Source organism: Heterocephalus glaber, unplaced genomic scaffold (genome assembly GCF_053883595.1).
Source record: "Heterocephalus glaber isolate CG9 unplaced genomic scaffold, H.glaber_assembly_v1.0 deba00001745, whole genome shotgun sequence".
In the NCBI taxonomy this organism is placed as follows: Eukaryota; Metazoa; Chordata; class Mammalia; order Rodentia; family Bathyergidae; genus Heterocephalus; species Heterocephalus glaber.
The window spans coordinates 2152923-2222843 of record NW_028258451.1 but is presented as its reverse complement, the minus strand read 5'-3'; the positions used below and the strand labels follow the sequence as shown (position 1 = coordinate 2222843).

Below are 69921 nucleotides of genomic sequence, written 5' to 3'. Positions count from 1 at the left end.
AAGTTGGTATAGATTTGACTAAATGACTTAGGTGTGGAAAAAGCAAATTTTGCAGAATTTATGTGGTGTGATCAAAGTACATGGTGAATGCTTACTTTTTAAAAAAGTATTACAGTAAGAAACATTACCATTAGTCTCCCTCAGTATCTTCCCCCTTCAAACACTTATCCCAGAGCCAGGGATTTAGCTTAGTGATTCTGCCGCCTGCCTTGCAAACACAAGGACCCGAGTTCGATCCCTGGTAACAAAACAAAACAAAAAACCCCCACTTATCCCATCATTCTTGCCACTTTCTAAAGCAGTTCTGAAAGTCCTCTTTCATGATTACCTTTAGTTAACATTGTCGTGGCTCCTCAATGTCTTGAATCAATTAAAAATATTTACCTTTCATGGTCATTTTGACTTTGGGGAAGAGCTAGAAGTTACACAGTACCAGATCCAGTAAGTTGGATGAGGGCACACTGTCATGCTTTTGACAGAAATTGCCATAAATATTGATCAGTGAGGGATGATTAGAAAAAAACAGTAGTAAATGTTTAAATTTGAAAATTTTATTATAGTAAAAGACATTACCGTTGATCCCACTTAAAGATACTCCCCCTCAATTCGAGCACATTTATCTCATCAGTTTTGACAATGAGTCTTACTATAACAACTTAAACATTCACTGTATTTTTTTCACCCCTCTATATTTCAAAATACATTTCTAATATATTTGTATTAGTATAAAATGCTTAGGAAAAGTTTTGGACATCCAACTAATGAGTGTTCCTTTTGAGGACTAGATTGGAAGTGGGAAATTTAGTGTTATCTGTAATGTTGGAAGTTTTAAACAAGAATATGACAATTTCATATGAAAACATTGAACTTATGAATACTCCAGCAGCTAGAGAGTGAAGAGTTAGTAGTTTAGTTATAACCTTCATTTTGGAATTTGGGAAATCTCATATTGACATGCACCCCTTCCCATGCATAGAGAGATCCTGGTTAACCTTCACTTTCAGCAAACGACCTACAGTGAGATTATCCAAAGAATTCCCTGCCGTTTACATAGGGTAACCAAACAGTATTCTTAAACATGAGCAGGTATTTAAAGACCACTCATGATGAAAACTATCAGCATAATAAAGACCAAGAGACAGAATTCAATCCAGAGTACAGAAAGTTGTGTAATAGCAGAGGAAACTGAAGAGTTTATTCATGTCTAAGACTTGAACAAATGCTGTGTTGTTAAAATAATTGAAGCTATTTTTAAAAGAGATAATTAGATAAGTGACGTTCTAAAACTTAAAATTATTGCTGTAGTAATAAAGGTCTAAAAGAAAATTCAGGAAACTTTCTAAGCATGTTAAATTCAGTTTCTCTCTCTTTTTTTTTTTGGTACTGGGAATTGAGGCAGGCAGTGGCACCACTGAGCTAAATCCCCGGCCCAGCATGTAAGTTTAAAAGACATTTAAAATAGACATGGAAATTTAGAAGGTCCAACATCTATGTTCCAGAAAAAATTAACAAAATATAAGAATGTATCAAGTAAATAATTGAGAATCTTTGTAGATTGAAGGAAAACATGAATGTTAGCTTGGAATAGCTTACTGAATGTTGGACGAGATGAATTGGGAAAACCACAACAGGAGAAAAATCCAGAAACATACTTGTGAAACCTCGTAGTACTAAGGAGGAGAACATTCTAATAGCCTCCCAGTAATGTCTAGGTTACCTAAAAGACAACAAGAATTAAACTAGCTTCAGTTCTCCCTTTCAAGAGTTATATTGGATGATATAGAATAACAATTTCTAAGTTACCAGGTAAAATTACTTTGCTGTAGAAATCTATACCCAGTCAATAATGATTAAAGCATGAAATTGGGAATTGATGTTTTCAGACATGCAGTCTACTTTACTCCAAATGTCCCTTATTAGCATGATAAAGGATTGACTCTAGCAAAATGTGGATGAGAAAGGAAAGAAACAGCCTGGTGGGCTTCAATAAACAGTGGATATAACCCAGGAATGTGCTGTTGGGGGAGACCAGGAAGACCACTCTGCAACAAGTATAAAGAAATCAGACCAAATTACTGGTAGACTAAGAATTCAAAGGGCCCAAAGTTGATGAAATAGGGAATATGAGCTACCTATATTTCAGGGTAAAATATAACTCTTGGTGGAATAAGTTAAATTCTTATTTGTCATAAGACTCATAAGGGTTGATAAACCCAGAAACTGGAACTATAATCAAGATGGCAGAAATCAGACTAATATCAGTTTAAGAAAAAGGTATTTATTGGATTATGTAGAAAGTATACAGTACACTCTCATGCTGGATTGAAATGCTCAGACTGAGATTTGTAACTCAGCTATTTTCTGTTGTTTAATTTTCTCCAGATTTTGTCTCTTGGAGGGAAAGAACTGACATCTGATATTAGACTTAAAAGATCCTTAAAGCTTTCAATCTGAAAAGCAACATGATCTCTCAGTCTCTCTGCCTGCATGTCAATCTTGGGGGTGGCAGTGATAGGATTTGTTCCAACATAGGTTGTGTGCCCGCTAAAGATCAACAACTGGATAATATGGGGCACTTCTGGGTCAAATGCACACACCTCTGCCAGGGAGATTGTAGCCCTGGATTGACTGGTTCCAAAAATAGCTCATGAAATGGTGTCCAGGTGAAGGAAGGCTAGGATTAATTCTCCTATGTGCACTACACATCCTGAACTCACATCAGTGTATCTACTGATATTCATTTCATCCAAGGAGAATATTCATATCCTTTGCTGCAGAAGTACTAGTATACTTGATTAGGTGTGCTGCCTTAGACCCTTTAGCAAGGGTAAGTCAAATTTTCATGAGTAAGATGGACATAGTACAAAATTGTGTGCAATGAAGCCGTCTTGCCAGTAGTTGTGACATGGCACCATACTAGATGAAGTGACTCTAAGAGTAAGAAGCTGGGTTTGGGTGACATCAAGTGGTTTAGCCTTCCTGGACCAGGACTGGCAGGAGAATTCATTCTAAGCCCTCACTCATAGAAGGCTCAGGTAGAGTTACAACCTGCAGAGCATGGGGCTGTTTACATATACGAAGGACAGTGTCTGATCTACAAATAATGTGGCCTTCAAGAAGGAAACTTCATTTTCTGACTTCCTTCTCTTTGTCTCTATAGATAAGTAGTAGATTGATGTATCCCTCTAAGGAGGAAAACGTGGATTCAAGAGGCATCTTTTAAAAGTATTTATACTTTTAGAATCTGGGCTTAGTAGCATATGCCTGTAATCCCAGCATTTGGAAGGCTGAGACAAGAGGATGGCCACAAGTTCCAGGCCAGCCTGGGCTACATAGTGAGTTCAAGGCCAGCCTGAACTACATAGCAAGATCCTGTCTCATAAAACAAAAAAAAATTATTTTCAGGTAGGCTTGGTGGCACACACCTCTAATCCCAGCATTTAGGAGGCTGAGGGAGGACGGCTGCAAGCTTGGGGCCAGCCTGAGCTATACAGTGAAGCCCCATCTCAGGAAATAGACTCACAGACACACACATGCACATGTACTGTTAATTTGGCATGGGAAAACCAAGATGACTCTCCATTTCTCCTTTGGGAAACCAAGGAAAAGGAATAAGAAACAGACATTGGATACTCCATCTTTGAGGAAAAAAACAGCTATAATTCTGAACCTCATGATCCACAAAAAATGCTGCCAAATGTGACAATTCTGGGAAAGGAAAGAGTTGCTGCATTGCAGATCACAAAATTCCCCCAAAGCAGTGGAACATCTGGAAGAACAAAAGAAAGGGCACCTTGGCTGGAGCCACCATATCTCCTTGAACAGTCTGTCTTTAGAAGCATCGATAAATACTATTTACAACTGCAGAGTAGCAGGGTGATTGGAGAGCTCAAGGATGAAACACAGCCAACGTGTGGGACATGGACTAACAGCAGTGTCCCCGGAAGGCTTATGAGAATTCCAGAATTTTGGAACTCAACCCAACCCTAATAATTCAGAATCTGCATTTTTATAAGATCCCCACCTGATTTGAGTACATGTTAAGAGATGATATGTGTTGGAGAATCACTAGGCAAAAACAAATTTCCTGCTACCCTGAAGCTCTGCCCTTTGATAAACAACTAGTCAGAAAAAGCACCCTTCCTTCAAAAATATAAACACCCAACTCTCCACAGATTCTACTAAATAATGGTAGATTTGGACTTACAGAACTCTCCTTCACCCAAACTGAACACTGAAAAGCAGATTGGCACCACCTCACATCACACACTTGATGGCATGCAGGGATGGCATGGATTTCAACACTGGAGCACATGCTTTACACTAGGCTCAATCCCCAGCACCAAAAGAAGAAAGGAAAAGAAAAAGCAAGAAAAAATAATTCAGAAACAACAATTTGGGCCATACTAAAAGAATACAGTATCTTTGGCACTCTACTATCAGGTAAAACACTATGACTAGAGAAAAACTAGATGGAAGAAAGTGCAAACCTTCAATGATGTATCCCAGTCTGAGTGGCAGTATGAGGGCAGCTCTGAACAAAGTTTCATAATACTACTCTAAGAACCCTTCTACTTCACTGTAGATAGATACTACTTTGGTTAGGATAGACAAGCTGCCAGGGTCTATTAAAATATGTCTATCTTTGATCCATTTATTCTCCAAAAATGTTTGGTAAAATTTTTCAAAAGCACATGTGTGAGAATGTTAACTCAATATTGTTTAAAATTTTTAAAGTAAATTCTAGATTCATAGTGATTTAAATGTTCATCTGAGACCTATACTTCTGGCAAAGATGGAGTTAGAATGGTTTAGTCTATCCAAAACATTAAAAAAATTCAACAAAATGTATGAAACCTTGGTCTTCAAGATATTCGACATCAGACAATGAGTGTTCCCCAAGAGACAGTAAACAAATGAGGCACATCTTATGGTTTCCCCCAGATAACCCTGTGGTACAGGTCTTCCTGCACTGCAGTGATGGAGCTAGAAGTCAGAAGATCACAGTGGCCGGAGTTCACAGGACATGGTGCTTGAGAGAAAAGAGCTCTCAGGAAAAACAAAACAAAACAAAAAACTAGAAATCTGCAGTCTCTAGTTTTCCTCTGAGTACAGATCAGAATATGGATGTGGGGGCCGGGATTTAGCTTAGTGGTTTCACCGCCTGCTGTGTAACCTCAAGGACCCGAGTTCGATCCCCGGTACCAAATAAAAAGAATATGGATGTGAGGAAAACCCAAAACTGGGGAAAGAATTGAAGGTGCTGCAAGGAGAAAAGGACAAATCCAGTTATAATTTGAGATTTCAATGAACATGAATAATAGAATATGTAGACAGAAAATCAGTGATGATACTGAAAGCTTGAACAGTACTGTCAGCCTACTGAATCTATTTGATATTTATAAAATGAGCCAACCAAAACAGAATACACACTCTTTCCAAATGCTCCCAGAACATTCACCATGGTCCTGACAGCCAGAGACCACCATGGGGGCACAGGAAACCTCCTTGGCCTTTCTGTTACTCATTAAAAGCATGACTTAAAAACTAAATAAATAAATAAAAGCATGACTTGTGTTTTCTTCTGAGGTAGCCAAAGACTTAAAAGTGTTTTTTGTTGTTTTTGTTTCTGTTTTGTTTTTTTGCTAAAAATAAAAGGCTCTTAACTTGGGCCTATAGATGCCCAATCAACAATTAAAAGAGATGAAAGGCCGGGGATTTAGCTCAATGGTGCCATGCCTCGCAAGCACAAGGTCCTGAGCTTGATACCCAGTACCGCAGAAAGAGAGAGAGGGAGAGAGAGAGAGAGAGAGAGAGAGAGAGAGAGAGAGAGAGAGAGAGAATATGTTCAACATCGTTGGTCTTCAAGAAATGCAAATTAAAACAAAATTGAGATTCTATCTCACTCAGAAAGAATGGCTATCACCAAGAAATGAACCAATAACAAACACTGGCAGGGCTATGGGGAAAAAGGAACCCTTCTCCACTGTTGGTGGTAGTGTAAATTGGTACAATCAATATGGAAATCAGTCTGGAGATTCCTCAAAAAATTCAAAGTAGAGGTTCCATTTGCCCCAGCTGTTCCCCTTTTTGGTATCTTCCTGGAAGTGTTAAATGCATCATACCACAGCGACATATGCATACTAGTGTTTATAGCAGCACAATTTGTAATGGCTAAATCTTGGCAACAGCCCAGATGCCCGTCAATGGATGAACTGATAAAGAAAATGTGGGTTTTATATACAGTGGAGTACTACTCTACCACAAAGGATAAATGAGAGAATTTTCAGTAAATGGATGCACCTTGAGACCATACATTTAAGTGAAATAAATCAGCACATGTGTGAATATATTCTTCTGTTAATGGGCCAGTCTGATCATCTTCATCAGAACTGTGTCCTCTTTAGCTTAGTTGAAATCCCAACCCTATTTTCTCTAATAAATCTGTCAGTGCCTCTCACTGACACATCCTGAAATTCCTTCTCTGCAAAGACAAGAACCTTCTCCAGAGAGGAAGAAAATGGTGGAGCAGTGAATACTAGCAACTCAGCTTCTCCAAGACAGTGTCTAGAATCTGGCAAACAATAGCTTGGAAAGGAACCAAAGCTAGTGGAGGGTACACAGGAACCGTGGGTAAACTGACAGAGGAGAAGAAAATAGGATTAAGCGATACAGAGGAAATAGACCACCACCTCAGAGGGAGCCCACGCAGGGCTTTGGAGAGCAGCGAGGTAGCTGGCAGCCGGGGGACAAGGTGAAAATAACATGTCTGCTCACGTGGAAATGGAGATCTGCACTGGGACCAGGAAAGTCTTACGCAGCTGGAGACCGCAGGAAAAACGTGGGGCACTGCCTCCTGAGCGGCCTCCAGAGTGAACAGATGGTGAGTGACCGTGGCACAAACACCCCAGGACACAGCTGTGCTGAACAGGAGCTGGGGACGCCACTGTAGGAAGGCGCTGGCTGTTGGAACCTGGGTCTCAGAACAGTCCTGTGGCGGCTGCACGCTCCCAAGTTCCTGGCGTGGGTGCGGGACCGACAGTCTCGCGAGACCGCGGCGGTTGGAGAGTGGGGTGGGGCCTGCTGAGAGCCAGGGGCCTGGGTGAGCACAGGCGCGGCCCCTGCGGTCAGAAGGCCGTTCCAGCCGGACCCACACGGCCCTGGGCGCTCCCATTGGCGGGGCCGTGTCCTCGCTGTGAGCAGATCTCTACGCCCAGCGCCGTCCTGGGCGCAGACTGCCGCCTTAGACTTCGGTGTCAAGAGAGACCTGCCCTGCGCTGAGCTCTGCTTCTTAACATGAGCCTGAGGAAAGGAGCCACGTGTCCACAGCCATAGAAAACGCTGGACGTGAGGGCGACCTGGCTGCACCACGTCGCCCCGCTGACCGTCAGGGCTGGTCTGGCTGGTCTGCCTGGCCAGGCGGTGTCCCCTGCACGCTCCATGGAGGACCACGACCACCTCGGACGGAGGAGAACCGCTTCCTCGGTCAAGGGTATGCGAGTAGCTGCGCTCCCTGCTAGAACCTCCGGAGAAGCTCTCAAAACAATAGAAATTTTTCATTTACTAGTCTTTATTTGACTGTATTGTGTTTTCATATTTTATTTTACTTGTTAGTAAAATAATTTTTTATAATTTTTACTCTTTGCTGTTTTCCTCACTCTGTACATTTCCCTCCAAACTTTTAACCCATTATTTTATAATTGCTGTCTTTTATGAGCATGGCCCTGTATGCGCCCTTTGATGAATCTTGCCTTTTTTCTCCCAAAGAGTTCATTGAGGGTAAGAGGGTTCTCCGGCTCATTTATACCTACTTTACCCATACCTCGTCACCTGGCCTCTTTCTCCTGTGTTTTATTCATTCTCAATTTTACTTTTCGGTCCTCCATGCCTTTTCAATAGTCCCCCTTAAACTTTTTCTCAAATATTCCAATCCCCATTTCCCACTATCAATTTTGTACGATTTTCCCTGTTACCCCTTCCTAAATATATAACAACATATCCTTAACGTCGATAGAACCCTTTGCCCCTCTCCTATTTCCTCCTTCCCATACCACAGAGCAGAAGACTTTACATTTTCTTTCTTTTTCTCTTCTCTTACCCACTCTGGCATTACCCAGTCCCCAACCCCCTGGGCTTTAGATAACTGATTCTATAAAATTACTGTTGAAATCTCTTTATCACCAGTAGAAGAGACACAGACATCTCACTTAGTGCACAGTAACTGTGGGTCAAGACTTGGGTTGCCACCTGCTGCACAAGTGCAAGGACCAGAGTTCAATCCCCGGTACCAAAAAACACCAGATTTGGGTTGCTGTAATGCTCACAAGATAGCTGTAGATTTCTTCTCTAGGCTAAAAGGGTCTCATGGTATGTTATTCCTCAAGTGGCCCTGATAGATTCCACTGCAATGGATTAGCCTGTTACTGCTATGGTTGAATTGATTCTATAGGAACAATCCTGACTCAGTAGACAACTGAATGCCAGTGAACCTGTCTGCCAAATCCACCATCACACCACAGAGAGAGACGCAAGAGTTCCTAAGCCAAGAACTCACTTGATCAGATTCTACAAGAATGGCTGCAGCCTGGCAGAAAGCAGTCCTGAGTCTGGGTTAACTTCAGTACTGCGGTGCAGGGGTCAGAGGAGTTCCTGGGTGTGAGCACTCAGACTCTCTGGCAAAGAAGCTATTTGGGAATCTCATATGCAGTGTCTCATTGGAATATTTAATCTGTGTTCCCATTGGACACCATATTGGTTTAAGTTTTTGTATGTTTCTTGATTTAGTTAGTAACCTGGGGTTATGTTATGTTCTTTTATAGTTTCATATGTTTATCAGGTTATTACTCATGTATTTGTCCACTGCCTCTGACTTAATAGGTGACTAGATTCTCCCCCTTGTCTCAGCTCTTTATCTAGTTCCCTCACCTCAAATCCCTGAGACAATATTATTAACATAATTCTTTGTTCTTTTTCCAAACACATAAACTTCTCCTTACAAGTTCTTAAAGTCACCATACTTAGCTCCCTCATAGTCAGTCTTATCTTTAGTGTTTTTCCTCGGTCCTTCCCATCCTAAGCCTTTGGCCCTTCCATATCTTACCCAGGTTATTTATTGTCCTCTCTATAAGCAAGTTTTGATAAGCACATAGCTTTCCTTAACCACAAAGTGAACCCCCCTCCTCCCATATCTGACCCTTACCTTCACAAAATATTCTCTAAAAACCCTCACTACTAAACCTTCAGCTCAACTAAAAGCACTCCAATAAAATCAGACCCCACATCAATCTTTTTTTCTCATCCACCTCTAGCCTCCCCTTCAAACCTCCCCACAATGTGTAACACGACTCATCCAACCGCTCCCATTCCCCCATCTCACCTACCTCACTGCAGAGCAACCACGAGTAATAAACTGGTATAGTGTGCAAAGAGAATAGGCAAAGTGAGGAGGAGTAACTGCAAGGGCAATCATACAGAAGTGCTGTAAGATGGAATCTGTGGATGCTGTTATAAATAGAAGCAATTCTTTCCGCAAAACATGGGGACAGAGTTGAAATAACTTAAAGTAAATAACAGAAGGAGTAAATACAAGCACTGGAGATACGAAGCTGAAAATTATTCACAGGGAGGAAGCATCCTAGTAAAAATCTCCATATAAGCCACAAATTCTCCTCACTTCTCTAGTCCCCAACCTACAGTAACTCCCCACAAGAAAAATGGAAGAGGAAAAAAAAAAGAGGGATGAATACAAAAACAAGGAAATAGAAGCTCTATGAACTACACACACACACACACACACACACACACACACACACAACTCTCCCAAGACAGAGCAAGGGTTCACAAAAGGAGAAGAAAACAAATACCAGGTAACAAAACTATGAAAAGTTCTTAGGGGGGATGAAGAAAATAGATAGGTTCAAAGAGGAAATGAACTAAAAGTTCATAGCAATTACACTCAATATCCCCACGGTAAATTTTAGGAAAATAGGTAAAAAACTGGATAAGCTAATCAAAACAGTTCCAAATTTGAATGGCAGAATCAACAAGGATATGAAATCTTCAAAAAGATGCCAGATAGAAATGCCTGAAATAAAAAACAGTACAGAATCCATACATTGCAGAAATGACCAATGTGAAGACAGAATGTCTGATATTGAGGACAAAATAGTGAATTACAATAAAGAGCTCCAAGAAGCCAAAATGAAAATAAGAGAAGACTATCCAGCAGGTACTAGATGACATCAAGAAGACCAATCTAAGGTTAGAGTCAGAGAAAAACTAGAAGGTAACACAGATCAATTTACTTACATGCTTAGAGAATTATGTAAGAAAATTTCCCAAATATAAGAAAAAGAATTTAAGGGCCGGGGATTTAGCTCAGTGGCACTGCGCCTCCCTTGCAAGCGCAAAGTCCTGAGTTCAATCTCTGGTACCACAAAAAACAACAACAAAAAAAGAAAAGAGTTTAAAATACAAGTAACTGATGATTATAGAACACCAAGCAATTGTGATGAAAGGAGAAGTTTACAGAAGACTATAATATTGATTATGCCCAAAGCAGGCTGTAAAAAGTTAACCCCACGTTTGGCTTGTTTTGAGAAGTGAGTCCAGCCAAAGCCTACGTGCTGAGGTCAGGGTAACTCGCACCCAAATTCTGTTCCCACAACTAAAACCTTCTTTCTAGAAGGACAATGTTCTAATTACAACCATACATTTTGATTTTTCTTTTTTTTCTGGTACTGGGATCAAAGTCAGGACCTTGCACTTGCAAGGCAGGCATGGCGCCACTGAGCTAAGTGCCAAGCCATACAACCACGTATTTTGTCTTTTTTGTTCCTAATTTGAGAATGCTTTGTCTTGTCCTTTATGAACCTTGTTTACATTAATTTCCATAGAAACTGCATGTAGCTCACCTTTACCCCAGTTGATTTTTTACCCCAAAAAAGTCAGTGCCTGGGACTGTCCAGGGCCTTTGTCGGTTGCACTGGCATTGGTAGTCCTGGCGCTCGGCTTTCTCTCCTAGTTCTGTCTTTTAGGGTTTTTTCTCAGGCATGTGTTGTATACTGGGCAGGAGACTGGAACCTAACTGCAGAGGTCTCCAATAGAAGTTCCCCAAGGCATACCATTATTAAGTTCACAGATATCCAGAAAAAACAAAACAAAAAACAGAAAAGGGCAAAGGGAGCAATCTCTTTCAATAGAGGAGGGGAAGGACATGAGAAGAATAAAGACATGCCATGTACAGGAACCTAATAACTCCAACTAATGTAAATAGTATATGCCATAACATGAGCTAAGACAAATAATATTAACAAGTATGACAAGGGGGATAAAGGAAACAGAGGAGGGAGGAGGGGAAGGGAAAAGGAAAAAAATAAACAAGCTGTAATATGTACATGTAACCACTCCCCAAGATAATTTAAATTTTAATTTAAATTCATTTGCATGAATTGCAAATATGAACTAATAAAATTTTAAATTTATTTTAAAAATAAAAAGTCCAATGTATTAAAAAAAAAACCTACTCCATGGGCCAAGTTGTGGAACTCATTTTCTCTTGGGGAGGAACTCCTAAAACCATGTCTGGTAATTGTTCCCCCAATGGACCATATGGCCTTTACATATATCTCAATTAATTTGAAAGAATTCAAGTCATACAAAATGTTTTCTGACCAGAATGGATTTAACTAAGAAACCACTAATGGAAAAATAACCAGAAAACACCCAAATTTTAGAGCAAAGTTGCACTTCTCATTAACCCATGGGTCAAACAAGAAATAAAAAGGGAAAATAGTATTTTAAATAGAATGACACTAAAAACAGGGTATATCAAAATGTGCGTGATGCACAATAGTACCAATTATTCTATATAATTATAGACGTACTTAGAAATATAATTGCACTTCATGCCTCTTGTAAAAGAAAAAGTCTCTAGTCAAGGACTTCAATTTGCTCCTGAACAAATCAGAAAAAGAATTTGAGCAGTGAAGCCCAAAGTTAGCATAATAAAAACAATAAAATAAGAATGGAGAGGCTGAGGGTACAGCCCAGCGGCAGAGAGTGTGCTTAGCAGTTGTGAGGCCCTGGGTTCATTCTCCGCTGGGTACACACACACACCCAGAGAGAGAATGGAAATCTTTAGGAAATAACTAAAATCCCAGTAGATGGGAGCACAAATGGGCCTGCAGTTGTTTTGCCAAGGTGATGCTGAAACTAGGAGGAAAGACCTGCAGATGCCCAATGGGCAGCTAAAAGCAGAACAAAGACCAGAACCTCTGCCTTTGTTTTACACGTCTCCTTTATTGTTATGTGAAAATGGGGATCTGGTCCCTGTTCAGCGCAGGTTAATCACATAAGGACAAGACATATTAGCCTTTATTTACCTAACCTATCTCATCCTCCTGCAAGACTGAAGATAAAAGTAGCCAATATTCAGGATTTGCAGGGACATCTGTTATGGCTTGTGTCTAGATATCCCCCAAAGCCTCATGTGGTCATAGGTGGGGCTTTTCAGAGACTGGATCTAGAGTGTGTGATGCCGGGATCAAGGGTGTGTGATTACTAAATTATTCCACTGATTGGTTTGGCATATGTGTTAGTTACTTTTCTCTCATTGCTGAGACAAAATAGCAGACATCCAAAGTTAAAGGGGAGGGGAGTTATTTGGTTCATAAGAGTTCATAGAGGTTTCAGTCCATAATCGGCCAACTCCAAGGCAGGAATAACAGGCATGACAAAGCAGAAACAATATGGCACACACAAGGCAGCAAAGGTAACAAGAGAGTTAGCAGCATCTCCCTGCCCCTTTTATCTTATTCAGACTACATAGGGCAGGTAGGGTGTGGACATGTGAGTAGAAGGGGAAGGAAAAAGGCATGCCTCTCCACGATCCTTCTCTGTGCTGTCTGCCCTCCCATTTGCTCCACATGATTTTTTAAAAATGCTTCCTTTACATATTTAGAAGGGCAGTTAAAATGGAAATTAGGTGTTGTATTATACTGTTCACCCCTCACAGTTTGGTTTTCTCACTTAGACTGACCTAACCCATGTGGTCATATGTTCCATAGTTATCTTAACAAGATACAGGTATTTTCAAAAGTAGCTTTTACAGAAAGCTTACACAGAAGAGTCTGATTGTACATAATTATAAACACACCTCTGATTTTATTTGCAACATATTTCACACAAGCTGGAAACAGGATGGCAACTATTACATATAGTGAACAAGAGAAAGGAGAAGGGTCCAGTATGGAAACCTACGGGTTGCCCACACGTGAGTCTGCTCAGGGTCCTATAACCAGATACCATAAACTGAGTGACTTAAAACAACAGAAATTCCCCCAGTTCTGAGCACTGGAAGTCAGGCCAGGGTGTCAGCCTGGTCAGGTTCTTTCTCTCCAGGGATCCTCTTCATTTGCAGGTGACTGTCTTTTTGAGTTGTCACGTGAGGCAGGAAGAGAGCAAGCTCTCTGGTGTCTCTTCTTGTAAGAGCAATATATCCACATGAGGGCCCCAACCTCATGAACTCATTTAGCTTTGCTGCCTCATTTCCAAACGCCATCACACTGGGGAGGGGTTTCCAAATACCATTACATGGGAGAGGATTCCAAATACTATCACACAGGGGGGGCACATACCATCACACGGAAGGGGTTCAAATATCACACAGCGGGTGTTTTCACACTGTGGGGGTCCAAACGCCATCACACTTCAACATACGAATTTTAAGTTGATACATTCAGTTTGTAACAACATGTATTCCAAAGCTTATTACACATATTACACAAAAATGAATGTTTATTCATATAAATATAGACAATTTATTTTCAAATACAAAATTTCTCCCTGCTCTGAAGTTTCTCATTCTTCAGTACCTCCAGGCTCTTTCTTCTTCAGCCTGATTTAGATCTTCATGCCATATTAGAACTTCACATCATTATCTTCATATCCAAGAAGACAATATGGAAATAACAGCTGCTCCATGCCATTATGAATGTTATCTTCAGCCATCTAAGGCTCTTTCTTCATTTTCACCCACAGGCTGCTGCTAGGTGAAAGTGGCACCATCTTCCACCAGGAAAACCCTTATGATGGTTCCAGTTCTGAGGAACAGACTCAAACCCTTCCTTCATGTGACTTCATATCAAGTGCAAAATCCCATCCACAAAAATGGACTTCATAAATCTAGTTTATCACATGTGGCTAGTGATGTATTTTCAAAACTACACTAGAAGTAAAATATCAAATGAAAAATAGCTTTCATTCACAAAGACTAATCCAATCTTCCTGAGCTTGTCTTAGGAAATTTCAAATCCTCACATCAAAAGTCACCAAGGACTTTTGCTCTTTGGCTTTCAAACTGGGACACATCACCTAGTGGTTTCACTTACACAAAAGTTGAGGACAAATGCAGACTGTTCCCAACTTACAATGATCTGACAGGATTTTTTGGCTTTACAATGATGTAAAAGCAATATGCAATCAGTACAAGTTGTACTTCAACTTGTCTTTTCCTAGGCTAGCAATAAGCAGCATGATAATCTCTCACAATGCTGGGCAGTAGCAATGGGTTGAAACTCCCAGTCAGCCACACAATGCGAAGGTGAACAACTAATGCTCTACACTGCACTGTGCTGATGTTTGGTAGGTTAGGTGTATCAGACACCTTTTTTTTTTTTTGGTATTTTGAGACAGGGTCTCACTATATAGTTCAGGCTGAACTTGAACTTACTGTGTAGCCAAGGCTGACCTCAAACTCAAGGGACTCTTCCTCCCTCAGCTTCCAGAATGCTGGGATTACAGGTGTGCACTACCACACCCAGCTCATATTTCTGATTTACGATATTTTCAATTTATGAAGAGCTTACAGGAAGTAATCCCATCATAAATCAAAGACGTCTATAATTTCCCAGGCTTCTCACTGCTTCTTTGATAGCCTCATTCTTATAGCTTTTATAGCCCTAAAGAAAAGCCACATGGGAGGCTGAAGCTGAAAAAATGTTTAAGCCCAGGAATCAAGGCTAACCTGGGAAATATACTGAGAACTTCTTTCAAAATACACATGGCGCGCACACACACACACACACACACACACACACACAAATCACCTTAGGCTTTTTCTTCAGGATGTGTGCTCTGATGTCGAATCAGGGATGAGCTCCTGCTATACGCCTTCCCACATTTACTACATTCATAGGGTTTCTCTGAAGAATGACTTCTCTGGTGTCGAATAAGGTCTGAGCCACTGCTAAATGCTTTCCTGCACTCATTACACTCATAAGGCTTCTCTCCAGTGTGACTTCTTTCATGCAGAATAAGGGATGTGCGCTGACTGAAGGCCTTCTTACAGATCTTGCATATGTATGGCTTCTCTCCAGTGTGGATTCGCTCATGCTGGGCAAGATGGGCACTCTGGCTGAAGGCTTTCCCACACTGATCACATTCATAGGGTCTGTCTTCGGTGTGTATTCTCTTGTGTCGAGTAAGCGATATCCGGTGACTGAAGGCTTTCCCACATTCCTCACACTGATAGGGTTTTTCTCCAGTATGAATTCGCTGATGTTCAATAAGAAATGACTGGCGGCCAAACACCTTACTACACTTACTGCATTTGAAAGGCTTCTCTTCAGAATGTATGTTCTGGTGTATTTTAAGGTTTGCAGTTCCAGAGAACATCTTTCCACACTCTTTACACTCGAAGAGTTTCTTCTTCCTTTTGTGAAGTTTCAGGTGTTGAATAAGGGTTGAATTCCGCTTGAAGACTTTCGGACATTTATTACATCGATAAAGTATCTCTCTCTTATGAATTTTCTCATGGAGAATAAGGGTTGAAAGCCGCTGAAAATCCTTATTGCAATTATCACATTTGTAGGGTTTCCTTGAAGTGTGGACTTTCTGATGAAGCAGAAGGGGTGAAATCCTATGAAAGGACTTACCACACTTTCTGCATTTAAAAGGATTTTCTAAAAATCGATTTCTTCGCTGTATACTCTGACCTAAGGCCTTCTCCTTTTTGTGGGCTTTCTCTCTGGTATGAATTCTTTTGTGTGTAATAAGGACTGATTTCTTTTTGAAGCCCTTCCCACAAGTATTGCACTTATGTATTTTCCTTCTACTGTGAATTCTCCTATGAAGTAAAAGGGCTGCCACACGACTAAAGGCTCTCCCACATTTTCTGCACTGGAGGGCCTTCTTGACAACATGACTGCTGGGGTGGGCACTGAGAGAAGTATTGGGACTGGAGGCCATCCCATTGTCAGAAGTTTCCTTTCTACTATGAATTCTCCTGTGTAGAATAAGGGTTATGCTTTTACTGAAGCCTTTCCCACACTGATCACATCCATAGCTTTTCTTTTCATTGTGAATTCTCTGGTGAAGGATGAGGGATGTGATCTGTCTGAAAACTTTTCTACAACGACTGCATTCATAAGGCCTCTCTCCAGTGTGAGCATTCTGATGAAGTTTGAGGGATGATCTCTGACTGAAGATTTTCCCACAGTCCTTGCATTTCAAAGATTTCTTCGCTGAAAGCCCTTTCTTGGCCCTTCTTCGGAGTAACTCTATCCTCTTGCCTGTGGGAATCTTTATTTGTATAGAAACTGGTCTTTGATAGAAGCTTTGCTTAGATTTGCTGCACTGATTTGGTGGTAATTTCTCGATCTCACACTTAGATGCTAAGTCTGAAAGACAAGAAGAAATTAAATATTTGTTTTCCTGTGTGGGAAGGTTGAAGCTTGTATAATATAAATGCAGTCATTATTACTGATTATAATAATGATAGCCATATCAATAACTTTCATTGTCTTATTATAGCCTTAGTTACCATACTAAGGGCTTTACATAAGTGTTTCATAACTGCAATTCAGGAGAATTTGCAATCTGAAAGTGAGCAACTCCAAGTGTTATTTATATGATAAATTTTATATAACATTCACCTCTTCAGGCAGTTCATTAGATAAATGTATTTTTGCGGGGATTTAGCTCAGTGGTTCCAGCACCTGCCTCGCAAGCACAAGGTCCCAAGTTCAATCCTGGGTACCAAAAAGATAGATAGATAGATAGATAGATAGATAGAAAAATGGGTTTTTGTGGGGTTTTTTGGTACTGGGGATCAAACTCAGGTCCTTGTGCTTGCAGGGCAGGTGGCGGAACCACTGAGCTAAATCCCCAGCCCAGATAAATGTATTTTTATTATATGAAATGAAGATTTGTGATTGCCTGGGTCAGGGGGTAGGAATGGGGTTTTGCTGTAAATGGGCACAGGAATCTTACTGGCACGATGAAAATGTTCAGAAACTAGATTATGGTGATAGCTATACAACTTGTTAAATGTAAAAAAAAAAACTGAACTAGACTCTTGAAAAGGGGTGAATTTAATGATATAAATTATATTTCTATGAAGTTATAAGTCCAAAAAAAGTATTCTTAAAATTAAATCTTTAAAAATGCACAAACCAACCTAGTCACAATCGGAATTGGGTAGCTATTTAGAAGGGTGAAAATAGGGGCAGGAGATTTAGCTCAGTGGTTCTGCCACCTGCCTTGCAAGTGCAAGCAATGTTCTAAGTTTGATCCCTCGTACCAAAAAAAAAAAGAAGGGTGAAAATATTAAACTTAGAGAAGCAGGAAAAATTCTAACAAAAAAGGTAACTGATTAGGCTTAAAACAACAAATCTCTTAGTAAAATAAACAAACTGGGTAGGCCACAAGGTCCACTCTGACTAACAGTAACTATCTGCATGGCAGGCTGATTAGAAACCACAAATGGAATGCAGGCTTCAGAATGTGCTTTCCAATACAGGAGCCATGGGTCCCGGGCAGCTACTGAGCACTGCAGTGTGGCTCATCTCATGGCGGGTGTGCTGCAAGCACAAAACATGCGCTAGATTTTGACGACTGAGCACCAGTAAAAGCTATGTAAAGTATCTCACTGTGAAAATACTAAGTACACGTTGCAGGATTTTTTTTTTTTTGGTACTGGGGATCGAGCTCGGGTCCCTGCACTTGAGCAGCAGGCAGCGAAATCACTGAGCTAAATCCCCACCCCCACGTTGCAGTATTTTTGAAACACTGGGTTAAAAAAATGTTATTAAAATTAATCATACCTGTTTCTAAAAAGTTATTACAAGAAAAAAAGAGAAAATAGAAGGAAAAAATGCAAACAAAGCTTTTGTATATAAAGAGGGGAAGGGGGTGGGAAAAAAAGAACCAAGATATATTTTTTTAAAATGCACAGGTACAAATTCCATGTGATTGAGTGATCATTATGTATATCTAAAATGTATCAATAAATGTTTTGCTGAAAAAAATTCAAAAAAGTTATTTTAATACAGCTACTAGAAAAACTTCGATTAAATATGTGGCTTGCATTACATTTCTATTGGACAGCTCTCCTTTAAGTGGACTTGGGATCTACTGAAGTATCTGTCATTTAATCACATCATGAGAAATTCTCTTTACCTCCATAGCCATCATTATGCTCTTTAAAATGGACATATTTACCTACCTCGCAGGGTTTTTGTGAGAACTGGAAATAACACATACAAAATTGCTGGCACGTACTATACTCCTCCATCTGCTGGTCCAATGCTACAATATCCAGGAACCAAAGCTTTATTTCTTTATTTTTAACATCTAGATATTCAGAACAAAAAGCCCCAAAGTACAGTGAGTCTTCTTCTAGCCTCCAGATACCATGCTCAGGAAGACTGGGCACCCAGGTTTGTAGAGATGTCGGTGAGTCTGACTGGGGACTTGGGACTCAGCAGAGCAGCCTCTGCTGAGTGTGGGATGCAGCACCCTGCTTACCCTTCTGAAATCCAAACAATCCAAAATTGCAAAGCATGGCTGCTCAAAGCCTTCTGGAGAGAAGCTCTGTGAAGCAGCAGTTGTTCCACATACAGCAGAATAACTATTATAATTATTACTGATGACCCACAAACCACTGTGGGCAAATGGAGGCTTAAAGAAAGGAGATGATGAAGTTTGCACAGTGAAGCAGGCAGCATTAGCCAGACAAGAAACCCAGGATTTAGGGGATGGAGCTCAGTGCTAGAGCTCCTACCTAGTGCATGCCTGCACCACAAGATGACAACAAAGAAACCCAGGATTTCTCCAGGACTCTTCCCACCCACATTTCTGTGTCTTCCTTCCCTTTTCCTTTGTTCTTTCCTTTGCTCAGTGCCTCAGTCCTCTCCTGTACCGAACACTAACACAACCCCTCAGCTCATTTCCCTGTCTTCAATCTCAAAGTCCCTTGAGCCACAGCATGCACCAAGATTAACCCCAGGAGAATTAGCTCAGTGTTAAAATGCAAAACCATTAATCCTCCAAAATAACATGCAATATATTCAAAATGCTAGAAGACAGGTGAATTTCTAATGTAAATAACAGGAGAAATTAGAAGGTGAATGCCAATCCTTTTAACCACATGAAAATTTAGAAACAAATTTCCACATAACCAAGTAGAAAAATGAGAGGTACACAAAATGAGCCATAGGACAGAACAGGGACATACTTGCAGTAAATGTGGTATCGATGTCTATTCTATATTTAAACTCCCTATATAAACTGAACATTTCAAAAACATAAACTCACTATTAGAAAGGTAGGAAAACACAATTTACGAGAGTAAGTACAAACAGAAAAAAACAAATCCCAGCAAACACTGGGGAAAGACGGCATGGTCTATCTCATGTAGGGCAGTGTGGACACCCAGGGTCTGTGTGGGGTCCTGGCCCTGTGGCTCCTGGACTAGAGAGCCGGAGGGTTATTTAAGCTGGGATTCAAGTTCTCACCTGTCAGCTGGGAATGACAGGGGCCCCAGGAGGGCTGTGGGGATCAAATGAGGTAATGAATTACAGGCCTTAGCACAAAGCGTGCAAATCAGTAAGTTCCCAGTCAGTGCCGACTGCTATTAGTTTGCTGTAGTGAGAGTTTTAATGCCCATACCCAGTACCCGTAAGTGTGAAGTGGAACCAACACTGGGCCCCACGTGGCGGCTGGTACCGATGTGTCAACTCTCCTTCTACGGTCACTCAAGGATGACCTACTACGGGAAAGGACACAGAGAAAAATCAGCAAAGGGAGAGGCAAACAGGGCCAGTCCAGGGACGACAGCAAGCAGTTTTCAGGTGCCGTCTGCACGGAGCCCCCGGGGCTGCGCCTCACTCCTCCAGCCGCAAAGTGTGATGATCTGTGTGAAAGGCTGTGTGCTAGCGAAGCTCATTAGAGTCCGTGCCCAGGGTCCTTACTGGAACCAGCCATGTGACAACTCTGCAAGTCAACTCAAAAGTACCTGCAGTCCAAAAAGTGGTCCTGCCCTTACTTCTGCAGCTCAATACTGCAGAAAACAGGCAACAGCACTCACTGTGTTGCCATTAATAGTAAATGAGAATCTAAACAGAAGATTCAACACACAGACTACTCATAGAACATTACCACTAAAACCAAATGTGGGAAAAACACAGATGCGTGAATTTTAGGATAACAATGACATTCTCATGAAATAAGTGTAGTTATTTATGACCATGTTTAACTGCTTTTGCCTTTTCCTAATTTTTATGTCATATGACATTTTATTGTAACCCTAAAAGCAGTATTTTGCTAATGAGGATAGGCCCCTCCATTCTCACTGTTGCCATCGGCTGCTTCCTGCCCTGCCCTCCGAAGCCGGAAGTCACCACAGTCGGGCCCCTGGGGGCCTTTCTTCTGGCTCACATCATCACACTGCTGATCCCCAGGTCCTCTCGCGGCATGAGCCATGACCAGACAGTCAGTGAAGAAGGACCAGGCCAAGCAAAGAGAGCTCTACCCGGCCAGGAAACGAGTCCTTGACAAGCGGCCAAAAAGAAGAGTTGAGGGGAAATTTGTGACATTTTTTAAAAGAAGGACAAAAGCAAAGCAAACTGGAACACTACCACGCCTCGTGCTGCTTAACATGAGAAGGGAAACACGGAAGCAGAGATGCAAGGGGTGCTGGGAGGACAAGGGACACAGCGGGGCTGGGCTCCCACCCAGCTCTGTGTCACTCCCCGGCTGCCTGGCCTTAGAGAAGTCACTGAACCTCTCTGGGCCGTTTGCTCTGTGACGCAGAATCAACAGCTCCTGTAGCACTGCAGGGAGTGACTCACACTGAGTACGCAGGCCCAAGAAGGGACTCCCCGATATTGGGCATTCTCCATCTGAGGACTCACCCTGAGACCTGGCCCCTCTGTGCAGGCCTCAGGACTCTGAGGGGTGGAGCGGGGAGCACTCAAATGGCGAGGAGCCCCTTGAGCTCACACAGCTCTTGCACAAAATGTCCCTTCCAGACTGCAACAGCACAAACACTGTGTCACGCTGCGCCTGGCCCAACGTACCAGGCTGGATACTTAGGTGGCAATGGGAGGTGATCAGGTCCTCAGGGTGGAGCCCTGTGATGGGACCAGGGCCCCCTAGAAGAGGCCCAGACGGCTCTCTCAACCCCATGTGAGCACACAGCAAGAAGGCACCACCTACGAACCAGACCCTGTCTGACAGCGCCTTGACCTTGGACTCCCAGCTTTCGGGACCGTGAGAAATAAATCCCCGCTGCTTATAAGCCATGCACTGTATGGTGCTGTTAGAGCAGACTGAACAGACACGACATACATGTGCCTTGGTTCTCAGTCACTCACCGGGGCACCAGCGTCTCCTTGGTGGCTCCACGATCCAGGGCTCCTTCCCTTTCTCCAGTAAGGTGATGACATTTGGCCTCCGAAGGCAAAGACCTGGACATGGGACACATATGGAAGTGGACCGTGAGGTGGGCACCAGAGGTCAGGGCCAGCCCTGGGCCAATGGGAGGAGGCTGAGCAGGACAGTGGGGCAGCTGGGGGACAGGCCGGGGCACTGTGACCACTGAGAAATGTGTATTTGGTCTCCATCCCTGTTTCCTGAAACTGCTCCTAAAACTTCCCACCTCTGGAGTGGCATCTTCCGTACAGAAATGAGATGACTGCTGGCCGGGGCTCCAGGAGAGACCAGAGCTTGCGGCTAGAGGGCTGGGAGAGAGAGCACAGAGAGCCTGGAGATGGATCACCACAGTGAGTGAGCAGGCCTGCATAAGGCAGCCGCCATGAGCCCAAAGCACAGGGTCTGCAGGGCTTCCGAGCATGGAGGGCGGCCCCTCCCCTGTGCCCGCGCATGCATCTCCTCACCAGACACACCTTCACTGTGTCCTCTGTGTATCTGTCATGCTGAAGTGGCCACCCTAAGTGCTTCCCTGAATTCTGTGAGCCACTCTCACAGGTGATGAAACCTGAGGGGAGGGGTCACAAGAACCTCCACATTACAGCCGGTGGGTCAGACATTCCAGAGGCTGGCGGATATGGCTGTGCCTAGGTGTGCCCCGAAAGCCTTACGTGGTCATAGGCGGGGCTTTTGGGGGTGGATGCATCTAGGGTGTGTGGTGCTGGGATTAAGGGTACGTAATTACTAAATCAGTCTGCTGACTGACTTGGCAGAGTTCTGGGTAGGGTTGAGGGTGTGCCACCGTGGGTGTGAGTCCTAGCTGCTCCAAGGTGGGCAGCTTGGATAAAACATAAGGAAGAGAAAGAGGGTCTCTGGTCTCTTGTCCCTCGTCCCTTGATGCCTTCTGCCTGCCATGGACTGTTTCTCCTCTGCGATGCCCCTCTGCCACCCTGCCTTGAATCGGCCAACTATGGACTGAAACCTCTACAAACTGTGAGCCAAATAAAGCTTTCCTCCTTCAACTCTGGGTGTTGTGAACTTTGTCTCAGTTGCGAAAGTAACTAAGACATCCAGACTTGGGTGTCCATGGGACCTGACGCCTTCTTCAGGTACCTGGTGTCAGAACTGAACTTCTGCCTGGGTGTTCCAGGGAGCACTGCCTGGTGTGTGGACCCCCACCCCACCCCTACTTTGGGGCCAGGCTGTTCTGTACTGAGTGGTCAGTGTCAGAGTCGGAAAAAAAGGGTTTGGTTTTAAAAAATCTCATGGAAGGAGGATAAAAACTCAGCCACAGCCAGTATAACTGTTTGCTTCTAACTCTACAGAACCAGCTGCTAACTTAACACTGGTCAGATGCTCAACAGCAATTGCTCCACTATTATCTTTCAGCCCTGGATCCCAACTCTTCCAGGAGCTAATCTGTCAAGCTGGGCTCAGGCTCCACCATCCACCTCACCTTTGCCAGATGCTCCTTGCCAAAATCCACTAGTTGGGGCTCTGTTGGTTTAATCTGTTTTCTTTTGGCACCTGTACTCCCAGAACTGGCCTCATTTTCCCTCTCAGAAAAACAAACCAGGCCATGCACCCCCTCCTTCTTCGAAGTCCCAGTCCCAGCTCTGCAGGGCCCTTCCTCAAATCCCCAAAACACCAAAATTCTGTTCTTTGACCCCCTACCCCCAGAATTGGTGACTGTATGTCTGCATTACACCAGTGTGTACTGTTCACCTTTGAACAACACTTGTCAATTCCTTATACAAAATAACTAGGGTGTCCCTCAAAAATAGAGTTTTCATGTGACCTGGAAATTCTGCTGACAGGTATCGATCCAAGAGAAATGAATACATTCGTCCACATAAAGACCTACACATGAATGTTCACAGCAGCATATTTTTAACAGAGACTGGAAACAAACCAAATATCCAGCAATTATATGGATAAAAAGCTGAGCTCTTTCCCCACACAATGGAATACAATCCATCAATGAATAGGAATGCAGTAACAGAACATGCTGCAACCTGGGTGAACCTCAAAAATATCACGGTAAGTGGAAGAAGCCACTTTCTTACAATTCCACTGGTTTGCAAGGCTCAGAATAGGCAAACTCATAGAGGCAGAAAGAGGACTAGTAGTTGCCTAATGGGGTAGGATGAGTTGGCAGAGGAAATGAGGAGTGATTAATAAAGGGTGCAGGGGTTTTTTCTGAATAAAGAAAATGTTCTAATATTGACTGTGGTGATGGATGTTCAACTCTGTGAATATGATAAAAAATCACTGAACTGTGTATTTTATTACTGGCAAATCATAGAGAATGTGAATTATACCTCAATAAAGCTATTAAAAATTTTGAAAACTTACAACTGGAGTGGCTTCCACTTTTCTGACTACTCTGTGACTGTTACATATCCCTCAGGAGGATGGCTCTGTTAAGGGTGGGAGGAGAACCTTACCAACCGACACCAGGTTCCGATAGTTCTCTAACATGACCTCTTCGTATAACTCCTTCTGCGTGGGGCTCAGCCATTCCCACTCCTCCTGGGAGAAGTAGATGGCCAAGTCTGAAAATGTCACTGGTGCCTGAAATGAAAAAGTCACCCGTCTACTCACCACAGGCTTGGGTTTCCACAGGGCTGGAGAAATGGCAGACACATTCCAAACACGGGCGATGTGGGACCACCAGGAAAAGTTCAATAAGCATTTGGGGTTCTGAGGCTAAAGGGGCAGATGTATTAAATAAAACACAATGCAATGTGTCATAATCTTAGCTGTTAAACATTATGTTGCATAGGGCCAGGGATTTAGCTCAGTGGTTCTACCACCTGCCTCGAAGGTGCAAGGACCTGAGTTTGATCCCCAGTACCAAAAGAAAAAAAAAAAAGATTATGTTGCATAAAATACACAGCAACTTGGATCAATGGGACATTGATGAGTCAAGACATTTTCTAAGCACCTGACCACACTGCTTCACACTCAATGGGATACGGCACAGCTGTCAGGATCACAACACTGACACAGATGAGGAAAATGAGGTCCAGCGCTGGGGTAACTTACTACAGGTCATACTACCACTCAGCGGAGGAGCCAGGGTTCAGATGGGTGGTCTAGCTCTGACTTGAGCCCCCAAGAAAAAGCTTTTTAAAGAGCACAGGAACACGCCAACAGGACAAAAGGCTCCTCCTAGGTGTGATCAAGGCCACTAACCAGCTGATCTTAATACTGAGAGACCCTTGGGGCTGGGGATTTAGCTCAGTGGTTTCGCTGCCTGCTGCGCAAGCACAAAGACCCGAGTTTGATCCCCGGTATCAAAAAAAAAAAAATACTGAGAGACCCTGAAACAGGGAGATTTTCCAGGGCTTGAGCAGGCTGGCTTGGCTAAAAGAGGAAAAGGGGGCTATGTGGAACGCACAAGAGGAACTAGATTCTACCAAACCCTAGCAAGCCTGGAGAGGACCCAAGCCCCGAAGGAGAATGCAGTCAGCCAACACTTTGATTTAGCCCCAGGAGACCCTCGAAGATGACCTAGAGGAGCCCCAAGTGCCAGACCCTGCCCCGAAGGAACCAAATATCCAGCATGGTGATGAGTGAGTGCATGGTGAGAGTGTGCGCTGTTCTGAGCTGCTCAGCAGCAGAGGATGAACGCCGTAACTCAGAGAAACGTGTCTGACTCGTGTTGTGACAACTGCTGATGGTCTCCCTCAGCCAGGTAAGCTGCTAGCAGGAGGCAAGCGTGCCGTGGTAGCCTCCAAAGCGCCCTGAGGAACAGAGGTTGTGTGGGGCTCCCGTGCTAATATGGGCGACACAGAAGGGAGCAGGACGACAAGGCTGGTGTGAAGTATGCGCTGAATCCCCTTTGCCTTGGCAGGCACCCCTGGACACACGTCCCCATCAGAGGGCCCAAAGGCTCCAGCCTCCCTCGGCAGGCCTCCTCCCCAGCATGCACAGCCCTGGGGTCGCTGAAGGAATGGTGAGTGGCCCTGTATACTCCGAGTAACAGGTTCTGGGGCCATGGGGCTCTCCTCGGTGCCCAGCCTCCGCAGCAATGGGCCAAGCTTGCAGGAGTTTGCTGTGGGCAGGATGTCTCTGGGAGGGAAGCAGGCGGGCCGAAGCTCTCAGGACGGGATGGAGTGTTTCTGTGTGAGGGGCACTCGCCACTCACCTTGGGCCTAGATCTCCCTCGTGTAGCAGGCATCTTTTCCCCTCTGCAAGGTTCACATTTAGAGAAGCGCAGAGGCCAGGAAGGCAGGGCTGTGGAGGACAGAGTCGTGAGTGGCCCAGAATCCCCAGGCCTCTCACCTGGACACAAGTGCGTGTACACACACATGCATATGCACACATGGGTGCACATGAAAAAATATGCACAGAAGCCCAGCCATCTGCACTGTAGCACACGCCCTGGAGAGCAGGGGAGGCCACCAGGAGGCTCAGCTCAGGCTTCTGATCAGGAGGGAGTGAGGGACAGCAGGTGCCGCTCACCCTTGTGCCAGGCTTACTAGGTGCCTACACACCAGTCTGGGCAGACAAGTCCCTGGACAAACCACTTCCTGAGCGGCCTCCTAACCACCTGCCTGAAGGACTCTCACCCCAAATTAGGCCATGTTTCTGCTGTCTCCTGTGAATGCCACAAGCGACAACGGAGCAATGGAAAGATGGCCAAAGCCGCTGAGGAATTATTTTAATTTCAATTAATTATCAAAACAAGAATACATTTTTAAAATACTACAAAAAATCTATTGTGAATTTAAAATGAAAAACTGATACTTGATTCACTTACTGTAAAAGTATATTTACAACAACTTGGTACATGACTCAACTTTCCCAATAACGAATTTCATGAAACTTTAGTACACATCAAATATCTCCAGGGACAAAGAAGCCTCCAGACTGGGACAGACCACACGTGAAACCTCCTGCCATACTTAGAAGTCCCAGTAGGGAAAAAAAGACCATAAGATAGCTCGCTGATAATTATTTCTATTGGTTAGATATTGAAATGGTACTGCCTTGGATATAGTAAGTAAAATGTGTTATTAAAATGAATTTTAAGGGGTCGGGGATTTAGCTCAGTGGTTCCACCGCCTGCCTCGCAAGCACAAGGTCCTGAGTTCGATCCCCCGTACCAAAGAAAAAAAAGAATTTTAAGGCTGAATTTGTTTCTTTTTTTTCTTAATGTGGTTACTGCAATACTTAAAATTACATGCCTCGTGTTGTTTCTGCAAGACAGTTCTCCAAATCTGACTTGATCTCCTGTAGTACACTGTTCGCTGTCTTCAGGGGACTTACCGTTACTCTTACGTTGTGCTGAGGGGCTGGGGTTTTAAACCTGGGGCCCAGGGTACCCCCGGGAAGCACTCCCGCCCTAAACCGCACAGCCACCACAGCGCTCGGCTCGCTGTCTTTACGTGGTTAAAGTCGCCCCCACGCGATCGGACTCACGACCAGGGACACACGTGAGTGCTGCATTCGCTGCCCCCTCCCAGGGCCCACAGTGTGCCCAGGGACCCCGCCCGACACAGCGGGCGCCGAGCGTACCTGCCTCCTAACTCCGCGCTGACGGCCGGGCTCGGTGTGCTTCCAGCGCGCCGCACTGAGGCGGATCAACCGCTCTGCGCTGAAGCCACATCACAAAGGCGCCGCTCTGCAGCCATCAGGCCACAGCCTCCGCACCTGTGCCCCCGGAGGACGGCAGAAATGGGGACAAGCTCTACTTCCGCCATTGCGAAAACTTGAAATCTAGAGAAAAGTTAAAAAAATATACGATCAATAACGCGATCACAGTTCTTGCGATGAAGGGTCTGGGGCAGAGGCTGCGGCGAGCCTGGGACCACTGAGACACCGGCACGGTTTGCACACCCAGCTAATCCCCAGCTCCCTGGCGAAGGAGACAGCCACCTGCAGCCCTGCGATCAGGGGCCAGGGCGAGCTCGGCCCCGAGACGCAACACAAGGCAGACGCCTGGCCAGCGGGGGCGCCACCGCGCTACCGGAGAGGCTCGGACAGCCCCGAGCTCCTTCGGGATTCACCGCCGCAGCCTCCATCCGAACTCAGCAGAACAGAACAAGAATGCTGGCCACGCTCTGCGGCCACTCAGCCTGGACCGCGGTGAGTGTCCCCTCAGCGCCGAGGGAGACGTCACCTGTGCACCGTGGGGGGGGGCACGCGCACCCACAGCTACAGCGGGGTGCTCGTCAGCCACGCCGCGCGCAATCGCGGGGCTGTGACGCGGTCGCAGTTTCCCAGGCGACCACGGCCCCACAGCCTCTCACACGCACAGGCATACCAAGGGCGATGCACCCGAGCTGCGCTCAGCCCAGGCTCTGCCAAAGCCTCGGGTGACACCACGCTGCACACCCGGGCCACGTCCCCTCACACCCCGGCCGACGGAGTCACGGACACAGCCTCGCTAGCTGCCACACGGGCACAGCAGAGCTCACACGACCCACGCGAGCTCGCAGCTCACTGATCTGCAGAGCAGGGCCACGCAGGACCACGCAGCCAAGCCGGGCACCCCACGCAGTGTGGGGACCTGGCCCACCGCAGTGTCGGGGGCCCGCGCGGTGGCGATCACAGAGCGGACACTCACCGTCCATCCCTCGCCTGCGTCACTGAGGCTCAGTCCACCGTGGTGCCCACCACCCACCGGCGCCCCTGCACATTCGCCTCGGAGACCCCAGCTCTTGGGCCCCGCCCCTTATAGCGCAACACGTAGGTGCCCGGGGCCCGGCCCCGAGAGCGGGTCCTGGAGCGTGAGGCCCCGCCCTCGGGGCGGCCCCTGAGCAGGAGGCCCAGCCTACCTGTGCACCAGGACCCCCCCTTACCCAGGGCACCCATGCGCTCGCCGCTCACCGTTCCAGCCCCTGGCCCGAGTTCCGCCCCATCGACGCTAGATTTCAGAAGAACATTCATGCAGTCAGGGCGGAGGGCCTTCTCTGAACAGCCAGGGATCCACTCCCTACCCTTCAAGAGGACGCTGTGTGCGCTCGGACGTCAAACACCTACTCTGTACTGTCCAAATCCAAACCCCCCAATTCACTGCCTCGCCGGCCTCCCCACGCCTGTCGCAGAAGCCGCAGCACCGGGCCCTGCGCCCCAGGTTTCAGTGGGGTTCGAACCGGCCGCCTCCGGATAAGCATGCGCGCTGCGAATTTAGCGTTCGACTCCCAGAAGCCTCCGGGGCGTGACGTGCAGTGGGGAGCCACGCTCAGAAGGCGAGACGAGAGCGTCTCGGGTTTTTTGGCTCCTGTTTACCGGGCCTGGAGATAAACTGACCCGGAGAAGGGGTGAGGGACCTCCCTCCTCTCCTTTCACAAGAGACCCAGAGCCCTCTGCGCGGCCCCAGACTACATTTCCCAGAGGGCTCTGCGGCCCGTCTGTGCCTCGTGTGGAGCTGCGCCTGCGTGAGCGGGGCGACAACTCGTTGCCACGGAGACCATCTGGTGCTGGCGAAGCTTCAAGCTTTGTTTCTCTGACCCCTTGCAGCCGGGTTTTGTGTTTGCATGCCATGTGCTGTGAATTCCGACAGTCCGTGCGTGTGTGAGCTGCTGTGGGCGAGTGTGTCCCGGTGCAGGTGTGTGAGACCCAGTTTGTGCGCTGGTTGTGATTGCGTGTAGTCAGTCTGTGGCTGCTTCTTCATGGGACAGAGGCAGGTAGTTGCAGCACGCATGTTACGGCCCACACAGCCTAAAATCTTGTCTATTGTGAGTTTTTTCATCAATAATCGTCACTTTCGTGTGTAAACTGAGGCTTAGAGACGTTATTATGGTCACAACTAGAAAAGGTGACAGCCAATTTCGAATCCAGATCTTGCTGACCCCAGAACTGTGTTCCGCTGGGTCTGGCAGCGTGGATGTGACTCCTGGCTCCTTCCCAAAGTCAAAAAGACCAGAGAGGGAAATGTTCAGAACCAACCCCAGACACCTAGAGCAGCTATAAGGGACAGCTCGGGAAAGGACTCTGGAGCTGCTTCCGAAAGTGCTAAGAACGGTAGAGGAGTGTGTTCAATGCCGGGGGAAGATCTCGAGGGCGATTCATGGCAGTGTGTCTTTTACTGTAATACATTTCTTAGAAACTTAAACTCACTATATGTTCATCGTGCCCATGTGCTTTGCTTTATAGAAAGTCTTTCATAGAACATTGGAATTTGCATATGTAAAAATGTCTTTATAAATTATATTAGTTAAAAGTCCCTCTGGGATAATACTTGCAATAATTTGCTGTCCATAATTGAAAAATGCACATCAAATACCTCTGGATTTATCAGCGAGGGTATCCCTCACTTGTGGGGAAGCAGAGCTCTGCACACAGCGCCATGTAAGGGGCTGGGCGGGTCAGAAAAGGGAGGACAGAAGGATCCCAGCAGGCAGGCGGGCAGCGACAGGGACCAGGCCAGCCCAAGTGTGCTCCCAGCCTGGGTCTGGCTGCCTTTGCACATTCGCTGTCTTTTGGGGACCCCACTGCAGGGCTTTGAGGAGGACCAAGCCTGACCTCGCCCAGGGGAGAGCGCGTGGAGGAGCACTTTGCTCAGGAGGCCCCTGGCTGCAAGTCCCTCTCTGACTTATGGGCCAGGTTTTTCATTCCCCAGGTGTGGCCGACCACACACTCCCGCTGGGGTGGGGACAGAGCTCTAAGGGCCACAAGGGCTTCGAGCACTGACGCGGAGCCTGTAGTTCCTTGGGTGTCTGTGAGGCATCAGGGTCGAAGCCTTACTACTCTCAACTCTGTGGTGCTCCCGTTGTCTACCTGGGGCCAAACAGACTCATTACTAGCCAGGCATGATGGCTCAAGCCTGTAATCCAGTACTCAGGAGGCTGAGGCAGGAGAATCACTATGAGTCTGAGGCCAGCCTGGGCACAAAGTGAGACCCTGTCTCAAAAAACCAACCAACCAACAAACAAAACAGGCTCATTCTCTCTTTCTGTTTTGTTCACTCTAGTATCAGGCCACGTTGCGTTGCTTAGGAAGACTAATGGGAAATGAAACAATGTTTGCACAGTGCCTGCCCTTTAATCTGGTCCTCAGAGCTGGCTCATCCTGGGACCAGGTCCCTGGTGGGTTCAGTGCGCCATTCGGTGCATGTATCTGCAGGATCACACTCCCTGAGAAACTCACGCTTCCAGTCATCTGAAGTGAGGTTTCCAACACTCAACACCCATTCTCCCTGAGTTACACCGAATTCAGTCATTGACAGTCCCCCACACACAGCACTGCGAAACTACTTGTAAGCATCTCTGGAAACTGAGTGTCTCTCTCAAAGGCAGGCACATCGGAAGCCGGGCGTGGCGGTGCATACCTGTGACCCCAGAGCTCTGGGAAGCCGAGGCAGGAGGCTAGAAAGTTCAAGCCCAGCTTAAGCAACTGAGCAACTTAGTGAGAGGGTGTCTGTAAATGATAATGAGACAGCTCACTGCGCAGGTCCTGGGTTCACCCCCAGTACTGGAGTCTCGGCAGCCAGCCCAGCTCATCCTAGTTTTGGACGTGAACTCTGGTCCATCCCCTTCTGGTTCCCTGGGCTCAGGATGCTTCCACTCTTCCTCAGAGAATGACCCTGCACCTGCTGGGGCAGAGGTGACCGTGGCTCCGCGCTCCCTGTCCCTCCCCAGGCTCCGAGGCCAGCCTCAGGCCGGCAGGAGCTTCAGGCAGGCTGTGGAGATGGACAGCGAGGCCCGGATGCTGCCCAGACTCCCCCTGGGCTTCTCCCTGTGGGACTCCAGCGGCCAGGAGAGCGTGAGCCTGCACGAGGAAGTGGCCGGCCCCAGCTACCGCTGCCAGGACACCCTCTGGGCACTGTGGTGGCTGCCAGCTGCTTGGCTCTGTCCATCCCTGTGGCCAGGTGCCTGGGACCCTGCGGGGTGCCATGGGTGAGCAGTGTCCCGGACGGCTCAGGGGCTCCGGAGGACCAGAGTCTTCTCCCTAGTGTGGGCAGCAGGGCGCTAACAGGGAGCCCTGCTGTTATTTTGTTCTCTCGCCTGACTCCTAATGTTACCTGCTCTTCCTTCTCCCCATGTCCCGCCTTTCTCCACTCATTATTATCGGTGCAAATTTCGAAGCTGAGTGAGATGGCGCACACTTTAATCCCACACTCTGGGAGGCTGAGGAGAAGGATTTCGAGTTTGAGGCCAGCCTGGGCAACTTAGCGACTTATCAGGATGTTAAGGAAATGTTGTGGGCAGCTAGCTGTCTCCTCCTCCTGTTTTAAGCAAGACGCCATCTCAAAATAAAATAAATCAAAATAAGGCTCTGGGTTGTGTCCTGGGCTAGATAACCAGGCTTGGTGACGTCACACTCCGGGGATGTCTGGGTAGGGGGAGGCAGGCCAGGGGCACCCTGGTCACAAAGGCAGAAGCCACAGACAGCAGAGCACACTCCGCTGAAGGAGCTTTCTCACTCCCACTGGAAGACACGGGGGCTGGGCGTGGTGGCGCGCGCCTGTCAACTAGCACTCGGGAGGCTGAGGCAGGAGGGTCACCATGAGCTCGAGGCCAGCCTGGGCTACACAGCAAGACCCTGTCTGAAGACAAGCAAACAAAAAGCACATAAATAATGAGGGGCCTGGGACGTGATTGGCGGCTTCAGAAACCAGACATCTCACCACTCCTGCGCAGCGCGGGAAATGCCACCCTTGTGTCAGAGGGCGCGGGAAGTGGGCTGGGCGCTGTTACCCACCGTTTGCTCTCCTGCCGCCTTTCTGGGTGCAGGTAACAACACCCTTATTGTTTATATTAATGTTCGCGCCCAATCAAGCCCTTGCCAAGCACTGGTTCCTTTTGTGCAATTTTGCCTCATTCGGCCGAATCCTCTTGCGGAGGACCCTCCCCACGGGCTGGGTGACTGTGCTCCTGGATGTCGCACAACAGCAAAGCCGTCTGGGATGAAGATGTGAAGAAGACCCGTGTGAATTCCTTCACACACAGTCAGTTTCTCAAAGGTGGAAACTTTACTGCAATTTTGAATTCCCCCAGAAGACACAGTGACTATTTACGGGATACTGGGGATCAAACCCAGGGGTGTTTTCATTTTGAGACAAGGTCCCAGTTGTTCAGGCTGGCCTCAAGCTCGAGATCCTCCTGCTTCAGCCTCCCGAGTAGCTGGTTGACAGGGCTGTGACCTCCCCCCTTTTCTCAGTCAAGACCAATTTCTCACCTGCTCTTGCTGTACATTTTTCTTCACGTTCTCCACCCCCTCCCCGCCCCAAAACCTCCTCTCCCTGTGGGTGAACTCCGCATCCAACAGCACCCCTCTCAGCGACAAGACTCAGTTTCCGTCCTTGTCCTGGACGATGGCCAGCGACCAGGCCACTGCCCCAACCTGGCTGAGCTGCTCACACACTTCAGGTGGACATGGCTGGGCCTGGTGTCACAGGCCGATGGCGACTGGCAGCAGGTGCAGCCCTGGTGCGGCCAACAGTCAGGGTGTGCCCAGAGCTCAGCAGCACACGCCATGGGATGCTGGAGGCTTGCTCTGCCACGGTTGCCCTGGTCCTCATAAGCAACGGCATCTTCTGCCTGGTGCTGCAGAGCCTCTCGGCCATGCCGTGGCCAGCCGGCTGTGGGTCACCCTCTTCATCATGAACAGCGATTTCACCTCGGCCAGACCCGACATGTGGCAGAGTCAGCAGGGGACCCTGTGGGGAGGGTGGCCAGGCCCAGGGGCTCCCAGAGCCCTGGACCTCAGCCAGGCGCAGAGACGCAAGCAGAAGCTGTCATGGCCAGGTTTCGGGAGGACAAGGGCCAGTGCGAGCGAGTGGACAGGGCACTGGGGACAGAGCCCAGGTAGGTCCAGGCCATGAAGAGGCGAGTCGGAAGGGCCATCAGGTGCGGGCTGCTCCTCAACACCTGCATGGTGTGTAGGGTGACACATGCACTCCCAGCCGTGACGGAGGAGGAGGAGCTGGTTTGGGGACAGTGGGCCTTGTGGCGGCACAGGGGTGCCATCAGCCCTGGCAGGCGAGGGACACATCTGTCCCCCATGGTGGGAACTGACATCCACTCCAGTGGGGACTGGGCAGTAGGGATCTCGGAGGTAACGCTGACTGTTCTGCCGCATTATTTCCATTAGGCTTTGGATTTGTGATATGAGCTGTAATTATAAAATATGGTGTGTGCTTAATTTTGTACAATTATTACCGAAAAGACATATTGCCATGAACTCACCTCAGAATATTCCTGGCTTCAAACACACTTATCCCACCACCCTCTCCACTTTCTGTAGCAGCTCTGGGGGCCTCTTTCCTGAGTGTCTTTAGTTGTGCCGGGGTGGCTGCTTCAGAGGTCTGAATCGATTCAAAATATTTACTTTCTACGGTCATTTTGACGTTGGGGAAGAGCCAGGAGTCACACAGTGCCAGATCTGGTGAATAAGGTGGATGGGGATGCAGTGCCATGTGTTCATGAGCCGCCCTTCTGTCGGACGGCGCTCAGCACCAGCAGTCCCAGTATTTTTAATCACATCTCATACAGACACTCAGGAAAGAAGACTCCAGAGCTGCTAGAGAAAGTGGCCAGGATGGTGGGGTAAGTGTGTTTGAAGAAAGGGGTGGACTTTGAGGGAGATTCATGGTGATGTGTCTTTTACTGTAATAAATATGTTTAATGTAGGCATTTACCATATTTTCCCATCAGCCCTTGTGAATCCCAGCATTTTGGCTAGATGTTGACGTGTGAATCTGCATAAATGATGTGCAAGCCTTAGGAAAGTTGCTGCCACTGGGTCAATGAAAAAGACATCAGATTATTACATTTTCTATCATACATGCTATATGGAACTGAAGGAGAATGAAGGGTTAGATGGTTCATTTTATCCTCAGACCTTTTTTATAACATTTCTTATGTGTGCAACACAGATATAAGAATTCAAGAAAGCAGCAAAACTGAAGGTTCATCCCTTTCCTGGTGGACATAAGATCAATGTGAGCAAACATGGTAGGAATGTGCTGGGAAGGCAAGTGACCAAGGCTGAGGATGTGACAGGAGGTGGCAGCTGGGACAGGTGAGGAGCGTTTTCCTAGGACACTGTGATGTCTGGACAGACCCCTGCCCATCCCGTGAGGACCCCCTGTCCAGGAGCAGGGTCCTGAGACAGCACTCAGAGCACTGGTGACACAGGACAGTGGCCCTTGGCCCGTGGCCTCATGACCTCTCCCCACCCTGACTGGAGGTTGAAATGAGGCCGGGAGGTCACTGTTAACCGGCTGACATCGCTTTGTCAAGAGAGGCGTGCTGCTGATCTAAAGGAAAATTCACTGTACTGTAGAGAAAACAGCAGGTACACCTCACCGGAACAGTCGGGGGCGGGGGGACAGGTCACACACACTCCTTTCAGTCACATATTTTTGTTCAGAATCGAGAAATGACTTTGTTACTAATGGTTCAGACATCGCCTGGGTATGGCTCCCTCCACGCTCCTTCTGTGAGGCCGGAGGGCGCAGCCAGAGCCTGATGAGTTAGTTCTGTTTCCCAGGGAACAGTGAGAAGTCTGTGTTTTATCCTCCAGGTTATGGGATGGCTTTGTAGGTTCCCATGAGAACAGTTGCTTTTGTGTGTTTGTGGTACTGGGCATTGAACCCAGGGCCTTTGCTGCACTGAGCTATATCTCATGCCCCCTTCTTCGGTTTAATTTTGAGACAGGGTCTTGCAAAATTGCTGAGCTGCCCCAGCTGCCTCTGAACTTGCCATCCCATCTGAGCCTCCCAGAGTGTGGGGATCACAGGCATGTGCCACTGTGCCCTGCTCAATCGCATCATCTTAATGACAGCATCAAAACCTAAGAGCAGTTGTGCATTTTCAGGGGCAGGTGGGAGAGGTTAGGGGCCTGTTGCCTGTGGCTATGGATTGGGGGTGAGCTGATGTTCGAGCCTGAATGAAGGGGCACGGCACGTGTTGACAACACACAGAGGAGAAAGTTCTGGACCCAGGGAGAGCTGTGGCCGGTGACCAGCACCCAGTGCAGTGCTGGCTTCTACAAACTGAGTTCGGTCCCACTGCAGCGGGCCTTTCAATTGTGTGCCATCTGTGGCTCTCTTTGCTCAGGGGGCCTGAGGTGTCTGTGCCATGCAGAGGTTTATGCTGAGCTGCATGGCACTCAAGGGGTTGGTAATGACAGTGTCACAGGTTAGCTCTAAAATGTCCCCAAACCCTCATGTGTTCAGATATGGGAAGAGACCATGAGGACTCCCAATTTCATGGGACAAATCCATGGATGTGACCATAATCTGAAGGCATTATTGGGGGGAAATGGAAACATGGGAGGTGGACCATAGTTGAAGGGAGTGGTCATGGGGATGACCTTGAGAACATTATCTTGTCACCTGCCCCTTTCTCTGGTGTTTGCCCTCTCTCCTCTCTGCTTCCTGATTGCTATGAGGTGAGCAGCTTTCCTCCACCAGGCACAGGCCTAATACAATGGAGCCAGCCAACCATGGACTGAGCCCTTTGAAACCGTGAGCCTTCCTCTTTGAGTTATGTCAGATATTTTGTCACAGTGAGGGAACACTGACTAACACAGGTAGTTATCTCTGGGCAGGAGACCAGAACTGGAGAATGGAGGTAAAGGGAGAAATTCTACTTCAAAAGGAGGAAGCTTAGAAACCTCCTCCCCTTAGAGTCTCTTAGAAACAACAATTAATCAACTACTGTTTTACAAATGTTCGAACAGCAGGACGTTCCACTTCTGTACCTTTTGCTTGCTTTACTAGTTCTATCCCATAGGGGGGCCTGGAAACTGCTGGCCTCAAAGGTGTATAAAATATATTAAACTCCCCCCAGTCGAGGCTTGATTCCGATGCTCGGCTCGGGTCCCAGCCGGTAATAAACTCCTGTGTGGCTTTAATATCGGTCTCTGGTTGGTTCTCTCTCACGGGGTGTAACACCCTGGCTTCTCAGTCTCCCCCCACACACACTTTTTGCAACAGGTTCTCACTTTGTAGGCCCAGGCTGGCCTCAAACTCTCGGTGATCCTATATTTCAGCCTTCTGAGTTCACCTAAAGGGCAGGCAGGTGGGTCATTCAGCAGCAATATGGAGTCTGTCTTGCTAACTAGGGTCCTTCATTCCCCACTGGTTCTTGTAACTTAATCAAATCTTTGATTTCTGTATTTATTCTTCAGATTTTTCCTCTAAAACATCTTCTAAAACCTCATAATTTTGTCTCAACACCATCAATTTAACTGTATCAACCCTCTGTCTAACATATTTAGTCAGAGCAGTTATAATGTAAGGTCCCATGAGCAAAGGCAGAAGTAAGATAACTAAGGGGCCTGCTACAGCAGAAAGTAGGGTAGTTAACCATGGGGACCAGTCAAATAGATTTTGAAACCAATTTGGATCCTTTTGTTGAGCATATTTAGTCTTTAAATTTTCCCTGACCATAACTAAGGTATCTCTAATGACACCAGACTGATGAGCATAGAAGCAACAGGTTTTTTTGTTTTTTTTTAGGGCTACACATAACCCTTTTTGTTTCATGAACAGGAGGTCATGTCCCCTTTGATTTTGCAGGACCATCTTAGCTAGGGAATCAACCTGGTTTTTTAATCTGGAGATCGAGTCTTTCAGTTGACCCAAATCTCTGGCTACTTGGTGGCTTAGGCCTTTAAAATTTGTGTCCTGAAGGATCAGGGAGGAAGTTCCAATAGCCACTGACCCGGCTATTCCTAATCCCACCAGAATGGGCACTAAAATGGGGGCAGCCCGTTTACTCCTATAGTATTCAGTGGTTAATCCCAGATGTTCGCGGCCCCCTTTTTTATTGTAATACAAGACTTGTGGAACAACATACATGGTGACACAAAATAAAGTGGCAGATTGGGTAGCCAAGACTGATTTGGGAATGTTTTTAGTCAAGTCCTCAGTGCAAGCAAACCAAGCATATCAGGACCAGGTCTCCTGGCTTGAAACCATGGGGCTGGAACATTGCAAAGGGTTTTTCTCAAACCTGTTGTATTGTAGCCTGGATCTCACTCTGAAGAATCTGTAAGGCTTGAAGAGACTGAAGTAAAGAGACACAAGAACTCTCTGTTATCTGTTCAACGTTTAACTTAGGGAGGAGTGGCGGCGGCCTCCCATACAGGATTTCAAAAGGGGTAAACTTGTCACATATGGGGTACATCTAACGCTTAACAAGGCTAGAGGAAGCAGATCGGGCCACCTACCACCACTTTCTAGAACATATTCAGTCAGGGTTTCTTTCGGGGTCCTAGCTATCCTTTTTACTTGCCCTGAACTTTGTGGGTGATAGGCACAGTGTAACTTCCAATCGATATGTAGTGCCCTTGCCAACAATTTGTATATCTGTGCTGTGCCGTGAAGGCAGGCCCATTGTCAGACCCCAGGTAATGAGGGATGCCAAATCGGGGAAATATCTCCTGGAGCAAAACCTTAGTCACTATGTTGGCTGATTCTCCATGAGTGGGGAAAGCTTCTACCCAACCTGAGTAGGTGCCAACCAATACCAGTAAATATTTGAACCTACTGTTGGATTTTATTTAGGTAAAATCAAGTTCCCAGTTCCTCTGGCTCTCTTCCCCATAGTCAATGACCTTCACTCCTTGGTCTTGCCTTGGCGTTTACCTGTGCACACACCTGACCCCTGGAACTGATGTCTGGACCATAGAGGTCAGTCCTGGGATTGAAAACTTACAGCTCATTAGTCTTTTTAACTTTGATTCTCCCAGGTGAGTTAAGTGATGTAACTGATGAACAAGTTGTCGCCCCAGGGCTCGGGGGATACAAATTCGTTCACATTTGTCCCTTTCCACCAGCCTGAGTCCAGTTTTGTAGCCCCTCGCTTCTGGTTTTCCTCTTCATCTTCTGGGGTATATGTGGGCCTTTCTGGCAGGCAGCCAAAGGGTCGGATGGGCACAGTGTCTATTGGCCCCACTGGTTCTCTGGCCGCTCCTCGGGCCGCATCATGGGCCTCTCGGTTACCGCAGGCCTCAAAGCTGTCTCTTTTTTGGTGGCTTTTGTAATGAATAATGGCCAATGCCCTGGGTTCCCAAATTGCCTCCAATAAGGCCAAAATTTTTTTTTTGATAGTTTTCCCTTCTGATGCCAATAACCCTGTCTGTCTGTAGATGTCACCATGCACATGGGCAGTGGGAATGCACGTCGGCCATCAGTGTAGATGTTGACAGCCTTGTCTCGACCTAACCTCAGGGCTTGAGTTAAGGCTGTTAGTTCAGCCCTCTGCGTTGAAGCCCCCCAGCTTAATGCCTGTGTCCAGTGCACCTGTCCTCCTGGACTGACTACAGCCGCCCCCACGTACCTGACTCCATCTTCCACGAAGCTGTTTCCATCGGTGAAGAAGGTCTCATCTGGGCTTTGTGGGGGAACATCAGTCAGATCTGGGCGGTTGGTGGTGGAAGTTGTCAGAGTGTCCAGACAGTCATGGAGGGGCATGCATACGAGTCAGAGTCCAGCAGTAAGGTGGCCGGATTGAGGGTCATTTCTCAGGCGAATTTGATGCATGGAGCATCCAGCAACAGGCCCTGGTACTGAGTCAGGTGAGCACTGGACAGCCATTGTTCTGGGGCTCCTCTCAGCAATGTTTCCACCGCATGGGGTGCGGTGATGATCAGGTTCTGTCCCAGGCTGAGCTTATCTGCCTCCTTGACCAGGAGGGCAATGCCTGCAACTGCTCTCAAACAGGTAGGCCATCCACTTGCCACAGGATCAAGTCTTTTAGACAGGTAGGCCACAGGTCTGTTCCAAGGCCCTAATGCCCGAGCTAGCACTCCTTTGGCTGTGCCCCCTCGTTCAGCCACAAAGAACTGAAAGGGCTTGGTGACATCAGGTAGGGCCAGGGCTGGTGCTGACACTAAGGCTTTCTTTAAAGCCAAAAAGGCGGCTTTCTCTTTTTCTGTCTGGAGGGGCTGTCTCTTGTGCCTGGAGTGCAATAGTGACTTTCCCCAGTTTTTTGGCTAGGACTTCCTTGGGGGCATCATGGTTATCATAAACTTTTTGGGCTATGCTCAGGAGTTCAGTCCTATTCTTTCCCTCAAATACCTCCAATTTCTGTAATTTTTTTAATGCCTGGGGCTGACTGGGAAACAAAGGCCAGATTTAAAGCTGCTGCACTTTCAGGAGCCTCTGGGTCAATAGGAGAGAAAACTCTATAGGCTTCCAAGAGTCTCTCTAAAAATGCAACCAGAGACTCCATTTTTCCCTGGTGAACCTCACTTACCTTACTCAAATTAGTGGGCTTTCTGGCCGCTGCCTGGAGTCCCCCTAATAAGTGCTGGTGGTAGGTCCCCAGCCTCCTCTTACCGTCATCATCATTGGGGTCCCATTCGGGGTGTCACGATGGAACTACTGTTTCAGCCTTGGCTGAATGCCCCGGAGTTCCAGGAGTGATGCCAGGGTTTGGCCCCAGGGCCTCTTTGACTGTCTGTTGATAAATGCGGTCCGCTCCTCAGTGGTGAACAGGATCTGTAAAAGCTGTTGGCAGTCATCCCAGGCTGGCTGATGGGTATGAAAAACAGACTCAAGAAGAGATAAATGCCTGAGGTTTTTCAGAGAAAGGGGGATTCTGATGTTTCCAATTGTAAAGATCACTAGTTGTAAAAGGGACATAAATCAATCCTCCCTTGGGCTCTGTCTGTTTTAAAGGAAAAAGGGAGGAGGAAGATGGGGCTGATGGACCGTAGTCCTGTCCCGATCGAGTGCCAAAGGTCAATCGGGACCTGTGGGGCCCCGACACCCATGACCACATTTCAAACCTTTCCTCCTACCTACCCACAGTGCACTAAGAATTGTTCAATTCTTACCTCTAGAGGCTTTCCTGATAAACTCTTGCGGGTCGGTTGATTGGCGATAGAGCCCAACTAGGACAGGTCTACCCGGAGCCCCAGAATACCGTCAGGGTGGCCTCTCCTTCCGCAGACCGGTGTCCAGAGGGGCCAAACACCGCCAATGTCTGATCCTGGTCTCTCCTAAAAAGAAACAAAGGCTCCAAGATAATAAGCTCCAGAGCAGCTGGCCATCTCACTGGAGCCTCCAAGAATGTTACCCCCAGTGAGAGAGAACCAACCAGAGACCGACATTAAATCCACACAGGAGTTTATTACCAGCCGGGACCCGAGCTGAGCATCGGACTCGAGTCCCAACTGGGGGAGATTAACATATTTTATACACCTTTGAGGCCAGCAGTTTCTAGGCCCCCCTATGGCATAGAAGTAGCAAAGCAAGCAAAAGGTACAGAAGCGGAACATCCTGATGTTACAACATTTGTAAAACAATGTAATGACACCCTGTCTCAAATAAAAGTTTTAAAAAGGGCTCAGGATGTAGTTCAGTGGGAGAGCCCTTGTCTAACAGGCCAAGGCCCTTGGTACAATCCCCAATACCAGATAGATAGATAGATTATAAATAAATTGATGATATAGATGATGGATGATATAGATGATATATAGATAGATGATAAATAGGTGATAAACAGATAGATTATTGATATAGATGATAGATATGTGATAGATATATCAGATGATAGATAACAGACAGATAACAGAACCCATGTGAGGTCTGTGGGAGCAGGCTGGTGATGCTATGGAAATCTTCAGTGCTCACCTACACCTATTTCACTAATGGCCTCTGAGGTTTCCTTTACACGCCCGTCAGCACTTACTGACGAGGGAGGATCCACATCTATACTTTCTGTATAGAAAGTCCTTGGCTCTTGATAAAGCTACCCTTGGTTCATAGCTGTTTTCCCAGGGCTCAAAGTGAGCAGGCACCTTTGGGACTGGTGTGTTCAGGAAGGGCTCTTCAGGGTGGGCGAGAGCCCGAGATACAGCCAATCCTGTGTGGTAGAAAAGACAGGGCGTGTTGTTTTCCACAGGGGCTCCAGCAGAGTGCAGCGGTCGCAGAGTCGGAGAGATTCGATGTGCAGACCAACACTCGAGACCTGGGGAAGGCAGTGATTTGTCCCAGCCCTCTGCCTAAAATGACATTGTCGGAGCTCTGTCGTCTGAGTGGATTCTGTGCAAGCCACGCCCTTGGCCCTAACAGGGCTACCGGGGGAAAACTGAGCCAAGTCTGTGCACCTTGCTTCAGGCCCCAGAGCTGGTAACGGGCAGAGCTTGGGAAACTGAGGCCTGGAGAAGATAAAAGCTCTACTGTTAGGAAAAGGGGAAAGAACCAGAGGTATGAGCTTAACGGGAGACGTTTATTTCAGAGTAAGCCTGAGAGGGCCCACCTGGCGTTAGAGACCAGACCGGCTACTCCTGCACTGGCTAGGGTCCTTTATAGGGTCACAGGCATAAAGGGGGCGGGCTGTGAAAGGAAAAGGTCACAATGGGGCTTGCAAGGGGCAGAGAGAGTTCACTGAAGAGTTGTGGCTACCGGCCAAGGACAAGGTTTGCGAACGCACAGGGAGTTGCAGTTACTTGTCATGCGCAAGACTGAATAACGAAGGTTAATGGACTGTAGCTATGGTTACTGGGCCCTATCAAGCCGTGATTATACATTTCTAGCAGGTACGCAAGCACGGGGTGGGGGGGCTTCAACGTGATCTCCGCTCAGCTCAGAACGAGGGCGCTCGGATTCCTTCACTTACCAACCTCAGGATGGGGATGCAGAGCTGGCTGTTGGGCTCAGATCCCTCGACCTTTTCAAATTTGCTCTGTCCACCCAAGGGAACGAAGTCGCAGGCAGGTGACGCGGAGCTGTTACCATGGAGCCCGGGAAGCCACCTCCCAGAGGACCTGTTTTAGCCTTGCGAAAGGTCCCGCAACACGCATGCACCACACCGTGCCGTCCAAGGAAGACTGTGAGACCTTTCCACCAATCGGGATCCTGCATCCGGCCTGGCCCCGCCTCGATCTCCAGACTTCCGGTATCTCGCTGTCTCCAAGGCAACCCGTGGTGAAGGAAGGTCTTGGAGAGTTCTGGGTATTGTAATGTCTAGAAAGCAGTGAGCCAAGAGGCACGTTTGTCATTAAAAAAGGAGCTTTTGATAAAAACGCCTCGGGTTGACAGCACTTGTTAAACACTCTCCGAGTCCAGTCGTTCGCCGCGGAAGCTGGGGGAGGGGCGCGCAGAGGCTTGTGGGAATGACGGGCCGGCGCGGAGGCTGCCTCGCTCCTGGGCTTGGAGCGGGTGGTAGGGATCGTCACCATCACTTGGGGCCGTTTCCGAGCGCGTGGTGGTCACCACGGTAACACCGCTCACCCGCCCTGTGCGTGGTGACGTCACTCGCGTAGCCCCTGCCCCGGGAACCGTTCCCGCCCAGCCCTTCTGTCCCTGGCACAGCTGTTCCCAGTGGAGACCGCCGCCCAGCTGTGTGAAGACCCTCCGGTTCCGGACAGAAGAGCGAGCCCTGGGCCCTGCTCCGGCCCAACTCGGGCAGAAAGCCTAGGGCTCTGAGCCCATCTCTGCCCTGATAGAATACTCGTAGCCATAGCAACAGTAGGACTACAGTGGGGATACTCGTAGCCATAGCAACAGTAGGAAGGACAAGTCCCCACTCTCTGTAACGCCCACAGCCACTCTGACAGACATATGCTGTTCACTGTATCACTGAGGTGGTGACAGAAGTGCTATTCCCTAAGGCCCTTGCCTTGCCTCCATTTTTTTTTTCTTTTTTTGGTGCCGAGGATCGAACTTGAGACCTTGCGCTTGCGAGGCAGGCGCGGTGCCACTGAGCTAAATCCCCAGCCCACCTCCATTTTTTTCCACAGAATGTTTTGTTTTGGAAATGTAAGCTTCTGTTGCTGGGCTTCTGCCCAATGTAACAAAATGGTTTGTGACTGAACTGGGTGACCTTTCAGGAATGTTCTGTTAAACTCTGCCCTTTCACAAGAAGGTTCTGATAAGGGCCGGGGATTTAGCTCAGTGGTTCTGGTGCCTGCCTCACAAGCGCAAGATCCTGAGTTCAATCTCTGGTCCCAAGAAAAAAAGGAAAGAAGTTGTTAAGCTCCACCCCCTCTTAGGACTGTAATTTGGGGCCCCCCCTTCACTGAGCATGCTCACAAGGCATGTGTTTCAGGAATGTTCTGCAACTCCGCCTCTTTACTTCAGGAACGTTCTGTAACTCCGCCCCCTTGCTTCATTGAGCACACTTGCCTACCCTGTAGATCCATCCCTATGTGAGGAGGCTCTGGCTTCTGCTAGAGCACTCAGACTCCTCTGAGCCTGCTGGGGGCTCGCCAGGGTAATAAAAGCTTATTTATCTCCACCTCTTCAACTGACCATCAGATTCTTGACTCTTTAAATAATGAGAGCTGTGACCCAGAGCTGCCACACTGAGCTGTAAGGCTCAGCCATGCCTCAGAGTTGTGGCACTGGGCTGCAACCCTCAACCCTTGGCTGTAGCACCGAGCTGCTTCGCTCTGCTGCAACAGTCGTAGAGAAGGAATACAAAATGGGTAGAAAGGAAACCCAGGAATCACACAGTGGTCCTTATTCAGGCTCCTTTCCTTCCAGACCATCACACCTCAAATTCCTCAGGAATACTGAAAGTCCATAAATGGGCTTAAGAAAATAAAGAGCAGAAATGTGATCCTAAGATGAAGGCGCAGGTTGAGGGAATCCAAGGAATGTTTAAATTACTGTCTTTAAACAAAAACAAAACCCTGGGTCCATCCCTGCAGAAGGGGCAGTGCCCTTCCAGGGAATGGGCCGCATTTTCCTGGGTTTCCACCCTCTGAAGAGAAGCACAAAGGGTCCCAGTTCCACAAATAAAGGCACCTGTCTTGAGGCCTGCACTGTATTTCTTGGAGTGGGTACTTTTCAATCTCTGCCTGATAAACCCTTCCTGTTCCTCTGACTGGCCAGTCCTGAAAAGTCTTTTTCTGCGGTGGGAAACAGCGAGCCTGCAAACTTGTTCAGTGCATGAAGTGGCTTAGGTCCCTTCTCTTAGCTTCAGGAGCTTCCTCAGACCCTGCCTGGTGACATTCACATCCCTGTTGTACAGAGCAGGAATGGAGACGTGAAGGAGTAAAATAAGTGGCACCGAAAAACAGAGTTTCTTTGAAACGTGGAACTCTACTGTTGGAGTGACTTTACACTTACAGAAAGGCTGCAGTAACACTACCAAAGTCTGTGCATCCCTCGCCCCTCCTCTGCTGTTAGTGTCTTCTACATTCAGAGCTCGCTCTTTACACTGGCACTGATGCTGGTGCAGTGCTGCTAATCCCAGACTTGGCTCACATTCAGCGGGCTCCTCTGACATCCTGGCTGTGTGCCCCATGCCCAACACTGGGTGGCAGCTAGTTGCTGTCTCCCCAGTGCCCTCTGAGCCACAGCGGTGACCTTGACCATCCTGAGGAGGGCCTGGAAACTGCCTGTCTGCCTTGGAGTTTGTGTGATGCTTTTCCTGGGTTATGAGTAGGAAGTGATTTTTTATTTAATTTCAATAAAATTTCAAAATTGAAATTTGATTCAATTGTTGGATGACATATAAGCATATCTGAAACAAATATGTGAATATATGCTTCTGCCTTCAGTAGTAAATTTTCTGAAATGTAATTGCAGGTCAATGATTTTTTTTTTCCTTTGGGGTGCTAGGGACCAGAGCCAGGTCCTCTCACATGCCAGGAAAGTTCTGTGTCGCTGAGCTACACCCTCAGCCCCGGGGATCAGTGACTTTTAGTGAAAATTTAGCACTTGAATTGGGATGCACCACAAGTGAAAAATACCAGACTTCAAAGGATACAAAAAGTATGGCCGACCTCATTATATTGTTTATTGCATACTGAATCGAGAATATTTTGGATATATTGTGTTAAAGTGTGTTATTCAAATTGATTTCACCTGTTTCTTTGTACTTTTTACTATGGCTCCTAGAAAGTTTAAAAGTGCTTTGCTCATGTTAGACTTTTCTGGCCCTAGCTGACAATGTAAGACCAACCTGGAGCGTGCCTGTCTCACTCTGTGTTGGGCTACTGTAGCAGAAGACGGAAGCCTGGGGGATTGAGAACAGGAGTGTGCTCTCTCACAGCTCTGGAGCCAGTGTGAGCTGCCTGCACCTCCCCTCCTGGAGAAGGCAAGAGGGCCAGAGAGAAGTGAGCCCGTCCCACCAGCCTTTTTTTTTAATAGTGGCATCCATCCATCAGGAGGGCAGAGCCTTCATGACCAAAACCCTTTCGGGGAGCTCACTTGCCAACCCTGCTCCACTGGGGCTCAAGTTTCTGCACATGAATTGGGGGACACATCAGACCACACCAGCGCCAGGCGTTGTGCTTGAGCGGTATTCTCTCATGGGCGAAGTACAATCATACACTTTTCCCCACTGAACCCAGGGACCACTGAGGTACACCCCCACCCTTTTATTTATTTATCTTGAGGTGATGTCTCTCTTTGTTGCCCAGGATGCCTCACACTTGGGATCCTGCAGCCTGAGCCTCCAGGGTGGCTGGGATTACAGGTGTGCACACCACGTCTGTCTCAACCTCCGCTTCTAAGCAATCCCTAGGGTAAGAGATGTTCCCTGGCCCCTCTGCAGTGGGTGCTCACTGCACATGGGGCTCAGTGCACGACAAAGCAAGCACGTTGCTCTGCATTTGGCCTGTGTACCTGTAAGGGTCAGAGGAATGGACGTCACTGGAGACCCCTGCAGTGAGTCCCAGCCTCCTGTGAGCCACCACAGCACTGGCTAGAGGTTAAAGAATAGATGGGACGAGACTTACAGTGAAGCTGAGTCTTGGGTCCTGGTCAGTGCAGCTGATGGCAGCAAAGACAAAGGCCCCCAAGCACATCCAGTATTTACTGGATACAATCGTGGGAAGGAGTAGGGAGCTAGGGAGCTGTGAAGGCATCCAGTGAATTCCTGCGGAACACCTGGCATGATGGCGCCAGGCAGGGCTGTCAGGGAATTGGCACTGCTTCTCTTGCTAGGGTAGAAGAAACCTGCACTGGGACCAGGTGCAATTAGCCAGTGACCCAGAAAGTCGGTGAGAAGCCATAGTTCAGGGAAAGGATTTTAACTGGGGTCACACTGACCTCAGCTGTATGTAACTCAGCAGGGCCCTGCCACTTCACAGACAAGGATTTAGGCCTCGGTGACAGCCACAACAAAGGAGCAGTACTAGCCCAACTCTGCTAGCTGACATCTCTGTTTGAGCCACACAGAGCTTCAGCCCGACTCCTGACATAAACAGTATAGCTGAATAGGGAAGGCAAGAAGCAGGTGCCACTCATAGCCCGCTAGTACTGGCCGGGGATGGCTCCTACATATGCCTTTACACATTCAGCTGTGTGATTTCCAAGACTTAGTTGTCTTTATTTATTCCAAAACTTTTCAAGGTGGTAGCATTTCCTTCAATTATATAATGCAATTAAATAGAACATAAATCAGGAATATATGAGGGCAGATGTAAAGAATTGTTTCTATCAAAACATTGAATTGAGAAAGATGTGATAAAGACCAATTGTTAGCACAGCAAAAATGTGTTATATTCAGATTGGCAAGGCAGCTATATATGACTTTTTCTGTTTTTTATTGTTGGAAGGTTCTGTGGTCAAATTGCTCTGTGAGATTTACTGTCCCTTCTAAGGGACATCCTGGAAGCTGTCTCACACCAAAAACCTCACCTTGTGCTTATATCAAAAGATTGGTGGGCCAGAGATTTAGCTCAGTGGTTCCACTGCCTGCCTTGCAAGCACAAGGTCCTGAGTTCGATCCCCGGTACCAAAAAAACAAAAAAGCTTCCTCAAAAGATTGGCAAATGGGCGTACACTTATATAATTTGAAGCAAAATAATTAAAGTATTTCAATTAGATGATCCAACCAAATATTGGTTCTGATCATGATAACAGGACTTTTACTCCACTATTAACACCCCTTCTTTGCAGATGATAAAATAAGGCTTTAAGAGACAATGCCTTCGCCCACCAGGCCAAATGTCTAGTAGGAGAAGGCATGGGTTTGAAGCCCATCCACAGAGCCCTCAGCCAGGATACGGGCCCCATCCACTGTCATCAAGAATCAAGCAGGGCCCGGGGATTTAGCTCAGTGGCTCCACTGGGTGCATCACAAGCACAAGATCCTGAGTTCCATCCCCAGTATCCCCCCCAAAAAAAGAATCAAGCTGGCTGGGACTTGGTGTCCAGATGCTGGAATACAGCAACATGAAGAAGAGAAGGAGGGAAGTGGGTCCCTGGGACCCACAAGAAGCCCACAAAAAGAGTGAAGAGAGAGACTTCAATGAAGAAGGAGGTAGCAAGTGGCACTTTCTCCCTAAGCCCTGAATTACTTACTGTGTGGGAATGGCAGCTCAGACCTGCAGATGCAGTGACTATGGGAGACCCCATAGGCCTCCATGAAAAAATGCACCAGTGGAACAGAGCAGTAGACACACCAGACTGCAGTGGCTGGTGAGTTATTTGGGCTCAGATGTCTCCCAGGAGAGGATGATTGGCTGGTAGCCATCTTAGACAGGGGCCAACTGAGCTTGGGACTCAGAGGAGTGGTGGGCTGGCTCCATAAGGCTGAAGCGGAAGAAAGTTTAAGTTGGCAGGAGGTCAAGGAGGAGCCAAGTTCAAGCCAGCATGAGGCACACAGAGTATTTCGAGCTGGAAAAAATCAGGTTCCAGCCTCATAGCCAGAAACCAGCTTGAGCTTCAGAACTAAAGGTGCTGACTTCCTGGGATTATCCACTACTCCATCTTAAATCTATGGCTGGCTTGTTAGAATCAATCAACATGGATCTGGGGTCTGTCTGGCCATTCTGTCTACCAATGACAGCAGAGACACACCCTGAAGTGGACATTTTTTTCTTATTTTTATTCTCTTTTCTTGTTTTTGTTTTTTTTTGTTCTTTCTTTTCTTGATTGTTCTTCTTTTTATAAAAGGGTGAATATTGTTTCTAGTTATTTTTGTTGTGATGTGGTTCTTTTATGTTCCTATTTTTATTTCTTCTTTCTCTCTTACTTTCTGTCATCTTCACCAGTTCCCCAAAGTTTGTGTAATCTTCCTTTATCCTCCAACCTTCCTTCTCATCCCTTCCTCTTCTATTTCTCTACTTTTCCCCCCTAAATCCCTTTAAATTTTCTCCCCTCAAGGTAAAATCATCATACTAAGGGTACATTTATGGTATACAACTTTCTGGTTTGTTTTAGATCTTGTTATATAACCACAAAGCTAGTTCATATGGTTAAAGGTGGAAAATTAATAGTTACCACAGCTTGTCACTTTTTGGGCTGTGTCTGATGCTGTTGTTATGGCTGACTGCACTACTTTAGCAAAGGTGACATAATTGTTCTAATCAGTTGTTCTTCCTAGTGTGCCAAGACTGAGATTGCCTGAGGGTCATAAACAATACTATAGGTCAGTGCCAAAGAACCAGGGGCTAAGCCAAGTAGGCAGCAACTTCTCATCTCCAATAAATTGAAGAGGTGGAATCTTGCAACAGACTCAAAATCCAAAGCCAGCTACACCTGTAAGACACCTCGGAGAAGTAGTCATTTCCTAAGGGTTCTAAATATTAGCAATAGAGCTCCTTGCCATACACAGTTTACAAGCATCAACCCAGGAATTAAACTAAAAAAATATTGAAAATGAGAAGACACTTAAGCAAGATGCAACCCCAGACTTCCAACTCACCAAAGGCAAACCCAGGGGGCAATGAGGTGGAGCAATCCAAAAACCTGGACTCTCTGAAGTAGTAACAGCAGAAGTAACAAAGCAGATGAAAGAGGCCCTAGAAAAAATAAAATCAGAAATAATTTCTTAGATAACTGCAGAGATGGTGACCATAACAAAAGACATGATTAGTAACTCTAGAGCAGATACAGATTAAAAAAATAGAGAGAATCTTGGGAAAATGATGGAAACCATGAATGCCCAATGTAGGAAAGAAATGGAGTCCATGAAACAGATTCAAACAGATATCCAGATTAAAAATTCCATTGAAAGTATACACAGCAGAATAATCCAATGTGAGGATAGACTTTCAGACATAAAAGACAGCATTGCATTTAGTGATCATGAAAAGAATGATCTCTTAAATATAGTAAGGGACCACAAGAAATCAATCCAACAGCTGCTAGATGATGCAAAGAAGAATAACAAGATGGATTACAGTCAATGAAAAAGTATGAGATAGCTCAAATGACATAAAAACCTGTTCACAAAAATAATGGCAGAAAACTTCCCAAACAGGGAAAAAGAATTTGACATACAGGTAAGTGAGGCATATAGAATTCCAATTAGCTATGATTGAAAAAAAACTACACCTAGGCATATAATAGTCAAGATTCCAGAAATCCAACACAAGAACAGAATATTAAAAGCTGTTAGAGAAAAGAAACAAATCGCCTATAAAGAAAAGCCCATCAGAATCACAGCAGACTTCTCAACACAAACCCTCAAGTCAAGGAGAGCTTGAAGTGAAATATTCCAGGCCCTAAAAGAAAAGAACCTCCAAACCAGATTGATGTACCCACAAAATTGTCTTTCAAATTGATGGAGAAAGAAGATACTTCCGTGAGAAAGAACACCTGAAGAAATTAATGACCACCAAACCAGCACTCCAAAACATTCTGAAGGACATTCTAGAAAGAGATAACAAGGACTACAACTCCATGAACCCAAACAGAATGAATCCACTAGGCAAGGCAAGAAATTAAACAGAGGGGAAAAAAGGAACCAACAACAGGAAAATAACATGACAAGGATAAATCAATACATATCAGTTATAACCGGTCTCAATTCATCAATCAAAAGAAACAGACTAGTCAGGGATTTAGCTCTGTGGTGCTGATGCAAGCAGAAGGTCCTGAGTTTGATCCTCAGTACCAAAAAAAAGAAAAGAAAGAAATAAACAGACTGACAGAATGGATAAGAAGCAAGATACAACAATATGCTGCACATAAGAAACACATTTAATTCAAAAAGAATTTCATAGGCTGAAAGTCAAAGGATAGAAAACAATACCCCATGCAACAGGAGCCCAGAAAAAAGGGGGAGCTATTCTATTCGCAGACAAAGTGGATTTCAAGCCAAAAACTGATTAAGGGTGACAAAGATGGTAACTATATCCTTATAAAGGAAACAAGCCAAGAGAAAGAGATAATAATCATAAATATATATGCAACAAATTGCAGTGCACCCAACTATAAAACAAAAAGGACAGGACATGAAAAATCAAATAAGCACAAATACAATTGTAATGGGGGAATCTCAATACCCCACTGTCACACATAGACAGATCAACTAGACAAAAAATATCAGAGCTGAACCAAACTTTTGAACAAATGGACTTAGTAAATATCTACAGAGAGTTCTACCCCACAACATCAGAATACATTCTTCTTAGGTGCACGTGGAATGTTGTCCAAAATAGACCACATACTCGCTCATAAAATATGCTTAAGTAAAAGCCTTCAGAGCCATATTCATTTTCTCAGTGGTACCCCCAAATCTTTATAAGAAAGAGTAGGAACTTCAGGACAAGGCATACCTGGGCTGGATCTTGGCTCTGATCCCCCTGGGCCAATGTAGCTTCACCTGTGCTGAAGCAGCATCACAGAACCCCCATAGGATTGTTGCCAGGATGAAGTGGAGTGGCGCGTGATTCCTGATGCTGAGAGTAGGGAGGGAAACAAGCACACAGCAGCCCAGTAAGTGCACGTTTAATTAAGGAGATGGCGGGGAAGGCTGAGTGGGCTAGGGGAGAAACTGTGGGGTGCAGATCGGCCACTCTCTGAGCCTCTGTCTTGAGCCAGGTCCTCAGAGTGGCTTCTGTCGGGCCTCTGACAGACGGTGCGATCCTCTCTCTCCACACCAGCCACCCAGAGGACAGAGCTTTGCTGGGAGTAAAATGCCAGGGAGAGGGAGGACCTAGGAGGGTTGAGCTGAGACAAAGTGGCTGGCTAGAAGGAGCAGCAGGGGTCATTTCTAAGGAAGGGAAAGAAACAGAGAGAAGCACGTTTGTGCCTTTATTTACATCCTCATGCACTCTCAAAAGCCTTGCCTCTGCCATCCCAGCACCCCTACAGGGCTCTGTGTGCCCCCCCCAGCCCAGCCTTCCACTTGGTCCACCTGCTGTGTTCCCTCAAGATCTCATCGAAGCTGGCTCCTCCCGTCACCCAGCACAGAGGTCTCTCCTCAGAGAGGGGCTCTGCTAGATGCACTGGGAAGCTGCCCCTCCAGCTCCTCTGCCACAGCACCCCTTAGGCCTTCGTGAAACACTGAAAACAGATTGAAACACTGAAAACAGATTGCTTGTCTATTCCCCCTGCCACTAGAGGGCGCACTCCAGAGAGCAGGGATCCCTGCCTGGAAGCTGCTCTGCACCCTCAACCTGGCAGAGCAAGGCTTGCTCATGGGCACAGGAACCGCAGAGTAGGAAAGACATAGTCTTGCTCCCAGAGAGATCTACTAGCAGGAAGTTGTTGCCAATCCAAAAATAAACTCAGTACGAAATCACTTCCCCTAGCACACCGTCCCCCATCCCCTGGCAACTACTAATTGGCTGTCTCTAAAATTGTCTATTCTGGATATTTCATATAAACAGAATCATACCTTATGTGATCGTTTGTGTCTGGCTTCCTTTACATAGCCCAACACTAGGTTCACCTCCAGGTTCAACTGTTTCACCTGTGTCAGATTCATTCCTTGTAATGGCTAAATAATATTCCACTGTACAGAGTATGCTGTTTATCCATCCATCCGCTGACGCACCCACCGGACCCATTGTGTACATGGTGTCTGTGGCTGCTTTGTGCTCAACAGCAGAACTGAGTAATTGCAACAGAGCCCGCACTGGCCTCTCACAGACAAAGTTCCCAACTCTGGCCCAAGGGGTCAGACCCCAGGATTCCAGCACAACGATGTGGAGTGACTGGCACCTCAAAGTCTGGGGGAGGAGGCCTCGGACGTCTCCCCATTTCATGCAGCTGTCCTCTCTGTGGCTCAGCAGCGTTGTGCGTAGCTGATCTTGAGGGCCCAGGAGGAGTTTTCCGGGTAGACAGACAGTGACGAAACCTGTCCCGGCGGGAAGGACCAACACGCACAAATGGCATAAGAAGTGGGAAAATGTGTGCTCTCAGGGAGTCACGGATGGCCTGATACAGGCAGTGGGTGAAGTGTGGGTGGGAGTGGAGGGGAAAACAGGTATGGAGAGGACTTCCGAGAAATGGGCAGCCAGAGCCGAGGACCTCGGAGCCCCTGACAGGCTGAGCCGGACACTGTGCTCTCTGGAGCCCTCGGGCTCCTCGTTTGAAAAATGAACCTATTTTAAACTGTGGGGAAATCCAGGACGTGAGCTGAGACCAACAGCCACCTGTCTTGTGCTTGTGCCACTGTGGAAAGCTCCCCAAGAACTGAAGGACCACCCTGAGCTCAGGAGGCTGGAGGGAGACAGAGACCACCGGCTCCCGTCAGCCTGCGGGCTGAGACTTCTCACACAAGACGACCGAAAGGAAAGCACCCTGGGAGAACCTGAGTCATAAGGGCTCGCAGCGCGGGCAGTGACGGCCACGCGGAGCCTTGGTGACACGCAGTTACCTCGACTCTTCCCGGTGCTATGCTGGGGCTCCATGTAAGATTTCAGGGGAACGGAGCTCTGCTTTCATTTGCTTTTAAAGGTTGGAATCCGCGGACGTAGCGTTTCACAGCAGGGCGGGCGAAACACGACCCAGTGCGCATGCTTTACCGAGGGCGCCGGCTGCTGGGAGGAGGAGAGCGGCTGGCAGACGGGAGAGGCCAGTTGCAGCCGTGGATGTAGGGGGACGCCCACTTCCCGCCGCAGAGCTGGTCCACGCTGCCGACGTCTCAGGGAAACACAGCCGCTCCCCTGGGCTCCCTCCTTACTCCCAGTCACGGCAGCACCTGGGTTTCTCACTGGGAGCCTTTCCGCAGCTCCCCACGGCTCCCAGGATCAGACCCAGAGCTCCCTGCCCATCTCAGGCCGCAGGCACTGCTGGGCCTCCATCCGCGCCGGGCCTCTGCCGAGGCTCCGCTCCGCCTGCAGACCTTCCGAGTCTCCCTCCCAGAGGCTTTCCTCAAGCACCCCGGGCCCAGAGAGGGCTCCTCTGTTCTTCTTTGCCTCTGGAGCCCAAACGTCACCTGCGGTCACCTTTTCACTTGCTTTCTGTCTTCTCGAGGGCACAGGAGCCTTCTCCACCCTGTTCACCACTCAATCTAGGTTCCAGCAAAGAGTGGGGGTCCACAGAAATTCACTGAGCGGGTTTCTCGATAAGGTCAATATAGAATTTCATATGACCCAGCAGTTCTACTCCTCCGTAGATCCCCGAAAGAATTTAAAACAGGTTCAAACAAAATTGTATACAAATGTTCATAAAAGCACTATTCATAATAGTTAAAAAGTGGAAACAATTCAGTGTGCTTCAACTGATGAATGGATAAACAGATGTGGTATATCCGTGCCGTGGAATATTATTCAGTGGTGGAAAAGAATGGTGCAGAGATAGCTGCTGTGGCATGGCTGAGATTTGCAGAGGTGACGCTAAGTGGACAGAGCTTGATAGAAAGGTCACGCACTGCATGGACATGAGATGTCCAGCGTAGGGGAGCCGACAGGCAGAGGGCCTCCCAAGGCCTGCGAGGAGGAACACGCTAAGGGTGCAGAGCTCCCTCTGGGCATGATGAGAATGCTCTGGATTAGGTGGTGGTGACGGCTGTGAGTGTGCCCTCACGAGTGGGACGTTTTTATTCTGGAGGCCAAATCTCAGGCCTTCACACTGAGCTACAGCCCCAGCCCCTTTGCTACTTTTTATCTGGAGACAGCGTCTCGCTGAGTTGCTAAGTCGCCCCCACTGGGCTTGCTCCTGCCGTCCCCTGCCTCAGCCTCCCAGAGTGCAGGGATCACAGCTGTGCGCCACGGTGCCCAGCCAGGAAAATTTTTATGTTCTGTGTATTTTACCAAAATTTCGAAAATCCAAAAATGCAGTGTACTGAGTGAGTTCGGGAGTGAATCCCTCCAGTTCTGCATCGGCCCACCACCATCACACGCTTCCCTGGCCTGTCGGGCCGTGGCTGGAAGTCAAGGGTGTGGGACGGCGACTCTCTCCTCACAGCAGCTACCTGGTGTCCAGTTCCAGGTTACAGTAGTGGCAGTAGCACTGGAGGATGGCAGGGAGGGCCAGGGACAGAGAGACGGGTGAGCAGGTGTGCGCCTCCTCCCATGCACCCTGTCCCGTGTCCCCCGGGCCCGGGATCATAAGCCTGTCTCCAGCCAGCTGTCCTGGGCCCAGAAGCAGCACAGCCCCAGGCTGGGGACCTGGCAAGGCCCCTCTAATGTGCTGCAGGGCATGAAGGGGCCTCCCTGTCCGCCCCACACTGCGCCTCCTCCAGGCCCTGCTGAGTGTCCCCTGGGGCCACAGAGTCCTAGGCAACATCTGGGGCTCCGGCCTCAGCTGTGCCCATGCCCCTCATGCCTGGCCCTCTGGCACCTGCCCGGATGGGGGCCTCCCTGCCTCTGATCCGCCTGGCCCCAGATCTCCCCCCACTCAAAGCCCACACCAGACTCAGCATCAAGGCGCCTCCTCTTGCATGGCCAGGCCCCCTCCGTCCCGGGGTGCATGCCATTGCCCTGATATCACTCTTCCCTGCTCGCTTCTCTTCCGGCCTCCTGCCCCTGTCACGTGACCCCATGGGCTTAGGGACCCCTCACAGAAACCCACGCTCCATGCTCCACTGCGGGAGGGAGGGAGCCCAGCTAGCTGTCTGGGCACCTTCCTTGCCGCCCTCCCTCTGAGCTCTGCCCGTGCTGTCCCCTCTCCCTGGACCAAGTTTCCCCTTGCCCTGTCAGTGGCTAAGTGCATTCTGCCCTTAGAGGAGTGGGGCTGTCAGGGCCTCCCGGAAGCCTTTGGAGCCCCTTCCTCCCAGCTGACAGCCCCAGCGGTTCCTGTGAACTCCGCCCTCATGGGAGACCTGCCTGCACGCAGCGTGTCCCTCAGGGTCCCACGGCCAGCAGAGGCCGTGGTCCTCATGGGCCTCCTTCTGCAGGGACAGAACAAGTGGCCATTCCCCGGGAAGCTGTGAAGCCCTTCCTGTCCACCCTGCGCCCTCGGGGACCCACAAGGCCTCCTTACCCAGTCCCCTTTGTTGTAGGACACAAACAGGAAGGTGAGCACCATGTATGTACACTTCAGGAGGTTCCAGCTGTTCCTCTTCCGGAGTGGCTTCCCAGGGGTGGTGGCCGGCACAGGCCTCTCTGGAAATGACCACAGGCCCAGTTCGTGCCGCCCCGGGGGGCCCTTTGCAGTCCAGAAACCCCTGCCCTTCCTGGCTGTACACCCCAGGCCCACGAGGCCTGGGAAACGGGCTGCACTCGCTGCTGCTGCCGCTCCCGGCTTCCCCTCTTCCAAAGCCCAGTCTGAGCCACCTCTTCTGGCGCTCAGCAGACCAGCGGGCCCTGCTCTCTTGGCCTCCCCTGCTTCCTCTGTCTCTCCCACGCCCGGGGACCCACACGCAGGTCCATTCCGCATTTCAGCCTCACAGACTGCAGGTGCTGCTTAACTTCCCCAGTGCTCTTCCCTCATCTTTTTGTTTTACAAATGTTACAATCAGGAGAACTCCGTTGCCACTGGTAAACATACCTGTCTAAACAGATCCCCAAATCAAAAACAATGAACATTCCCAGTGTAAAGGCACACACTGTACAACGAATCAGCAAAGACAAAAATGCAATTCTCCATCTTGAGTTCCAAGACTCCCCTCCTTTTTGTGGAGCATTTACTTCAGGGGACATCTAGTTTATATCGAGTCCCCAAAAGCCCCTGCATCAGAGGTGAGGCTTATGGAGGGCGATGGGGTCCCGGTCCAGAGCTGAATGGGAGCGAGGTTGGGAGCTGTGGCGGGGCCGGGAAGGGTATGTCTGCCTCCTGGCTCCTCCTGCTCACTCTGCTTCCTGCCTGCCATGAGGTGTGCCGCCTTCCTCCGCCAGACCCTTCCCCGTGCTGCCGGCCGTGCAAGGGCTGAGACTTGTAAAATGGGAGCCAAAATAAACCTCTCCTCCTTAAGTTACGGTGTCAGGTGCTTTGTCCCAGTGGCGAGGCGAGCGACTGTTAAAGGGTGAGATTTCTTCCTGCCTGAACAGTCTCAGCATTTTGGTTTCATGCTCATTCATTAAACCAACACTGTTCGTTCTCTTCTACCTTTTCTCGGAGAGTTTTTATGGTTTGCTTTGAAGTCAGGACCTGGGAGCCTCAGGGCCTGGGACACCATGGCCAAGGGCTCTCATACTAAGTTGTGCACCACCCGAATTTTGTTTCAGGCTGTATTTCCTGAACTCCACCCATCCTAGGTGCACTCTCTGAGTCAAAGGTTCACACTAAGTACACAACCACACCGATGAGAATGAGTTTTCTTTCTGCCTTTGTGACCCTGGAGCCTGGACGGGACCTGCCTGGTCGAACATCTGGAGCACTGTGGGAAACTCGTGGAGACAGCAGCCTCCTTTAGGACCTGGGGGAAAGAGCCCAGCGGTCCAGCACTGCCCTCCCATAAGCTTTCGGCAGCGATTCTTTCTCATAGTACAGTGTCCCCTTCTATTCTTGGTTTGCTGAGATTAAAAAAAAAATGAGTAACTGCTGAGTTTTATCCTACTTTTTCCTGTGTCTATAGGGATGATAATGTGACTTTTATTTTTTATGTTAATAAGATGAGAATTCCACATACTGATTTGCATATATTAAATAATCTTTGCATTGCTGGAATAAACTCAATTTGGTTACAATTTTTAAAAAATATTTTGCCCAGTTCCTTTGGTTAATATTAGTCTAGGATCTCATCTCTGTCTTTGTGAGAAAAATTGACCTGAAATTCTCTCCTGTACTTTATCTTTCATCAAGGTTATTTTGTCTTGAAAATTAGTTAGAAAATGGCTCCTTCTGATTTTCTGGAAGACTCTGTGTAAGAGCAGTTGCCGTGAGAGACAGGCAGACGCCTGGATTCCACCCCAGCCTCCAGGACAGCGAGACCAACCGTCTCTGAGGTTTTGTTCCCCAGTCCTGGGATGTGGGTGCCTGTCTTTTTTCGCAGGAAGAAGGTGTTGTTTTAAAACATTTCCCTATTGTCTTTGTTTTTCAGCCCAGTGGAACAGTGTTCACAGAAGCTGTTTTCTCTAGATTTGTTCCCCAAGGTTCTCAGAATCTTTAAAATCTGTCACTTGGTGGTTTTCACCAACATGCCAAATCTTTAGCCTTTAACCCCAGCTTTAGCTCTGTCTCCTCCTCCTCTGCCTTCTCCTTCTGGAACCGGAACCAGAGCCTCAATGCATTGCCAGCCGCTCTCCCTGGCTCTCTGCGTCACTTCCTGCGTCTTCACTTCCCTTGTCCCTAAGCTTCTGCTGCAGTGCTTTCTCTTTCTTTTTTCTTTTCTTTTCTTCTTGTTTTGTTTTGTTTGAGACAGGGTCTTGCTATGTAGCCCAGGCTGGCCTCAAACGCATGCTTATCCTCCTGCCTCAGCCTCCTGAGCACTGGGATGACGGGTGTGCACCACCACACCTGGCTTTGCAGTACTTGCCATTAGCCTGTTTTCTGTTTGTCAACCATCCTTTATGCTGTGAAGCCCAACAGCAGAAACTGACTTCTGAACTTCAGTTGCATACTTTCAATTCTAGACCTCCCATATTTTTTGTGAATGCCACTTCCCTGCCTATCTTCACACATTTCTCACAAACTTAACATATTTCAATGTGCTTGATGTGCTGCGTTGGGGGTGCCTAGAGCACCAACATTTCTGACACCAGGACTGGTTGTCTTGCTTCACGAAGATAGAAAGTGGGAAATGGAAGCGAGCTTTCAGTGCTTGTGTGGCAGCCTCAGGTATTCCAGCTGGACTTTAATCTAGAACATATGGAGACCAGAAGGTGTCTCAAACACAGGTTTAAGCCATCATCACTGGCAATCTCAAGCAGTCGATCCTCCAGCATTAACAATTGGCTCGCCTGGCTTTTTCACAAAGGGGTCACGGATCTGCTCCTTCCCATCTGGGGCTTTCGTGGTTGGGAAGTGATGGTCAAACTCTCCTGAAAGCTGAGGTGGGTGATCAAGCACCAGCGGGGAGAAGGAAAGCCCTGGCCCAGGCTCTAAATCTTTGCTAACGTTTGAAACATGTCAAAAATCTCACTGTCCACTCATCACCCCCAATTCTAGTTTGGCTTGAATGCAGGCATTTTATCTGCCAGCTCGAACAGTTTTCATTCTCTTCTGAAGAGAAAGATTGAGTTTGCTGAGCAGGTTGAATTTGTCACACAACAAGCTTTTGACCCATCTGCATCACTGAAATGTGCTGCCAGTGGTGACTGTGTAAGATCGAGGGCCTTACCAATCGCTCCGAGGAGCTGACTGCAGCAAAGAACACCCGGGAAGGAACACACCGGACAAGTTGGAAGGTAAAACAGACCTTAGTCTGGCCAGACGGCACTCCCAAAGCAAAGTAGCTTAGAGAGCCTACTAGCCCAGAGTGAGGCTCTTTTTATAGGGGGATGCAGGGGAAGTTAACAGGCGAAATTTACAGAAGAGGAACAAAGGTTAGTGGTCAGCTGACACGTACTGATGGTCAGCAGATGTTTGTAGATTGTTCTATAGATAGCGGTGTCCCGAACATCAGTTTCGAACAAAGAGTTGAGTAATTTACTTTGGGACCTTATGGCTGATACAGATCTTATCTAGTGTCCAGAACTAACAAGCATCTTTATCTATTTACTCACATTCACAGTTGGGGCTAGGGGAGTTTTATGATTACAGAGTTATGCAGCCCCACAACTGTTTTTCTAATAAATATCTGGAGCAGCTCTTGTGACTCAGAAACTCCGGCCAGGAAGCCGCCGACGCCATCTGCCTTCGAGTACAAGAGCAAGCGCACGCGCTGTCCGGCCACCTCCGGAGCTGTGCGTGCCCCGTCGGTCAGGGCGCGGGCTTTAACGAGATGATAAGGCTGTCACACCTGGCGAACGGTTACGGTTACGTCTAGGAGAATTTTCGGCTAGCCAGCGTTTCCCTGTGGGTGACACAGTGTGCAGGCTCACGTTCAGAAGCGAGCCCCTTGACCCAGGTAGCGAAACCAGGAAGCTCTGAGGTCAGGGCAGCCCCCCCCCCCCCCCCCCCCGCGTCAGGCAGCGGCACAAAACGACCGCTTCCGCTTCCGCCGCGTGATCGCGGGCGGCTGGGCTGGCCCTGAGGTGCGCGTGACATCCCGTGCCCTCCACTGGAAGAAATGTGCCCCCTGAAGGCGCAGCAGGAGCCCCCAGCCTGGGCGCGGCACCGCAGGACGCTTTGTGCTCTCCAAGGACTGCGCCTAAGTGTCCCCCGCTACGTCCTCACCTCCTGTCCTGAGGGTGCGTGGGGCGCGTCCTCGGCAGGCAGGACCGACTCCCCGACCCCAGGCTCCTCAGCTTCGCAGCGCGGTGGCCACCGAGCAGGGCGCTCCCGGAGCCGGCGCGTTTGAGGACGGGGTCGCCTCCAGGAACTGCTTCTGTTCCTTGTGTTCGCGGTTCGTTTTTCTTCTGAAAAGAAAGCCTGTGTTTCAACACGGGTGCTTGGTCTCCACGTGGCAAAGCAGCTCTGTCACCACGCAGTGCACAGGGCAGGCTTGCAGAGCACGAGTGACCCCCGATGTCCTTTAACGCCGCCTTCTTCCTGCTGCCTCTCAGGGTCTTCGGTCTCGGCACCGGGTCCCTCCCCCTTTCCATGCAGCTCTGCAGTGACGCTGGTTTGGGGCTCGTTTGGGCTGAAGTTAGCTGTGGGTTTCCCAAACTGACTGAGATGAGTGCTCGGTGCGGGCAGAGGCGCCGACGGGAGAGGTAAAAAGCCGTAGGCGGCGGCACAGGGACTAAAACGAGCGTCACCACCAGACGCAGCCCGCAGCTGAGGAGCTCGGGCTCACCCCGCTCTGAACCCCGGGTAGAGGCTCAGGTCCGGGAGCAGTTGGTTTGTTCCGGTCTCCGCAGTCAGAACTCTGGGCCTCTGCTCCTCTGTACCTGCAGGGGCGCCCATGCCCCGTCGCCCCGTCGCCGCCTCCGTCAGATCATCGGGCCCTGGGTTCTCAGGAGGAGCGGAGTCCTCAGCCCTCGCAGGCAGCCCCACTGCGGACCCGGCCACAGACAGGCGCTGGGCCCTTCCTGCCTGGTCTCCATAACCCTGTTACTCGGGACTTACCCGGTCACTTCCGGGGAGAGGAGGGCTCACGGGTAGCAGGATACATGAAAACACTGTGCAGTTTTCAGGGGCACCTGCCCCCCAGTGCAGGAAGAGCCCCTCTCCCAGGCCCTCAGACAGCCCAGATGGGAGAGGGCGCGGCATCTCCACTCACCTTCCTTGCAGTCACTCGTTTCATCTAAGAAGAAAGAGGGGAGAGAGGAAGAGGAGGAAGAAGAAAAGTCACCAGTGAATCCTGAATTGGAAGGAGACCCAACTGTAAGCAGTGCATGAAGCGAGATGGGACTGTAGCAGCCTCCTCACTGCCCCAGGGCCTTTGCACATGCCACCCTCTGTGGGATCCCTTCCCCGTGTCTAGGTGTGTCTGGCTCCCTTGCCACCTGCAGATCTCTTTCAGGGTTGCCTTTCCAGAGCACCCCTCAAACTCGGTCAGCCTCTGCACCATGCCTGCATCCACACAGAACATAGCCACGTGCCACACTTGCAACCTCTTTGCTGCTTGTGTTTGTCTCTCTTTGGCCCTGGGGATGAATCCAGGGCCTTCACACTGAGCTATATCCCCAGCCCCTTTTATTTTATTTATTTATTTATTTATTTATTTTTGAGACAGGGTCTCACTGTATAGTTCAGGCTGGCCTTGAACTCACTATGTAGCCCAGACTGGGCTCAAACTGACGGTGATCCTCCTGCTTCAGCCTCCTGAGTATTGAGATTAGAGACATACGCTACCACACCCGGCTTATTTTTATTTTGAGACAGGGTCTTACTAAATTGCCCAGGCAATGGGCTGGGGATTTAGCTCAGTGGTGCCTCGCCTGCCTCACAAGCACAAGGTCCTGAGTTCGGTCCCTGGCAACTAAATTGTCCAGGCTGGGCTTGAACTTTCGATTCTCCTGCCTCAACCTCCTGAGTGCTGAGATTAGAGATGTGCACCACCACACCCAGCTTATGTTTTCTTTTGAGACAGGATCTTACTAAACTGTCCAGGCTGAACTTGCCATTCTCCTGCCTCAGCCTTCCAAAACGGTGGGATCACAGCTGTGCACCACCACTCCGAGTGCAAGCTATTTCTTTGTTTCTTTCCTTTCTCCTCACTGGAATGGTAGTTCATCTGGACACAGATTTTGTCTGTTTTCTTCCCTGTTCAACCCCCAACACCTAGAATAAGACAGCACATTCATCAGTATTTGTTGGATGAGCAGAAAGATATTGAGTCTTCATGCCACTAACGATGATGCAGGTGAAAGGCATAAGGTCTGATGGCCCCCGAAAGCCCCCCTCATAGAAAGCAAATCCTCCACCTGCTCCACTTGGAGGGAACACACGTCGCGGGTCTCCAGACTCACCGTTCAGCACCTGAAGGCTCAGCAAACCTGGAGACAGCGACATAGAAACTGAGTCACCAGGCGGCCACATCAGTCCCTCGTTCGCCCACAGGCCACCAGGCTTTCGGAGAGGCTGGACTGGGGGACTGGAGACCCGGCTCTGCAAGCTGCCCGGGGCGGTGGAAGGGGAGCGGGGCTCTTACCCAGGATCTCTGCCGTCGGTCAGTCCATCGGAGGGCGGCGTCCGGGTGAGGCAGAGGGCAGTGTGTGCGTCCAGGGGCGGCGGAGCCAAGGCCAGCAGAGGGACAAAGTCTCAGGTCAGCAGGAGGAAGGAGGCAGCGGAGTCCTGGGAGACCAGCGCTGGCAGGAGGAAAGCCTCTCCCTGCTCCCTGCCACCTAGAGCCTCAGAGGAGCTCCTCAGGCTGACGCATTCCACCTGCCCAGGTTTCCCGGCTGCTCCCATCACCATGGATTTACATGTAATTCTCACGCCTCACGGCTCCCCGCTGCCAGGGTAGAAGGCAGTGTTGCTGGTGCATTTCCAGTGTGCAGCCATCACTAGTCAACGTCGGAGCACTTTTGTCCCCCCAAAGGGATCCTCCTGCCTCAGCCTCCTGAGAGCTGGGATTACAGGCTTGCACCACGCCACCACGCCCAGCAGGGGAAGTTGTGAAGCAGCGGATGCTGCGGAGCCCCTGGGCCAGGCAGGAAGCGGGGCGCAGGGTGGACCCACGTTTCAGGACTGCAGCGGAGCGGGGAGCAGACCAGGGCAGCAGTGTGGGCACTGGGGAGCATGGAGGAGAGGGGGCAGGGTGGGGGTGCTGCCCGCACCCCACCACAGGGTCCCCCACCCATGGACACCATCATTCCCGTTATTTTTTCCAGTTCTAGAACATATGGCCTCCAGAATGCTAGGCCGGCGCTCACCACACAGCCACCGAGCCTCAACCCTAGACATGGAACCCCCAGGCCCCGTTTCCCTGCAGGGTGCTCCAGAGGTTAGGAAAGTCCTACAGAGCATGCCGAAACCAGGCGTGGCGGCACACACCTGTGATCCCAGCACTCTGGAGGCTGAGGCAGGAAGACTGCCAAGAGTTCAAGGCCAGCCTGGGCTACATAGTGAGTTCAGGGACAGTCTGAACTACAAAGGGAGGCCCTGCCTCAAAAAACAAAAACAAAAGAACCCTAAATAAATAAGAGCGAGCACCCCTTGGTCACCTGAGTTCTCTCCCAGGCAGGACTGTCTGCCCCGTGCAGGCTCCCCCAGGGCCCAGCCCTCCCGGAAGCGCATCCGGTTCTTTCCTGGACACTGGGCTCACACACCCAGGCCTTGCCCTGACCTGCCCAGCCTCCCTGGCGGGGGCCGCCAAGTCCTCTCCCAGCAGTCTGACTCCTCCTGTTCCACCTTCTCCCCAGGCCCCGAACACCCAGCTCCCCACAGCAGCAGGAGGAGCTCACGTCTCACTGAGGAGCAGCCGCCAGCCGGAGTGCACGTGGAAAAGAGGAGACAGCAGGATAACCGTCAGTGCCCGGCCCAGAGCTGTGGATGCCCTAACTCCACGGTGCCCTGCGGGGTGAGACAGGGTTTGGGACAGTGCAGCGAACAGAGCCCGAGGCGTCTCCGGCCTCCCGGCCCAGGTCCACCCACCCTGGGCCCAGGCATCGTGGGACAGTCAGCTGGGATCCGGAAGCTCAGATTTCGGGGTTCTGGGGTTGGGGTGCTCGACTTGTAAAGCCTAAGCAAATATCCCAACTTCTGAAAAGAAGTCTGAGACCTGAGACCTGTCTGGGGCCAAGCATTTCTGACAAGGAAATGCAACCTGCTGGGGACTCAGAGCCTGGGCGGCCCTGGGGAAGCAGCCAGTTCGGCGCCTTGGGGAGCCTGAGACCGGGAGGCCGAGGTGCGGGGGGGCCAGCACATTCAGTGCTCTTGCTGGAGCCCACAAACCACTTCTGACTCCCAGCTGCTAAGTGATACACTGTTTACCCAAATAGACTCTTTAAAATATTATTGCACCTCAGTGTATCTCTGAAACCACACAAAACACTGGATAAAGTGGGGCAGAGGGGTCTGGGTCACCGGCACCCCACAAAGGTGCAGGAGGGAAGCAGACCCAGACCCAGGATGGGGGGGCTCACGCACCACCCCCTTCTTTGTTCACTGCACCCCATGGAGGTGATCTCACACATATGCGCACGCACTCGTGCAAGAACGCACATGCGCACACACACAGAGACGCATGCACACACAACCTGCACACACACACACACACATGCACACGTGCGCACGCAGTTACTCCAGTGAAACCCCTAACCACTGCCTTTCACCCTAAGATAACGCTCAAAATTCCCCCTCTGACTCCCAAGACCCTGTGCCTTCTAGTTCCCTGACGAACCCTCCTCCTCCTCCTCCTGAGGTTTCTCTGGGGTCTGTGTGGTGAGGGCCTGGGTCTCACGGCCCTGTGACCACAGCTCTGTCAACTGCAGCCCACACTGATGTCACCCCACCAAGGGCAGGCGCCCGCACTCGGCCAGGTCCCGGCCCCGACCCAGATGCCCCCATCCCCAGGAGAAGGGGAAGGAGAAGGTCGGGCCTGGCTGCCCAGGGGGACACAGGAGGGGCAGCATTACCTTCTCGGGGGACACAGGCGCCCGCCCATCCCAGGAGGACCAGGGTCACCAGCGACAACTTCACGAGCCGCTCCAGGCCCAACATGGCTGTGCTCCCGCCGGGACCCTCAGGACTTTGGGCAGCCGGTGTTGCCCGGCTCTGCAGCAAAACTGGCCACCTGCGCCTGCCCACTGGGGGCCTGGGAGAGGCCAGGCCTGGGCCACAACGCCAGCCATGACCAGGGACAGCTCCTTCCTGGGGGGCATCTCCAGACTCTGAGCAGAGACATGCTGAGACAGACGCTGCGCACTGTCCATGCCTGAGGCACCTGCCAGGCTAGGACCCGAGGGCAGGGTGGGCTGTGCGCTCGACCTGGTTGCCGGGAAGGACGAAAGAAGACTCCTGCTGCCACGTGAAAGTTGCCTGGGCCCACGAACAAAGTGTCACTGGAGCACGGCCTGGAGAGCTGCCTGCTGCCGCCGGGGGTAGTGGGCTCGTGTGGCAGGGCCGCCGGGCACTCGGAGCTGAAACATTCACCCTTGGCGCCTTGCAGAAAGCTGAGCTCCCCTGTCCCAAACAACCATAAATTGCAGAAAAACAACCAAGCAAGTGCAGAACACCCGTCCTATTGAGGCCGGGGAAAAGTCACCCTTCTCACGTCTGCAGGGCTCCCTACGAAGACAGCCACAAGGAGCCACTGCCCTGCCTCACCCTCCTCAGTCAGATGGGAACGACAAGGTTTCCAGCCTCGGGGCTGTGGGAAAGCACCCTGAACAATGCACATAGGCTCTTTCTCTTCATGATAGTAAAAGTGCAACTTGGGCGTAGGTGCTGTGTCCACACATGCTCTCCATGTATACTGATATCTCATGAACGCATGCATATCTTAGATTGAGATCATCTCATGAAGCATTTAATCCACTGGTGAATTCATGCACAATAGCCAGGCGTGGTAGTGCACACCTGTAATCTCAGCATCCAGGAGGCTGAGGCAGGAGGATTGCTGCAAGTTTACAGCCAGCCTGGAATACATAGCTGAGCACAGTGTACACTGAACATTTCTCCAGGGGTTCAAATATTCATTGATCACAGTTCTGTGATCATAACTTTGTGAATTTTTTCTCAGCCAGCCCGTTTCAGCTCAGTTTCCTCTCCACATCCACATTCTGTGAGACTCAGGGCTTCCTGACACCCGCAGCAGCCCTATACAGGCCTGAACTTCACTGGGATTGGCCGGCTCTGGTCACGTGGCCCTCCCTCAGCCAATCGCTTTTGCAGGTGGGGGCCGGCCTTGACTCTTGGCGCCCCCGGGACACGGGTGTGATGGCAGGAAGACGGTGGTGGGCGGGCTTTGCCGAGGCAAGGCCTGAACTCGCTCCTCCCGGCTCTTCCGCCCTCCCTGCCCTCAGCTGGTCACCCTAGCCGTGGGCTTCCGGGAAAGCAGACCGGAGGTTTTTGTTTTGTTGTTTTTGAGACAGGGTCTCACTCGTAGCCCAGGCTGGCCTCAAACAGCCATCCTCCTGCCTCGGCCTCCTGAGCGCTGGGATCCCAGGCGTGCGCCCCCACGCCTGGCTCTAGATGTCGATTCTGTTATACTTAACAGGCGTAGAGAGGGCACAGCAGAGAAGAAAACACGGGGTCACATGGTTTCAAGAAACGCCCCGTTCAAGAAAGCTCACCACCCAAGAGCCCTCGGGGAGTAAAGGGTACTGCAGATCTCCAAGAGGAAAGGTGCACTGGGCGGAGGGTGGCAAACCTACCTACTGCAGCCAGCTGTTTGTTATCACTGAAAGCTCTGAAAGGTAGCACATGCCTGCAATTCCAGCCCTCGGGAGGCTGAGGCAGGAGGATCCCCACGTTTAGGCCAGCCTGAGCTACCTAGTGAGTTCAAGACCAACCTGAACTGCATAGAGAGACCCTGCCTCAGAAAACCAGAAAATTTAAAAAGGAGAAATGAAAGGTTTGCCACCACTGATATAGAGCGTTCCCACAACTGTTTGATCGTGGAACTTTTCCCACCCCCCTGGACAGTGACACTGTACTTAACTCACACTCAAGCACCCTGAAGGCCTCTTCCGGCTTTGCCTGGTTGGAAGGGCTAACCCTGCCTCTTCTCCCTCCCCGCAGGGCCCTCTCCTGCCTGCGGCTTCGGATCCAGGCCTAAGCTCCCCCTCTCCTGGCCCCAGTCCTGTCTCGCTGTCACACCCCGGTCCCCCACGTCCAGGATAATGGCGCTCTCCAGAGCTGACCACGGCCTTGGCTCTGTCGGAGAACAGCAACCCCCACCGGTCCCCAGGGCAGGGCCAGCTGCGGGCCCCGCCCCCTGCTGGCCGCAGGCTGTGCACTTGCGCCCTTGAGTTTCTCTCCGTGGGCCTCAGCCCCTCTCCTGACCACGAGGTGCCGTGCCGCCGGGAACTTTAAAAAGTAAATGGAGATGTGGAGAAATCGGCGCCACACGCACTGCCCGTGGAGACCATGGAGGCGCAGCCACTGCTGGAAAGAGTCTGGTGATTCCTCAGAGCCGGGTGAGCCACCCATGCCCCACGGGGCCGGAGACAGCGGCACACAAATATCTGCTCACAGGCATTCACGGCGGCATCTGCAGTCTCAAAGGCCTCAGCCAAGCTTCAGGAAAGCCCTCGATGCCATCCGGACCGGTGCTCACATCTGAGGTGGAGCTCCAGGAAGGGGCGGGTCCTCAGAAGAGGGGACGTTTGTGCAAGGGCCCTGGGGCAGGAAGCGACAGTTAGAACCCAGGGTTCACGCAGTGCTGGAGGTCAAACACAGGCCTCACATGCACTAGACAAATGCTCCTCCACCAAGCCCTCTGCCCAGGGAGGGGAAGAGTCCGGGAAGGAAGAAGGACGCTTGATGCCCCACGCAGCTCAGGAGGACTGGAGACAGAGGGGACAGGGAGAGCTACAGCAGGGCCGCACTGTTCAAGTGGGGGTGCACTGTGACCTGAGGACTGTGGCAGGCTCTCCTTCGATCTGTCCTGCACCCTGTGGGACAAAATAAAAAGTAAAAAAGGGCGGGGATGTAGCTCAGCACAAAGGCCCTGGATTCAATCTCTAGTACCTAAAAAAGTCTGAGCATTTCACCTTCTGTAAGTTAAACCTCAATAAATAAACAAAAAAGGTAGCGATTGCCCTGGCCAAACTGCTGGAATTGAACTGTTATTCAAGCTCCTTATGGTACACATAAGGTTTTACCAACGTCGGTTTTGGGTGTGTCCAATGTGCTGGTCTGAAGAGATCGTCCTGCCTCAGCCCCGATCCCCCTCAGAAATGGCCTGCCGAGACAGGGTGCAGGGCAGGAAGCAGCACAGAGATCAGGAGCTCAGGGAGGGCTCGGCAGGGTGGCCCGGCCTCTCCTGTGTCCAAGGCCAGACCTGCAGGTCCTCCCTGTCGCCTCGCTGTTCTCCTCCCAGGGAGCCCTGCAGTGTCCCCTCTCCAGCGTCTAAAGTGGGCAATCGAGTCACAGCCGCCCAGATGGGAGGGGAGGGAAATGGCAGTGAGTGTGTGTGCGCACGCGCGCTGCTGCGGGAGAACCCAGGGCCTTTGCACTGAGCTCCCACCCCAGCCCTTTTTATTTTTTGAGTCAGAGTCTCACTAAGTCCCTGGGTCGCCCAGGCTGGGCGTGAACTGAGAAGGCTGAGACCACAGGCGGAGGGGGATTCCTGACGAAGACTGCTGTGTTCACAGCCAACGGGGGGCGCTGTGACTGCCGGGGTCCTCAGCTCCCAGACACCCAGCAGGATGGCGGGGCGGGGAGCGCATCGGGGCCCTGCAGGGCTGGCCAAGCCCGGGCCGGGTCCGAGTCGTCAGGGGCAGAGGGGCAGGAGGAGCAGCGCTGCCCGTGAAATGTCCCGCTCTATCCCTCCAGTCCCCCCGCACCTGCCCTCGCTGTCCCTGTCATGACGCGGGCCTGACCTGCACCTAACCTGGGGCATAGCTCTCTCCACACCCTCCTGACAGGAGGCCGAGTCGGGCTGGCCAAAGAGCCCTGAACCTCGGGTCCTGCCCCAGGTCCCGCTGCTGGGCTCTTCTGCGTTGGCCTCGTGGACGCTGGGTCGCCTGCCCCCAACCTTTCAGCTTGCTCAGCTCTCCCCTGCCTGTGTCCGTGGTATCCAGCTGACCTCGACGTCCGAGGTGATCTCTGCTGCGTGTGCATGGATGCACAGCACGCGCACACACGAGCGTGTCAGCGCGGCTCTGCACCCTCCGATCGCACCCACCCTGTGGAAAGTAAGAGAAAAACTCCGGTCTGCGCTGAATGCGTGCAGGCCCCTTCTCACCTCCTGAGGTAGGCAGTGAGTCACACAGCATCGCACGCAGTAGGCCTCCTGCCACCTAGCAAGGACCTGATGCAAATGAGAAGGCCGGGTGGGGTGCACACGCCTGTCATCCCGCACTCCGGGAGGCCGAGGCAGGAAGACCGCAGGTGGAGCCTGGCATGGGCAACTTAGCCACTTAGGGAGACGCTGTCTCTAAATAAGAAAGGGCTAGGGCGCAGCTCAGTGGAAAGACCCCCGTGGAATCCCCAGTGCCCCAAAACATTAAAACTGAGGATGTGAGCGTGTGGGGTTCTCCAGTGGACTCGAGGGCCGGCGCCCGCACACGCACACTCGGGGTCAGAAGAGCGCGCAGCGGCCTGGGCAGGCTCCGGGCAGGCGGGAGCCCCGGGCCGACCTCCGCACGCCGGCTGTCAGAGCAGAAGCGAGGCGCCAGCTGAGCGGCGTCTACTGGGGGCGCGCGGGGCCGCCTGCGTCACGTGACCCGCGCGGCGAGGCGCGGGGAGGCTGAGGCGGGACAGTGCCCCGCCCGTCCTTCGCCTGGTGCCTGGGCGACCGTCCCCACGCGAGAGGCGGTCTAGGCTGCTGTACAGGCCGCGTGGACTCCGACCTTCTCCCCGACCGCGCCGCGACCCGACTGGGCCCGCGCGGATCTGCGCGCGCACACGTAGGGCCCGGGCGCAAGCGCACTCGCACCCCCCCCCCCCGCGGGCGGCTCTGCGCACGCGCACCTGGCCCCCTGTGGGCCGCATTTCCCTGGCCGGTACCCGCGCCTGGGAGGGGTTCGGGGGCCCGAGTCCCACCACTGTGCACGGCTTCCTGCTTCCCCATCCTCGCCCCGGCTACCCAGGGGGACGCTCCTTCCTCTTCAGCGGTGTTTCGGCAGCAGAGAGCCGCGCCAGGCAGGCTACGAGAAATAATCCACCCGTAA

The 69921-nt window shown here is 49.6% G+C and overlaps 2 protein-coding genes and 2 long non-coding RNA genes across 19 annotated transcripts; 1 reads left to right on the top strand and 3 right to left on the bottom strand.

Moving 5' to 3' along the window:
• Window positions 1-13134: 13134 nt before the first annotated feature.
• Znf667 (zinc finger protein 667) lies at window positions 13135-29004 on the bottom strand. 2 transcript variants are annotated; one of them, XM_004866608.4, is made up of 6 exons: window positions 28552-29004; window positions 27238-27438; window positions 25865-25953; window positions 24316-24420; window positions 21657-21749; window positions 13135-16679 (listed from the first exon to the last, which is right to left on the bottom strand). In XM_004866608.4, exons 4-6 carry the CDS (start codon window positions 24404-24406, stop codon window positions 15109-15111), a joined length of 1755 nt encoding a protein of 584 aa, XP_004866665.2. In that variant the 5' UTR covers window positions 24407-24420; window positions 25865-25953; window positions 27238-27438; window positions 28552-29004; the 3' UTR covers window positions 13135-15108. The 2 variants fall into 2 exon arrangements, with proteins under 2 accessions (XP_004866665.2, XP_012921727.2); XM_013066273.3 differs by lacking the exon at window positions 24316-24420 and adding an exon at window positions 24159-24285 and having other exon boundaries at window positions 28552-29003.
• An 8512-nt stretch (window positions 29005-37516) lies between these two features.
• LOC101720278 (uncharacterized) lies at window positions 37517-42430 on the bottom strand. 3 transcript variants are annotated; one of them, XR_001182446.3, is made up of 4 exons: window positions 42249-42430; window positions 40462-40626; window positions 39962-40156; window positions 37517-37685 (listed from the first exon to the last, which is right to left on the bottom strand). It is a non-coding gene; the product is annotated as an uncharacterized LOC101720278 (long non-coding RNA). The 3 variants fall into 3 exon arrangements; XR_001182444.3 differs by having other exon boundaries at window positions 39962-40132; XR_001182445.3 differs by having other exon boundaries at window positions 39962-40123.
• Window positions 41557-43261, top strand: LOC147821296 (uncharacterized). The gene is made up of 2 exons (XR_015447350.1): window positions 41557-42168; window positions 42328-43261. It is a non-coding gene; the product is annotated as an uncharacterized LOC147821296 (long non-coding RNA).
• A 6247-nt stretch (window positions 43262-49508) lies between these two features.
• LOC106007866 (uncharacterized) lies at window positions 49509-69634 on the bottom strand. Of its 13 annotated transcripts, none has more exons than XR_015447344.1 (6): window positions 68640-69634; window positions 67658-67698; window positions 62289-67423; window positions 62107-62133; window positions 59927-61918; window positions 58993-59603 (listed from the first exon to the last, which is right to left on the bottom strand). XR_015447344.1 is itself a non-coding variant. In XM_087201091.1 (6 exons), exons 3-6 carry the CDS (start codon window positions 61869-61871, stop codon window positions 59589-59591), a joined length of 357 nt encoding a protein of 118 aa, XP_087057217.1. In that variant the 5' UTR covers window positions 61872-61918; window positions 62107-62133; window positions 62289-63502; the 3' UTR covers window positions 58993-59588. The 13 variants fall into 13 exon arrangements, 1 of the variants encoding a protein (XP_087057217.1); XR_015447348.1 differs by lacking the exons at window positions 67658-67698; window positions 68640-69634 and having other exon boundaries at window positions 59927-60108; window positions 60915-60938; window positions 61759-61918; window positions 62289-63502; XM_087201091.1 differs by lacking the exons at window positions 67658-67698; window positions 68640-69634 and having other exon boundaries at window positions 59927-60108; window positions 60915-60938; window positions 61736-61918; window positions 62289-63502.
• Between the last annotated feature and the right edge of the window lie 287 nt (window positions 69635-69921).

Bases quoted from the DNA above. Each gene is read 5' to 3' on its own strand.
- Znf667 (XM_013066273.3), bottom strand. From the start codon at position 25,897: ATGCCTGCTACACGAGGGAGATCTAGGCCCAAG. The intron at 21,750-24,158 runs GTAAGGTTCTCC...TCCCATGTCCAG, and splicing joins TCGGAACCTGGTGTCGGTTG to GTCTTTGCCTTCGGAGGCCA. The intron at 16,680-21,656 runs GTGAGTGACTGA...CTTGTCTTTCAG, and splicing joins AAGGAGACGCTGGTGCCCCG to ACTTAGCATCTAAGTGTGAG.
- LOC106007866 (XM_087201091.1), bottom strand. From the start codon at position 61,871: ATGAACTACCATTCCAGTGAGGAGAAAGGAAAGAAACAAAGAAATAGC. The intron at 60,939-61,735 runs GTAAGATCCTGT...CTTTCTTCTTAG, and splicing joins AGTTCAGCCTGGACAGTTTA to ATGAAACGAGTGACTGCAAG. The intron at 60,109-60,914 runs GTGAGTGGAGAT...CTTTCTTTTCAG, and splicing joins AACGAGTGACTGCAAGGAAG to AAGAAAAACGAACCGCGAAC.